The sequence below is a fragment of the Nicotiana tabacum genome, chromosome 17 (genome assembly GCF_000715075.1).
Source record: "Nicotiana tabacum cultivar K326 chromosome 17, ASM71507v2, whole genome shotgun sequence".
In the NCBI taxonomy this organism is placed as follows: domain Eukaryota; kingdom Viridiplantae; phylum Streptophyta; class Magnoliopsida; order Solanales; family Solanaceae; genus Nicotiana; species Nicotiana tabacum.
In genome coordinates, this window is record NC_134096.1 from 45,822,006 (window position 1) to 45,894,094 (window position 72,089).

At 37.0% G+C, this 72,089-nt stretch overlaps 1 protein-coding gene across 3 annotated transcripts; it reads left to right on the forward strand.

The window, feature by feature from the left end:
• The first annotated feature begins 39,858 nt into the window (after positions 1-39,858).
• On the forward strand, positions 39,859-49,603 carry LOC107812758 (auxin response factor 8). Of its 3 annotated transcripts, none has more exons than XM_016637924.2 (14): positions 39,859-40,711; positions 40,946-41,058; positions 41,177-41,275; positions 41,366-41,422; positions 41,509-41,664; positions 41,751-41,835; positions 44,929-45,019; positions 45,129-45,293; positions 45,384-45,506; positions 46,050-46,125; positions 47,122-47,269; positions 47,514-48,505; positions 48,587-48,777; positions 49,069-49,603. In XM_016637924.2, exons 1-14 carry the CDS (start codon positions 40,669-40,671, stop codon positions 49,247-49,249), a joined length of 2,520 nt encoding a protein of 839 aa, XP_016493410.2. In that variant the 5' UTR covers positions 39,859-40,668; the 3' UTR covers positions 49,250-49,603. The 3 variants fall into 3 exon arrangements, with proteins under 3 accessions (XP_016493410.2, XP_016493409.2, XP_016493411.2); XM_016637923.2 differs by having other exon boundaries at positions 40,217-40,711; positions 41,171-41,275; XM_016637925.2 differs by lacking the exon at positions 41,177-41,275 and having other exon boundaries at positions 40,532-40,711.
• The last annotated feature ends 22,486 nt before the right edge of the window (positions 49,604-72,089 follow it).

Below are 72,089 nucleotides of genomic sequence, written 5' to 3' on the forward strand. Positions count from 1 at the left end.
CAGTTTTATAAAAAGAAGGCATTCGTCCCATTTGCCATTTTTGACGAACTTGAGCTTGAGCAGAGACGACTTTTGGCAGATTTTCAAGGGAAAAGCATTGGGGTAAATGATTCTAACTAGGATTTGGTCTACATATACAAGTATATCATTGTTTTCAGAATTTAATTAGTGTTTTGAGATTGAAATTTGGAAAAGTTTAGAAATCTCATAGAAACGAAATTTTGAGATTTCGGTATCGATTCGGAGTCGAATTTGAGTGAAACTGGTGTGGTTGGACTCGTAATTGAAGGGGTTGTCAGATTTCATAACTTTCGCCTGATTCCAAGATATGGGCCCCGCATGCGAATTTTTAATTAATTTCGAATCTTTTCTTTAAAATGTAGTATTTTCTTATAAAATTGATTCCTATAATATTTAGTGATTGTATCGAATTATTTTGGCTAGATTCGAGCCAGACTGAGTTGGATAATCGTAGAAAAGGCCTTATAGTGGATTAAATTGGAGCAAGACGAGGTAAGTCTCTTGTCTAATCTTGTGAGGGGGAAATTACCTCATAGGTGATTAATATTAAATAATTGTTGCTAATTGTGTGGGGCTACGTACACACGCGGTGACGAGAGTCCGTGCGTAGCTACTATTAATGCTAAAGTCCGGGTAGTTTAGGACTCAAAGTATGCCTTACTTGTGGAAATTGTATTCTTTGATTTATTTATATTAATTGATATCTATATGAATATATTGTGAATTGTTAGATAAAGATATTAAAGGACGGAAATCTCATAGGCTTGATTGTTTGTTTAAATCAATTAATTGGTAAAAGAAATTGTTCACTTCCCGAATTTACCTTATAATAAATATACTCTCCTTCCGGAGGCACATAAGAAAATATCCTCCTTTCTTGTGGAGAGGGCCGAACGCCTCGGCAGGATAGATGCATTTATGGATCGCGTCGCACGTCCCTCGGCAGTGTACACGACACTCTGGATTGGGTTGTACATCCTCGGCAGAAATCGTGCTTAATAATAATAATTACACGATACTTTAATAATTTATTTTAGCTTATGAAGCTAATTAATAAATTGAAAAATCTTTGAAATTTAATGAATTATTATTCTTGCTTGTTAAGGAATTAATTGTTACTCATGTGAATGAGGTTTACTTGATAAATTGGAAATTATTTGAATTGATGGAATTTAATTAATATATTGAGAATTGTTACATTTGAAGGAAATTTGATTATTTCTGCTGATTAAATATATTATTGTTATATTCTGTGAATCATGCTGATTTAAATATTCTAGTTTTATTTCAATTATTATTATTGACCCATAGTGAGTGTCAAAGTCGGCCATCTCGTCTCTACCACTTCGAGATTAGGCTTGATACTTACTGGGTACACGTTGTTTACGTACTCATACTACACTTGCTGCACTTTTTTGTGCAGGACCTGAGACAGGTACTAGTGGAGGACCTATCATCACATACCCACGTCATCCCGAGGCATAGTGGTGAGCTGCATTCCTGAGCCGTTCTGCAGCTACCAGTGTCTATTCTTATATTTACATTCTGTCTATTTCATTTCAGACAGTATTTGGAGTTTTGTATAATCTACTAGATGCTCATTCACTTGTGACACCAGGTTTTGGCACACACATTGGTAGAGTTTGTGTTTATATTTTCTTGGTTTTAAATTTTATCAATGTATGTTTAATTTATTAGTTGGCTTGCCTAGCTGTAGTGTTGGGCGCCATCACGACCTACAGGTGAAATTGGGTCATGACAACATGGTATCAGAGCACTAGGTTCACGTAGGTCTCACAAGTTATGAGCAGACCTAATAGAGTCTTGCGGATCGGTACGGAGACGTCTGTACTTATCTTCGAGAGGCTATATGGTGTTAGGAAACTACCTTTCTTCATATTCCATCGTGCAATTGATGTAGTACTAAATATCCTTCTCTTATTCTCTCACAGATGGTGAGAACATGCTCTAATGAGATTCCAGACTAGGGAAGAGCTACTCCCCCATTTGCTAGAGGCCGAGAGAGGGCTCCAGGCCGTGGTAGAGGGCGAGGATGTCCCAGGACTGTTCCAGTTATGCCGCCAGTGAATCCAGCAGAAAATCCCATAATTGAGTAGCAGGGTAAGGTGCTTATGGCAGAGCCAGCTCTGGTGGACTTCACATCTGCACCGGGATTTCAGGATGTCATGGGTGGTATGCTGCGATTCATGGACAATATGACTCAGGCCGGTTTATTTCCGACAGATCCAGCCACATCTTAGGCGGGTGGGGGAGCACAGACCCCTAACGTGCAGGCTCATGGACAAGCAACTGTTGTATATCAGACCCAGGGTGCACTACCCATGGGTGGAGTTCAGCCAGTGGCAGCAGCTACACCTGAGCCCAGGCCACCTGTAGCCGCCGATCCTCAGAAACTATTGGATAGATAGACTAGACTACATCCTCTTGTCTTCGGAGGTGAGCGACATGAGGATCCATAGGATTTCATTGATCGTTGCAAGGATAGACTGTACAACATGAGGATATTGGAATCCCATGGGGTTGATTTCGCTACTTTTTAGCTATAGGGTAGAGCCCGTAGATGGTGGCAGCCTTATGCTCTTGGCAGACCAGCAGATTCTCCTCCCATGACTTGGGACAAGTTCGCCTGTATCTTCTTGGACAGGTATATTCCACCCTCCCAGAGGGAAGAGTTGCGGTTTCAGTTTGAGCAGCTCCAGCAGGGTCAGATGTCAGTGACTGATTATGAGGCGAGGTTTTCTGAATTATCTCGCCATGCACTAATGATACTCCCTACTGAGGCGGAGAGAGTGTGAAGGTTTGTAGCCGGTTTACATACTGGTATTCAGGCCACTATGGCTCGAGAGGTTGAGATGGGTACTTCTTATGAGCGAGTTGTGGAGATAGCCCGGAGGATTGAGGGTGTACGTCAGCAGAGCCGAGAGCAGATTATGAGAGATAAACGATTCAGGTACTCTGGAGAGTTCAGAGGTGCTCCGTCCGGGGGCAGAGGTCAGTTCGTGAGGGGGCATGTCACAACCTAATTTCACCTATCACCTCCTCGAGGTGCTCCAGTGCGGCCCTATCTCAGTGCTATCCCAGAGAGTTCTTACCGCCCACCAATTATTCAGGGTTCTCCCAGTGGAAATTCACGTCCCCAGGGCCAGACACTTAGTCAGCAGCCCATCGCACCGAAGAGTTGTTACGAGTGCGGGGATCCTAGTCACATGCGGAGGTTTTGCCACAGGCTTCGAGGTAGACCAGTACAGTAGGGTCAGCAGCCTATGCTTACCGGACCAGTTGCTCCACCAGTAGTTCGACCACCCAGAGGTGGAGGACAGGTGGGTAGGGGCCATCCTAGAGGTGGAGGTCAGCCAGGCGGAGGCCAGACAGTTTGCGCTCCAGCTCAGTTCTATGCTTTTTCGGCTAGACCAGATGCAGAGGCCTCAGATGCAGTGATTACAGATATTATTTCGGTTTGTGGCAAATATGCCTCAGTATTATTTGATCCAAGATCTACGTATTCATATGTGTCATCTCTATTTGCTCCATTTCTTGGTGTTTCTCGTGAGTCCTTGAGTACTCCTATTTATGTGTTCACTCCTGTGGGCGATTCTGTTATTGTGAACCGGATCTACCGGTCCTGTATTATTACATTCTGTGGTTATGAAACTAGAGCAGATCTTATATTGCTTGAGATAACCGATTTTGAAATTATTCTGGGTATGGACTGGTTATCTCCATATCATGTTATTCTAGATTGTCATGCCAAGACTGTTACCTTGGCTATTCCAGCATTGCCTAAGCTGGAGTGGAAGGGTTCGCCTGTTAGTTCATTTAATCAAGTTATTTCTTTTATAAAGGCTCAACACATGGTTGAGAAGGGTTGTTTGGCTTATCTAGCCTATGTTCGGGATACTACTGCAGAGACTCCAACTATTGATTCAGTGCCTGTAGTTCGGGAGTTCCCCGATGTATTTCCGTCAGATCTTCCAGGTATGCCACCTGATCGTGATATTGATTTCTGTATTGACTTGGCTTCAGATACCCAGCCTATATCTATCCCACCGTATCGCATGGCTCCGAAAGAATTGAAAGAATTGAATGAAGAGTTACTAGCCAAAGGGTTTGTCAGACCGAGTGTATCGCCTTGGGGTGCACCAGTATTATTTGTGAAAAGGAAGGATGGAACAATGCGGATGTGTATTGATTATTGCCAATTGAACAAAGTCACTATTAAGAACGAGTACCCGTTGCCGTGTATTGATGATCTATTTGACCAGTTGCAGGGTGCTATGGTATTCTCTAAGATCGACTTGAGGTCGGGGTACCATCAGTTGAAGATTCGGGATTCGGATGTTCCGAAGACTACTTTCCGTACTAGATGGTCATTATGAGTTTTTGGTAATGTCTTTTGGTTTAACTAATGCCCCGGCAGCGTTTATGGATCTGATGAACAGGGTATTCAGGCCATATATTGACTCATTTGTCATTGTCTTCATTGATGACATTTTGATCAACTCACATAGTAAGGGGGAGCATGAGCAGCATATGAGAGTAGTGCTTCAGACATTGCGGGAACAAAAGCTATATGCTAAGTTCTCTAAATGTGAGTTTTGGCTAGATTCTGTTGCATTTTTGGGACATATTGTATCGGGCGAAGGTATTAAATTTGATCCCAAAAAGATTGAAGCAGTTCAAAATTGGCATCGTCCCACTTCGGCGACGGAGATTAGGAGTTTTTTGGGTTTGGCAGGTTATTATCGTCGGTTCGTGAAAGGTTTTTCATCTATTGCAGCACCTTTGACCAAATTAACCCAGAAGGGTGCTCCATTCCGATGGTCCGATGATTGTGAGGTGAGCTTTCAGAAGCTCAAGACATCATTGACTACAGCACCAGTGTTAGTGTTGCCTTCTGGTTCGGGGATGTATACAGTGTATTGCGACGCTTCGCGCGTTGGCTTGGGTTGTGTATTGATGCAGGAAGGGAAAGTTATTGCATATGCTTCACGTCATCTGAAGCCCCACGAAAAAAATTATCCGGTACATGATTTGGAGTTAGCTGCGATTGTTCACGCTCTTAAGATTTGGAGGCATTATCTTTATGGGGTGTCTTGTGAAGTTTACACTGATCATCGCAGTTTGCAGCATTTGTTCAAGTAGAGGGACCTAAATTTGAGGCAGCGCAGATGGCTGGAGTTACTAAAAGATTGTGATATTACTATTATGTATCATCCGGTCAAAGCAAATGTGGTTGCAGATGCCTTGAGCAGAAAGGCGGAGAGTATGGGTAGTTTGGCTTTCATTTCAGCAGAGAAAAGGCCATTAGCCTCAGATATTCAATCCTTGGCTAACAGACTTGTGAGGCTGGATATTTCAGAGCCCAACCGAGTTCTTGCATGTGTTGTGGCCCGGTCTTCACTATTTGAACAGATCAAAACTCGCCAGTATGATGACCCACACCTGGTGGTTCTTCGTGAAACGGTACTACAAGGTGGTGCCAAGGAAGTCACTATTGGTGAAGATGGTGTTTTACGACTCTAGGATCGTATGTGTGTTCCTAATGTGGATGAACTGAGGAAAAAGATCCTGGATGAGGCACACAGTTCTCGATATTCTATTCATCCAGGTGCTACGAAGATGTATCGTGACTTGAGGTAGCATTATTGGTGGCGACAAATGAAAAAGGACATAGTTGAGTATGTAGCTCGGTGTCTAAATTGCCAGCAGGTTAAATATGAGCACCAGAGGCCAGGTGGCCTACTTCAGCAGATGAACATACCAGAGTGGAAATGGGAACGAATTACTATGGATTTTGTAGTTGGGTTGCCGCGGACCTTGAGGAAGTTTGATGCAGTTTGGGTGATTGTTGACAAGTTGACCAAGTCGGCACAGTTTATTCCTGTTGTGACTACGTATACTTCAGAGAGGTTGGCCCAAATTTATATTCAGGAGATAGTTCGGTTGCACGGTGTGCCAATTTCCATCATATCAGATAGAGGCCCTCAATTTACTTCACATTTCTGGAGAGCAGTACAGAGTGAGTTGGGGACCCGTGTAGAGCTCAGCATAGCCTTTCATCCGCAGGCCTATGGACAGTCAGAGAGGACAATTCAGATTTTGGAGGATATGCTCAGGGCATGTGTGATTGACTTTGGAGGTCAGTGGGATCGTTTCCTGCCTTTGGCCGAGTTTGCTTATAATAACAGTTACCAATCCAGCATCGAGATGGATCCATTTGAGGCTTTATATGGTCGGCGATATCGTTCACCTATCGGATGGTTTGAGCCAGGTGAGGCTAAGTTATATGGTATTGATTTGGTGAGGGATGCCTTGGAAAAGGTAAAATTGATTCAGGAGCGACTTCGTACAGCACAGTACAGACAAAACAGTTACGCAGATCAGAAAGCACGTGATATATCATTTATGGTAGGTGAAAAAGTTCTCTTGAAGGTTTCGCCGATGAAGGAAATTTTGAGATTCGGGAAGAAGGGCAAGTTGAGCCCAAGGTTTATAGGCCCATTTGAGGTGTTGAAACGAGTTGGGGAGGTTGCTTATAAGCTTGCATTGTCTCCCAGCCTATCGGGAGTTCATACGGTTTTTCACGTATCTATGCTCCGGAAGTATCATGCCGACCTATCACATGTGTTAGATTACAGTACAGTTCAGCTAGATAATAACTTGGGTTATAAAGAGGAACCAATTGCCATTGTTGATAAACAGGTTCGCCAGTTGAGGTCCAAGAGGATTTCTGCAGTAAAAGTCCAGTGGAGGGGCCAAACAGTCGAGGAAGCGACTTGGGAGGCCGAGGAAAACATGCGGAGCAGATATCCAGACTTATTCAGCACTTCAGGTATAATTCTAAACCCGTTCGAGGACGAACGTTTGTTTAAGAGGTGGAGAATGTGATGACCCAAAATGTCATCTTTAAATTTAATAATTAATTATGTGTTCTAAGACCTCGAAAAGTACTATTTATCATTCTTCGACTTACGTGCACAATCCGTAAAATTTCATGGAAAGTTTTTAGGTGAAAATGGATTAAAATATGGATTAGAGCTTTAAAACTCAATTGAGTTGACTTTGGTTAACATTTTGAGCAAACGGACCCGAATTAGTATTTTGACAGTTCTAGTAGGTCCGTATCGTGATTTGGGACTTGAGCGTATGCCCGGAATCAAATTCCGAGGTCCCTAGCCCGAGATATGGAATTTTGAAGAAAAATTAAAATGTTTAAGTTTGAATAGTGACCGGATGTCTAATTATGTGAAAACGACCCCGGAATAGAATTTTGATGATTCCAACAGCTCCGTATGGTGATTTTGGACTTAGGAGCGTATTTGGAAATTTATTTGGAAGTCCGTAGTTAAATTAGGCATGAAATGGCTAAAAATAAGAATTTAAGTTTGGAAGTTTGACCGATGAGTTGACTTTTGATACCGGAGTCGAAATCCAGTTCTGAAAATTTTCATAGCTACGTTATGACATTTATGACTTGTGTGTAAAATTTGAGGTTAATCGGAGTTGATTTGATAGGTTCCGACATCGAATGTAGAAGTTAAAAACTCTTAGTTTCATTAAGCTTGAATTGGGGTATGATTCATAGTTTTAGCATTGTTTGATGTGATTTAGAGGTTTTGACTAAGTTCGTATGATGTTTTAGGACTTGTTAGTATATTTGGTTGAGGTCCCGAGGGCCTCGGGTGAGTTTCGGATGGTTAACGGATCAAAAATTTGAGTTAAAAATCTGCTGCAATTTTTCCTCTTCTATTGGACATTCTAGGCGGTGATCGAGCCCAGATATAGAGCCAGATATCGAGCCCAGATATCGAGCCCAGGTATCGAGCCCAGGGTTGACGAGGTACAGGCTCGAGCTAGTGTATCAAAGCCATGATCGAAGGTCCAGCTCGAGGGCCATGATCTAAGGTCCAGCTCGAGGGCCATGATCAAAGGTCCAGATCGAGGGCCATGATCGAAGGCAAGGCTCGAGGGCATGATCGAAGGTAAGGCTCGAGGGCTAGGATCGAGACCCAAGCTCGATGCCCTGATCGATGGCCCAAGCTTGATGCCCTGATCGAAGGCCTAACCTCGATGCCCTGATCGAAGGCACGTGTTCGATGCCCTGATCGAGGCCATGACCGAGGCTGTGATCGAAGCTGCGATCGAGGCCCAGTTCGAGGACCAGTTCTGAAGGCTGCTGGGCAGTTTTATAAAAAGAGAGCATTCGTCCCATTTGCCATTTTTGACGAACTTGAGCTTGAGCAGAGACGACTTTTGGCAGATTTTCATGGGAAAAGCATTGGGGTAAGTGATTCTAACTCGGATTTGGTCTACATATACAAATATATTATTATTTTCACAATTTAATTAGTGTTTTGAGATTAAAATTTGGAAAAGTTTAGAAATCTCATAGAAACGAAATTTTGAGATTTCGGTATCGATTCGGAGTCGGATTTGAGTGAAACTGGTATGGTTGGACTCGTAATTGAATGGGTTGTCGGATTTCATAACTTTTGCCCGATTCTGAAATGTGGGCCCCGCAGGCGAATTTTAATTAATTTTGGATCTTTTCTTAAAAATATAGTATTTTCTTATAGAATTGATTCCTATAATATTTAGTGATTGTATCGAATTATTTGGCTAGATTCGAGCCAGACGGAGTTGGATAATCGTGGAAAAGGCCTTATAGTGGATTAAACTGGAGCAAGACGAGGTAAGTCTCTTGTCTAATCTTGTGAGGGAGAAATTACCTCATAGGTGATTAAAATTAAATAATTGTTGCTAATTGTGGGGGGCTACGTACGCACGCGGTGACGAGAGTCCGTGCGTAGCTACTATTAATGCTAAAGTCCGGGTAGTTTAGGACTCAAAGCATGCCTTACTTGTGGAAATTGTATTCTTTGATTTATTTATATTAATTGATATCTATATGAATATATTGTGAATTGTTAGATAAAGATATTAAAGGATGGAAATCTCATAGGCCTGATTGTTTGTTTAAATCAATTAATTATTTAAAAAAATTGTTCTCTTCCCGAATTTACCTTATAATAAATATACTCTCCTTCCGGAGGCACATAAGAAAATGTCCTCCTTTCTTGTGGAGCGGGCCGAACGTCTCGGCAGGATAGATGCATCTATGGATCGCGCCGCACGTCCCTCGGCAGTGTACACGACACTCTGGATCGGGCCGTACGTCCTCGACAGAAATCGTGCTTAATAATAATAATTACACGATACTTTAATAATTTATTTCAGCTTATGAAGCTAATTAATAAATTGAAAAATCTTTGAAATTTAATGAATTATTATTCTTGCTTGTTAAGGAATTAATTGTTACTCCTGTGAATGAGGTTTACTTGATAAATTGGAAATTATTTGAATTGAGGGAATTTAATTAATATATTGAGAATTGTTACATTTGAAGGAAATTTGATTATTTCTGCTGATTAAATAGATTATTGTAAATTCTGTAAATCATGCTGATTTAAATATCCTAGTTTTATTTCAGTTATTATTATTGACCCTTAGTGAGTGTCAAAGTCGGCCATCTCGTCTCTACCACTTCGAGATTAGGCTTGATTTTTACTGGGTACACGTTGTTTACGTACTCATACTACACTTGCTGCACTTTTTTATGCAGGACCTGAGACAGGTACTAGTGGAGGACCTATCATCACATACCCACGTCATCCCGAGGCATAGTGGTGAGCTGCCTTCCTGAGCCGTTCTGCAGCTACCAGTGTTTCTTCTTATATTTACATTCTGTCTATTTCATTTCAGACAGTATTTGGAGTTTTGTATAATCTACTAGATGCTCATTCACTTGTGACACCAGGTTTTGGCACACACATTGATAGAGTTTGTGTTTATATTTTCTTGGTTTTAAATTTTATCAATGTATGTTTAATTTATTAATTGGCTTGCCTAGCTGTAGTGTTGGGCGCCATCACGACCTACAGGTGAAATTGGGTCGTGACACCGAACATACGCCCAAGTACGAAATTATCATACGAACTTATTAGAACCTTTAAATGCCGATTCTGAAGTTGTTTACTCAAAAGTCAAACCTTAGTCGATTCTTCCAACTTAAAGCTTCCGAAATTAAAACTTTCTTTCCAAATCAACTCCGAACTTTCCAAAATTCAATTCCGACCACACGTACTAGTCATAATACCTGAAGTGAATCTATTCAAGGCCTCAAACCATTGAACGAAGCGCTAGATCTCAAAACAACCAATCGGGTCGTTACAGCTCATGTATATTTCAAACAGATGATGTACTTTATTTTATACCAACTTTGTAAATTTCAAATCTTAGAAACTCATGATTTGTACTATCAATCCTCGGAATTTTGTATAAAAGCGTAGTTATTTCATCATTATTGTCTCATCAAATTTCATTGGAATTGATTTATTGTTAATTGACTTACCTAACGGGTTGGGTTAGGTTCCATCACGACTAGTTAAATTTTGGGTCGTGATAAGATGGTCAATGGTTTATTCTTCTGTATTGCAAAGTGGGCAAGTTGTATCATCCAAACAGCCTCATCCCCTCAATTTGTCCTTAGTTAGTAGTCTTCTATGAGCAATCAGGTATAATGTAAATATCCACTTAGGCAACCCATTTGCAAACCAATTTCCTCCATGACACTTTAACAAAGTCTCATCTAAGCTGCATATACATGAACTTTATGGAGAACTTGTCCATTCCTACTACATCCTTCTTTGCATATCCGGCTTTCTCAAAGTAGTTCTTAGCTTTCATTATCTTTTGAACAATCCAAAAGGCTTGATTTGGCTTAGCACCTCACAAAGGCTATGGAGTACTTGACCAGACTTCTGAAGAGACTCAGGAGGAATCCTAACTTCAATTACCATCCTAAGTGTGCCAAAATGAATATTGTCTAACTCAACTTTGCTGATGATTTACTGCTCTTCTGTAGATGTGATATCATATATGTGCAATTATTGTATAAATACGTTCAGGAATTCTCAAAGGCCTTAGGATTAGTTGCCGATGTTGACAAAAGTTCTATTTTCTTTGGAGGGGTAAATATTGATATTCAACATGAGATATTACAAGTCTTAGGCTTCTCAAAAGGGACATTACCAGTTAGATATCTGAGAGTGCCCCTAAGTACCAAAAGACTATCATTAGTTCAATGCCATCCTTTCATTGAGAAGATGTTAGGGAGAATCCAGTCTCGGACTTCAAGGTTTCTATCTTATGCAGGGAGAATACAACTCATTAAAAGTGTTCTCTTCTCTATTCAAGTATTCTGGTCACATGTATTTCTGTTGCCAAAGAAGCTGATCCAACTAATTGAGAATGTATCAAAGATTCCTATGGACTGGAGGGGTGGAGGTATCAAAGAAAGCGCTATTGGCTTGGGACAAATTGTGCCACCCTAGAGCAGCAGGTGGACTGAACTTACTTGATGTAGGAACATGGAATAGGGCAGCTGTTTGCAAACTCCTATGGAACCTATGCAAGAAAAAGGACAAGATGTGGGTACAATGGATTCACATTTACTACAAGAAATTATAATTAAGTTAAAACGTCTAATGAGAGTAAATAAGTTTCTAACATAATATAGCTAGGTAAAAAGAGCTGCAGCGGAATTTAACGCTGTCAAAGTTAATACGCTATAAATTTTAGTTCAATTAGCTAAATCCATTTCGAGATGGATCAAATTATCATTGCCAATCAATTAAGCGGCAAACCCATCGATTGAAGTATAACTAAAATCCTAATAAATTGCAAGTACATGTTAAAAAACGTGGAAAGCCTTTAGAAATATGTATAATGTTTGCGAGAAAAATAAATGCAGTTGGCTTGATGCAATTTGTTTGATGTAGGATACCCTCTGTATGAGTAACAAAAATAATTCGAGACTTTCAAAGTTTCTCAGCTAGCCATAATTTGTAGTTTGTTTGGCCGAGTTTTTGGGAAATTAAAAGCATATATTTATCGAAAAAGCATGATTGGAATTAGAGATGTTTGGCAAAAAAACAAAAGTATTTTTGAGTAACAACAAAAGTAGAAGCAAAAGTAAAAAATTAATTTTTTAAAACAAAATTATCCCAATACAAAGAATATATCTACCATATTATCTCTCATTAATTTATTATGTAACTCTCATGTATTAACTAGAATCAAAGAAAAGAAAAGAAGAGAAAAGAAAAATATTTTTTTATATAAGTATCATTTGTTTTAACTTTTGTGCCCTACACAATCAATAATGTTGGGTGCATGCAATTATTTCTATTTGGATGTTGATAGAGAGTGAACATCCAGTTACTTCGCTACAAAAATTTGACCGACTTAGGTCTTAGGTCCTTATGCTAGCTTGAGTTCACTACAAGAAAAATACATAGATGGTGAAAAAAAGTGCCGTGATTCAAGAGTAAGCTTGTATTCATGAATCTATTATAGGGATTCGTGTGACCGGTGAAGAATCTCAAAATTAATTTGTGATTCGTATGATAATTATCTATTCCCACTCAGTTTTATTAGAAAGTTTTAATTTGTTCTCTCGTCCCTTTGCACACATTTTAACTCTATGAAGTTCTCATTGTTTATCTTTAACCTGTGTCCCTCACTTATTGTGAATTTGAATTGAATTACTTTTAGCTCAAATTATATATGTACATGTAATTTTTGTTTAAAAATATACATAACTAAAATACTTTTATTTTGAACTTATTGAATTCAAATTTCTCGGATTTTTCTCTGAACATCCCCATATCATATCCATGTACTTGGACGAATTCATACACATCGCGAATACACGTGTATCTTGGGTTTTACTTCAAATGATCGTAAAATGGGGGGGGGGGAGGGGGGGAGACAAAAAGAGAAATGAATTTATCAACGCGCAGTAGAAAAGGTATGCCATTTACCTTGTAGTTTCAGTCCTTTGTACCACATTACATCATCTTCCAGCAACCTAACCTAGTCCAGTAAAGAAATTGAAGCCTATGTTGAAAAATTGAAGTGTCAGTTTGCATTTTTGGGTGGAATGTTACTTTCTCCATCACTGTTCACCTACTTTCTAGCACACCATTAATGTTGCTTACAAGAAGAAGAAGAAAAAGCAAAGCAAAGAGGAAGCATGATGTGAGATGCGGTTTCTTTTTTCCTAAAAACAATATATAGGAGTTATAGAGGTTAGATCCTTTCAATATATACTCCAAAAATAATGTAACACAACATGAAATTTATTACACCATAACCTAAAAAAATCAACGGATCAATCTATATTCTTGACGATGCACCCATTTTCTAATTAAGCTCAAACTAAAATTACATATATATCAAGTTAATATAGTCATTGTCACAGAAATAGTGGTTATTATTGTTAGGGTTTGCCCATTTTCTAAGAAATGGAGTAGTGGTTGTTATTGTTAGAGTTTGCCCCGATTCTCTACTATAATTAGAATTACTTTTCTGGTTGAAAAATTATTCTTCCATATTTATCCTTTTCTTTGAGGAGAGATTTTGCTCTTATATAAATGTAGGATTCTTCCTTCTTAACCAATAACACAATAGCATTCGCAGTGTAGCCCTTACAAGATTTTTGTTTAGGGGAGACTATTCTTTCAAAAAAATTATTTTCTCTTTTATGTTAGTCGTGGATCATATATATGTTGATTGACCAAATCATAATAAATCATTATGCCTTATTTAGTATTTTTTAATTTGTCGTCGTTATGTTTATTAGCTTCCGCACGACGCCTCATTATTTTCGATCCCAACGGTTATGTACACGGTACCATATCAGAAAAACCACAATACTATGAACGCACCACGTATTGGTTTGGTGACAATTTCTTTTCGCGATAGCTTGTTTGTTGATTCTTAAGTGAACTAAGTTAAATGATCTAACATAATATATTTTAGTCAAGAGTCAGACAAGAGATTTTTAGTTAAAATGGGTTAAGTTTAATATTTTTATTTTTTTACTTTAAAAATCAGGTGCCACATCATTAAAAAGTTGTTGGAGATATTAATTTGCAATTAGTGACCTTTTAAGTGAAATAGCGAAAGATAAGTAATTTTTCTAAGACAAAAGATAAATTATTATATAAACACGATATGCATCTACTGTATAAATAAGGTAAAAATTAGTTTTTCTGGTTATAAATAAGTTCTTGAGTCCCTATTGCAAATAGGGTAGAAATTAATTTTTCGGGTCATATAAGTTGTTAAATTTCATTAACTTTATTAAGGAAAACTCTAGTAAAGTGGTAAAGAAAATTATAAAATTGCTTCGTATGTTCAAATTTTAGGTATTACATTTTGGATCCCCTCATATAAAATCATGATTATGCCGCTGCACGTCTATTTATATTTATGACATATCTTAGTCATAAAAATAATATCTTAAGCTTTTAGGTGTGACAATTTTGAATCTCCTTATATAAAACTCTCTTTTCAATATATATATATATATAATTGTAAAATACTTTATCATTAACAAACAATTTGATATCTTAAGCAGGAATTTCTTTAAACAATTTACAAACTTACATCCCATGTGTAAAGCTTTATCCGAAATCATTATACTGCTAAAACTCCTAGTCAACAAAACATGGTACGCCATACTTGTCAATATTCCTCAAAAAAACTCTAATCAACAACCTACATGGAAAGTCGGTTTGAATATTGTGGACTAAGAAACTCTTATTTCCTCCTCGCTTAAAATGCATAATATATATTTTGATTATATATATAGTCCAACAGAGATAGTTTCAAGATTTGAAAATTGTGAATTCCTATCAAACGATGTCAAGTTAATGTACAATAATATAATAATAAACTTCACAGTTAAATATTTTTAAATATTTTATAAATTTCTTTATATAGAGAGAGAACTTAAGCAAAAATTACATAGTAGATTTGCTTCTGTCATTAACCTAAAGGCTTGATTTTGTTAGGTAAAAAGAGGTTAGGCTTGTTAGGCTGGTGTAAGATTCCAACTCGGTGTTACAGTGAAATACTGCTTCAACTTGCCTACTTAAATCTAGTAAAAACACCACTCGAAATTTTCCTTTCTGTCTTTGAGTGTTTAATTTATAGTCTCTGTAGTTTTTAAGAAGGACAAGTAGGTTTTAAGGAACCAAAAAAGTAAAAGCATGAAAACATATAGCATAGATTCCTTTTTCTTTTTTCTTGAAGTTTGTCCAGCAAAAGTGCTAGATTTTAGTACTGATGAAAACTCCGACCGACAAAAAGAGAAATCTTTTATACATGCTGATTCCTAAGACGAGAATTAAGTCCTTTTATTGCTCCTATCTTGATATAAAGAGTTTTTAGCCTTTGTTGCCTCTCAATAAAATGATGAACGTATTGATGAGACACAAAGATCTAATGGTCAATTATTTGAATGTTATAAAAGGACATACGTTTGATAAATCTAATTTGTAAATTTCCGATGTATATGAAAAAAGAGTATCAAACTCACCTTTTTCGGGTCATAGGTTGGTCCAAGAAACAGAGAATTTTCTAAAGTTTGTTCTTCATAGATACGAAGGAAAATATTTTTTATAGAAAGTAATTTCAATAAAATAAGTGGGTTTTTTTTTACTTATTCCTAAGTATTTAATTGGTGAATGAAAAATATTTTCAGATAATTTTTATGCAAGAAATTAAATGGGATGTTTAGGGAATTATTAGTCATTGCACTAAATTTATATCATAAGTATTTTTCACTAATTAAAGAGAAATGTTATCTTAAATTTTAGTTTAATCAAACATGAAAAATTGAAAGACATTTCCTTAATACCAAGAAGGGGAGCCTTGGTCATGGTTCGAGCCATAGAAATAGTTATTAATGCTTGCATTAGAGTAGTCTGTCTATATCATACCCCTAAAATAATATTCCTTCCTCGGACCTTGCGTGAATATTAAATACGGAATACTTTATGCATCGGGCTACCCTTTATTCACTTGATACGAAACACTCCTTTAATCATAATCCTTTTTGGCCCTCACCCTCTCAAAAGTACGAACGAAAAGAAAAAAAGGAGATAAAAATTAGTAGCTACAATATTAGTCCTTATCTAAGTGTTGAAACTCTTTCATGTACAGTTTTCAAACAATGCAATCAAGCCACTAGATTTGCATTATAGGATCTCGCGTTCGGTTACCATATTTTGGTTTAATATTACATTTTCAATGTGGGGCTGTAATCTTGTTTGACAAATTATTAGTAAAATCTAGTTTTACTAAGATCAATATTCTCATGCAAATTATATTGAAGTTAACTTTTAGCAAGGAAATGATAATAATGAACCTTAACCATCTAAGATTGAAGTTTTGAACCATATACCATTGTAACACTAGGTTCCCGAGTAACGGCTTGATATTGCTTCATCAACGGACGAGATTAAGAGAATTATAGTATGGTAATATCAGATGTCTTTTCTTTTTTTTTGAATTATCAAAAGTTTCATAGATTTAAACAAGATTTGAAATTATTTGGAATTGTTAGTGGGGAAGAGGAACTGTATTTGGGCACATTTGGTAATCCGTATTAGGAACAATAATCCCGTATAATGGGTCTATTGTTTCAATACTTTGGGGTGTGCTGGTACGACCGAAAATATTTTTCTATTTTTCACGGTTGTACAAAATAGTTTGTAAAATATTTTCTTAGATATCATATTTTCCTAAAATTGAAGGAAAATGACTTCCGAAGAAAAAGTTAGAAAAATATTTTTCAAAAACTCCATTTACCCTCACATCTAACCCCAACCCCCTCCAACTTCAATTTTCTGGGTTTTTTTCGTTTTTCTGCGTCACCCACCCACCCCAACCCCTCCCCAATTTTTTTTTTAATATTTTCAGTTCTGATTTTTTCATTATTCAGTTTACAAGTTCGAAATTTTACGAGTTCCAAAGTTATGAGTTCGGAGGTTTATGTGTTTGGAAGTTTGCGGGTTTAGAAATTATAGAGTTTTCGAGTTCGAAAGTTTGCGAGTTCGAAAGTTTAACGGTTCAGAAGTTTATGAAATTTCTGGGTTCGGAGGTTGTTGGTTAGAAAGTTTATGGCTTCATGTTTATTGTATCTAAATTATTTATGAATACGCTTGAGAAGCTATTTTCAATAATTTGCGTACCAAACACCGAAAAATGAGTAAGATACTTATTTTCCAAGAAAGTTATACCAAACACGCCCTTTGTTTGATTACCATTTCAAATTAGTATGATTAATACAAGTATTATTTGTTGAGGTTTTATTTTTTAAGATGTAATATTCTTAAAATGAGGGTGAATGGGAAATGGAGGAAAATGAAATTTTGAGTAAAATTTTAAGTTTCCCCTCTTAACAATGAGACATTGTCCCATATTGGAAGTGGAAGACATTTTTGGTGGGTATATATATAATTGCTCTTCTTGTAGCTCTTAAAGAGTTAAGAAGAAAGCAAGCCTCGCGCCGTCGTCGTCGTCGCTCGCTCGGCTCGGCTTCGGCTACGGCTACGGCTACGGCTTCGGCTTCGGCTTCGGCTTCGGTCAAATGATTGATTGATTAATTTTTTGGACCAAATTTATTTGTTAATAGTAAATATTAACGTAAGATTATCCGTATTTGTAACGGATATTTTTCAATCCGTGTATTGATAATTTGGCAGCCGGATAATGGTCTTCCCACCATGAAGTGCTTGCTCCACAAACATGAAGTGCTTGCTCCACAAATATGTAATGCTTGCTCCACCATGAAGGGTGGGCGTTTGGTCTTGCACTCCTTCTTGGCTGCTATATATATGAGCAGCAAATGGTGAAGAAAGACACACTCAACTCAACATACAATTCGCTCAACAAATTAACTATACTTTGCACTCCTTCCTCTCAGAACTTCCATACGTTTTTCTGAGTATATACTCCTTCGTTCTGCATTGTTTTTAACTTCAAACAAAGCAACTGTAAGTGTGATTTGCTACCGAACTTTATGTTCGCTGAAACACTGGGGTTTGAAGTACCGCTACACTAGTGTGTTATTCGTTCTATCCTGGGAGGAAATAATCCATTACCTTGGGTACTAGGAGGGGATTAAATTCCTTAAGGAAACACTGTGAATTCAGTGGGCTCGAATTTATTATTATTGTTTCATTACGTTAACTTATATTTTGCAGAATTAATATTTACAAATACAGCAATATTGACGGGAAATAACAATCTTAAGGAATTTAATATTTATTTCTATATTTGTGTTATTCTAATTATTCTGCAAACTAAAACCTTTGTGGTTTGTGTACTCCCGTTTTGGAGAGTTAAGCCTTCGTGGCGTTTTGTTGGATATTAAAATCTACGTGATTTTTACTCCAGTTTGAAAACGTGTATTAAACGTTTGTTTGTGTCATTCTTTTACAGAAAAGATGATGACTGAAAACGAAAACCAAGCTGTTCCGATGGCGACTGCCAACGCAACGACAAGCCGAACACCGGCGTTGGCACCGGCAGAAAAACCCGAAAAATTTTCCGGGATTGATTTCAAGCGCTGGCAGCAGAAGATGTTCTTCTACTTGACTACGTTATGTCTACAGAAGTTCATCAAGGAAGATGTTCCTGATCTGCCGGATAAAACTCCAGATAATGAACGCTTTCTCGTGATTGAAGCGTGGAAGCATTCTGATTTTTTATGCAAGAATTATATTCTTAGCGGACTGGATGATAATCTGTATAATGTATACAGTAGCATGGAAACATCCAAAGAATTGTGGAATGCGCTTGAAAAGAAATATAAGACTGAAGATGCCGGGATGAAGAAATTCGTTGCCGCAAAATTTCTGGACTACAAAATGATAGATAGCAAGTCTGTTATTACTCAAGTCCAGGAATTGCAAGTGATTATTCATGATCTACTTGCTGAAGGTCTTGTAATCAACGAAGCATTCCAAGTAGCAGCAATGATTGAGAAGTTGCTTCCGTTGTGGAAGGACTTCAAAAATTATTTGAAACACAAACGAAAGGAAATGTCCCTTGAAGATCTCATTGTTCGGTTGAGAATCGAAGAGGACAATAAAGCTGCTGAAAGGAGAGGCCGTGGAAATTCAACAATAATGGGAGCAAATATTGTTGAAGCTAACAAAAAGAGGAAGAAGGCTTCTGGTCCGAAATACAACCCAAGTAAGAAGCGGTTCAGTGGAAACTGCTACAACTGTGGAAAAACCGGACACAAATCTACGGAGTGTCGTACTCCGAAGAAAGACAAGAAAAGGGGTCAAGCAAACATGGTAGTAAACCATGATGATGTTGATAACTTGTGTGCCATGCTCTCTGAATGTAACTTGGTGGGAAATCCTAAACTGTGGTGGTTTGATTCAGGAGCCACTCGCCATGTTTGTGCAGTTAGAGAGGCTTTTGCTACCTATGCTCTTGCTGAATCCGGAGAGACAGTTTATATGGGAAATGCTTCAACAGCAAAAGTTGAAGGATATGGGAAGGTATTTCTAAAAATGACTTCTGGCAAGGTCATGACTTTGAACAATGTCCTTCATGTTCCCAAAATGAGAAAGAATTTAGTCTCTACTGGACTTCTTGTTAAGCACGGTTTTAAGTGCGTTTTTGTATCCAACAAGGTTGTAATTAGTAAGAATGGAATATTTGTGGGAAAAGGTTACCTCACCGAGGGCCTTTTCAACCTAAATTTAATGGTTGTTGAAAATAATAATAATATTTCAGCTTCTTCTTACTTACTTGAGTCAAATAATTTATGGCATGTACGTTTGGGTCATGTCAATTATAAAACCTTGCGGAAAATGATTAACTTGGAAGTACTGCCCAAGTTTGAATGCGAAAAATCAAAATGTCAAACATGTGTGGAATCTAAGTATGTTAAACATCCTTATAAGTCAGTTGAAAGGAATTCAAATCCTTTAGACTTAATTCACACAGATATTTGTGACATGAAGTCAATACCATCTCGCGGTGGAAAGAAGTATTTCATAACTTTTATTGACGATGGTACTCGATATTGCTATGTTTACTTACTGAATAGTAAAGATGAAGCAATAGACGCATTCAGGCAATACAAAAATGAAGTTGAAACGCAACTTAACAAGAAAGTAAAAATGATAAGAAGTGATAGGGGTGGTGAATATGAATCTCCTTTTGAAGAAATATGTTTAGAATATGGAATTATTCATCAAACAACAGCCCCTTACACGCCCCAATCTAATGGGATTGCGGAAAGAAAGAATCGCACATTAAAGGAGATGATGAATGCGTTGTTGATAAGTTCTGGTTTGCCACAGAACTTGTGGGGGAAGCCATTCTTACGGCTAATCGAATATTAAATCGAGTGCCCCATAGCAAAACACAATCCATTCCATATGAACAATGGAAAGGAAGGAAGCCCAACTTGAATTATTTTAAAGTGTGGGGGTGTTTGGCAAAAGTGCAAGTTCCTAAACCCAAAAGGGTAAAGATAGGACCGAAAACCGTTGATTGTGTTTTCATAGGATATGTGACAAATAGTAAAGCATATCGATTTCTGGTTCATAAATCAGAAAATCCCGACATTCATAATAATACGGTTATAGAATCAGATAATGCTGAGTTCTTTGAAAATATATATCCGTATAAAAAGGAATGTGAGTCGTTTGGTGAAGGATCTAAACGATCTCGGGAAGAAACAAAAGATAGTACATATAATCAGGAGGATCCAAGACGTAGTAAACGTCAAAGGACGTCTACTTCATTTGGACCAGATTTTATGACTTTCTTATTGGAGAATGAGCCTCAAACATTTAAAGAAGCTATGACTTCTTCGGAATCATTGTTTTGGAAAGAGGCAGTCAATAGTGAAATAGAATCCATATTGAATAACCATACATGGGAATTGGTTGATCTTCCTCCTGGAAATAAACCTTTGGGTTCTAAATGAATTTTTAAGAGAAAAATCAAAGATGATGGCACTATTGATAAATTCAAGGCAAGGCTCGTAGTCAAAGGGTATAGACAACGAGAAGGTTTAGACTACTTTGATACATACTCTCCAGTTACAAGAATTACGTCCATACGGATGTTAGTAGCATTAGCTGCAGTGTATGATCTTGAAATTCATCAAATGGATGTTAAGACGGCCTTCTTAAATGGAGAGTTGGAGGAAGAAATTTACATGGAACAACCTGAAGGGTTTGTGGTTCCAGGTAAAGAAAAGAAAGTATGTAGACTTGTTAAGTCTCTTTACGGACTAAAACAAGCACCCAAACAATGGCATGCAAAATTTGACCAAACAATGTTGTCAAATGGTTTTAAGATAAATGAATGTGATAAATGCGTGTACATTAAAAATGTTCCAAATCACATAGTCATTGTTTGCCTATATGTGGATGATATGCTGATAATGAGTAATGACATTGCCAACATAAATGCTACTAAGCGTATGCTCAATAGCAAGTTTGATATGAAAGACTTGGGAGTTGCTGATTTAATTCTGGGAATTAAGATCCATAAGACTCCTCAAGGTCTGACATTGTCACAATCTCATTATATTAAGACAGTACTTGAAAAATTCAAGCACTTGGGCTTTAAAGTTGCAAAGACTCCAATTGACGTGAATCTTGCATTAGCAAAGAACAAAGGCCAAAGCATATCACAATTGGATTATGCTCGTGTGTTGGGATGCTTAATGTATATCATGAATTGTACACGACCAGATATAGCTTGTGCTATAAGTAAACTGAGTCGATATACGAGCAATCCAGGCCAATCTCATTGGATGGCAATGAAACGAGTTTTGGGATATTTAGAACATACCCAGAACTTTGAATTGCACTACAGTAATTTCCCTGCGGTGATTGAGGGATACTGTGATGCAAATTGGATCACCGGTTCAACTGATTCTAAGTCCACGAGTGGATATGTATTCACTATTGGTGGAGGAGCGGTATCTTGGAAGTCGTCCAAACAAACATGTATTGCCCGCTCTACAATGGAGGCTGAATTCATAGCCTTAGATAAAGCCGGTGAAGAAGCTGAATGGCTCCGAAATTTCTTGGAAGACATTCCATTTTGGCCCAAACCGTTGGCACCAATATGCATACATTGTGATAGTCAAGCGGCAATTGGAAGGGCTGGGAACGTCATGTATAACGGTAAATCTCGTCATATACGACGAAGACATAAAACCGTTAGGCAATTACTCTCTAGAGGAATTATCACGATTGACTATGTAAAGTCAAGTGATAATGTGTCGGATCCACTTACAAAAGGCCTAACTAGAGAGGTAGTTGAGAAATCATCAAGGGGAATGGGGCTATGGCCGAGAACAAGTCATTGTGGCGGTAACTCTACCTAGAAGACTGGAGATCCCAAGATCTAGGTTCAAGGAGATCAAACAAAGTCATTAATGACGGTTCAACATTGTCAAATAAAATTTTAGTCCATTCTCGTGATGAGACAATGTTCAGTACCAAGGATAAAGCATTAAGGCTTTTTAATGATTTCTAAATTTGATACGGGGTATATCAAATAGTGTATCTACAGGATGACACGTTTAGGAATCACCTATTTAAGTGTGAAGTGTGAGCCGCTTCAAGGAGAACTTTGTAAGGCCAGTTCTCTACGCACTTATGAAACCAGGCGGTGTTCATGGCTGAAACGAACACAACAATGAGAACCAAAGACGGTTAAGGGTTGATTGTGTGACTTTTGATTGTCTAGGTATACACCAAAGATCGACGGTTCAAAGATATCAAATCTACCGATTGACCGAGTATATCCGACATAAGTTTACTACGGAAAGTTCAAAGGGAAACCTACTTATCCAGATGCAATTAATCCTTGCTTGTAAATCACACAATCTTTTCATGCATACTTCCGTGATATAGCCATTCCCCATTCATGTGGGGGATTGTTGAGGTTTTATTTTTTAAGATGTAATATTCTTAAAATGAGGGTGAATGGGAAATGGAGGAAAAATAAAATTTTGAGTAAAATTTTAAGTTTCCCCCTCTTAACAATGAGACATTGTCCCATATTGAAAGTGGAAGACATTTTTGGTGGGTATATATATAATTGCTCTTCTTGTAGCTCTTAAAGAGTTAAGAAGAAAGCAAGCCTCGCGCCGTCGTCGTCGTCGCTCGCTCGGCTCGGTTTCGGCTACGGCTTCGGCTACGGCTTCGGCTTCGGCTTCGGCTTCGGATTCGGATTTGGTCAAATGATTGATTGATTAATTTTTTGGACCAAATTTATTTGTTAATAGTAAATATTAACGTAAGATTATCCGTATTTGTAACGGATATTTTCCAATCCGTGTATTGATAATTTGGCAGCCGGATAATGATCTTCCCACCATGAAGTGCTTGCTCCACAAACATGAAGTGCTTGCTCCACAAATATGTAATGCTTGCTCCACCATGAAGGGTGGGCGTTTGGTCTTGCACTCCTTCTTGGCTGCTATATATATGAGCAGCAAATGGTGAAGAAAGACACACTCAACTCAACATACAATTCGCTTAACAAATTGGCTATACTTTGCACTCCTTCCTCTCAGAACTTCCATACGTTTTTCTGAGTATATACTCCTTCGTTCTGCATTGTTTTTAACTTCAAACAAAGCAACTGTAAGTGTGATTTGCTACCGAACTTTGTGTTCGCTGAAACACTGGGGTTTGAAGTACCGCTACACGAGTGTGTTATTCGTTCTATCCTGGGAGGAAATAATCCATTACCTTGGGTACTAGGAGGGGATTAAATTCCTTAAGGAAACACTGTGAATTTAGTGGGCTCGAATTTATTATTATTGTTTCATTACGTTAACTTATATTTTGCAGAATTAATATTTACAAATACAGCAATATTGACGGGAAATAACATTATTTTCATATTATTTCATCCCATATGTGGGATAACAATAAATGATTATTTCCTTTCTTCCAAAACCTTCCAAATGTCTAAATTCCAAATGTCTAAATTCCCTTTCTTCCAAAACCTTTTCTTTATACCTTCGGTCATAATTTCTAAGGTCGTAACTGGAAGTAAGAGTTTATCTAATTTAAAACCAAACACATAGAAATTTATATTATACACCATATATCTCATTTTTAATATTATGAATCAAGCATCCTAAAAAAATATGCACTACATAATATAAAAATTAATAATTTATATTATAATCATCGTAATAACTTATCCACGAACCAAATGGCCCTTAGTAACTTAATTGGCATCCTCCCTCCCATTTGTTCATGTTTCGTAGAGAAGGAGACAACTTAATGCGACAAAAAGAACAAGAAAGGTACTAAACTACTAACTAATTAATTAACGTTTAAATAGCATCCAATCAACACTCATATGCTTTGACATCCTCAAAAGGACATACTCATATGCTTAATCATGCCAAAATCCTATTCAAAACAGCATCATAGTATCTATCATGGATTTCAGGCAAGAAAAATATATATGTATACTATTGGTATTGACCAAAGTAGAATTTGGTCCCCTCCTAATCAAAAGGACTCGCAAGGAGTAAGGGCATGGACTATTTTTCTTTACACGGTGTTCGATATTTTCAGTAAAACCTAATTAAATTTAAATTTGCACCTAAAATTTTACACACAAATATTAACCAACGTAGAATTCGGTCCCCTCCTAGACCTAGTCAAAAGGACTATAGCAAGGAGAAGAGTTCGAACCCATTTGTGGTTCTTTTGGACAAGTGTGATAAAAATATGTGTTTAAAAGAAAGAGTGACATTTTTATATATAGCGCTATACTTTAACGGAGTTTTGGCCGGTTAAAGTATAGCGCTCTTTAAAAAAATGCTATATATATATACTGTAAATCGCGCTATACATGGCTGATAAGACAGTTATGTATAACGCTGTATATAACCGCGCTATATATGTATAGCGTAGTTATATACCGCGCTATACATAGATAAATAAACGGTCCCCCTTCCTTCTTCCCCACATTCGAACCAGACGACCCCCCTCCCCCATTTCAAAATTCTGAATCGATCCCTCCCCCCAATCCCCAAAATTTCCTTCTACAAAAATTGTAGTGGACCCCACCCGTCACACAAAAAGATAAGATTGTAGGTCTCACATTCTAGTCAAGCCTTCTATTGTTGTGGTTTCCTCGTTTCGGGCTCAAATTTTCAATTCATCGACTTTCCGAAAAACATAAATCGACACATAAATCGAGGTATTCCGATTTAGTTTATGTCGAAACTCGTATAATAATGCATATTAGTTGTTTTAAATGTGTTTTCATGTTGTTTTGTGTTTTTTTTTTGCGATTAAACTAGTATGTTATTTTTATCCGGATTAAGATATTAGTGTTTTGTGATTAAAATATATTTATTGTTTTTATCTAGTTCAGATTATTTATTTGCTTAAAGACTAGTGCCCTTTTAGCGTAGTAAAATGTAGAGCCTTTTAGCGTAAAATTCATGTAGTTTAAGTATCTTTTATACTGATAGATCAAATACAAACTCTGTCCAATTTAAAAAAAAATAATTATTTAAATAACTAAACAAACATACAAAATTATGAAAATATTAAAATTGACACACATAAGAATTCAGGATAGTTTGGTGCTACTGGGCCTCAAATATCGAGCCTGGAACCCATAGGTATATACTCTGTTCAATTAAATATGATAAAAATAATTATTTAATTTATAAAACAAACATACAAAATTATAAAAAATATCAAAATTGGCACACATAAGAATTCAAGATAGTTTGGTGCTACTGGGCCTCAAATATTGAACATGGAACCCATAGGTATATACTCTATCCAATTAAATATGATAAAAATTAATTATTTAATTTACAAAACAAACATACAAAATTATAAAAATATTAAAATTGACACACATAAGAATTTAGAATAGCTTGGTGCTACTGGGCCTCAAATATCGAGCCTAGAACCCATAGGTATATACTCTGTCCAATTAAATATGATAAAAATTAATTATTTAATTTACAAAATAAACATACAAAATTATTAAAATATTAAAATTGACACACATAAGAATTCAGGATAGCTTGGTGCTACTGGGTCTCAAATATCGAGCATGAAACCCATAGGTATATACTCTGTCTAATTAAATATTGTATAATTATAAAAAATAATTATTTAATTTACAGATCAAACATACAAAATTATGAAAATAATAAAATTGACACATACAAGAACTCAGGATAGCTTGGTCCTACTGGGCATCAAATATCGAGCCTGGAACCCATAGATATATACTCTATCCAATAAAATATTATATAATTATAAAAATAATTATTTAATTTACAGATCAAACATACAATTAATGTTGTTTAATTTACAGTAGACGACATGGACGTGCCGCCTATGCATCCTGGACCTGTCTCCGATGAGCTATTAGTGTTACAGGGCGATCATAGGTCCGCCTACGTATGGGAGGGAGAGTTACTGGCCCAGGCTCTCCGCGCCAGGAGAGTGGACGGTATGTGGGATTTTATGAAGGACAGAGATCTCCATTCCCGTATAGTCCAGCGCCTGCGGGATACGGGCTTCTACAGGATTTTGGAGATCGGGCGGCTGCAGCTCGACTGGTCTTTGATCACGGCCCTGATAGAGTGGTGGCGACCGGAGACACACACTTTTCACCTGCCCATTGGCGAGGCCACCATCACGCTGCAGGACGTGGGGTTTTTATATGGGATGCTTGTTGATGGATTGCTCGTTGCATTGCCTTAGGCCATGAGAGAGATGACGCGTGGGCAGTATTTGGACATGCTGCAGCAGCTCACTGGTTTCAGGCCACAGGATGAGACTGCACACTCAGGGGCCAGTCGCATGAGTTTGACAGCTATTCGACAACATTTGGAGATATTGCACCCCGACATCACAGGGGAGACAGATGATCTTGCATATTCACCGGTATACGAGGTTGCTGCTGCTCCTTCTGTTTGGGGGAGTCTTGTTCCCAAACACTACGGGGAACCTAGTCAGCTTGCAATTTCTTCATCATCTTCAGCTGCTAGATGATTTACCCCAGTACAGCTAGGGTGCTGCTGTTCTCGCCTACTTGTACAAGCATCTGTGTCGGGCGATCATGGGCACCCAGCATAACGTATGTGGATTTTTCCCGCTTCTACAGGTGACAACATATTCGAATACTTTGTTCATTCCTTCCAATTCTATCTAATCAAAATTTATCTTAAACTTTACGTCAACTTTGTATGTTAGGTTTGGTCCTAGGAGCGGTTCCTGCAGTTGCAGCTACCTCTACCACCATTACCTCCGGATGTACCACCTCCATTTCTCCCTCTAGCTAAGAGGTGGGTTCTCCGCCATGGATATGTACGAGATTATGAGGCTCGGCATAATCTCCCCTTTTGCAGGGATGTGTTGGATATGCTGGAGGGAGCACAAGTAAATGTGTACCTAAACTTACTTGGTATAGCTTCACATATGTTGCGCATACTCACGTTTTCTGTTGTTATTTGATAGTTCATCTGGACGCCATACAACGACGACTTGATAGGTGGCCTGCCCGATTATTGCTCGGTCGACCGTCTGATTTGGAGCACTTCTGTCCCGCTGATGTGCCTCGATATTGTGGAGCATCATGCCACAGAGCGGGTACTTCGCCAGTTTGTCGTCCGTAGTATATACCGAGGGGCCTATATGGGAGGCCACACATTATCAGCGGGATGATCATTCCAGGACGGACGACGCATATGTAGCATGGCTAGAGGAGTAGGTCCATACTTGGAACCGGCGAGCTGACTTGATTCCCCTCCCCCCCCTTCACAGATCCAGACGAAAACTATTCAGCTTTATATGCCCTGGCACCGCCGCGTTACCCGACTTTTTGTCGTGAATCCCATTCATCAAGCTGGCGGTCGGTACGTTCCATACGCCTAGCGGCACGAGGCCCTGGTATGTTTTCTGTTATTATTAATTATATAACTATAACTTAGTATTCTGTAGTTTATATTTTATACATTGTGCATGCTATTGGCCTACATATAGTCTACCAGATGGGACTGGAGATGCAACAGTATGCCGGCGAGGGAGCGGCCGCTTTGCACGATTATGGCCAGCAAGTTGTAGAGGTAGCTGCCCGGACATTGCAGCGAGCTCGAGAGGATCAACGCTTGGGACACGACCCGGCTTATATGGCGCTAGAGCAGTCCAACGAGGTAGGGGTGTCGCACGAGGGTGGGTGCCCCATAAGGCAGGGGTGCCCCTCGAGGCGAGGGTGCCCCACGAGGCAGGGCTATCCCTCGAGGTGGGGGTGCCCCACGAGACAGGGCTGGCGCACGGGGTCGTGGTGGGCGGCGAGGAGGTGGTCCCCAGCAAGGGGCGTTGAGGCCCCTGTTGATGATGTTGGTGCTGATCTGCCAGGTGACCTACATGAGCCGGACGAGTATCCCACCAGCATGCCGTCATATAGCCTTGGGATGCAGCTCACTCCAGGAACTTTGCAGGTGACCCCGTCAGGTCCATTATTAATCGCGGGCACAGACCTTACCAGAGAGGATTGGGAAGCATACTTCCCAGGCTCATCGACTGCTGCTGAGGATCGACCAACCCGAGATTCGGATAGTGGGTGCCGACTGAGTTATGGCTCATCATCACAGGCGCATGTATGTTTTTATTAGTATTAAATTTAAATTTGTTTTTTCTTTTCTCATTTATTTTCCATAACTTTATTAATTTTCTTATTAATGCTTCATCCTCGTCCGTCACGGAGGCCCATTTGTGCGATGATGACATGGTTGCGACGGATGATTATATTTAGAAGCCCGACTAGACCATGGTAAGACAATTTAAATTATTGTGACTTAATATATACTTTCCTATACTGAGCTGATTTATTCTTCTGTAGGATTCTACTGGACCGACGGCCCCTTCTACCGATCCTGCCAGCACCACTGATGATCATGTTGTAGCGCATCCTGCTATAAAGAGGCACCGTGATGAGGATGATCCTGATAGCGTAGCCGGGTGGGATAGGATGCGCCTCAGGCCAGCGGCTGCATTGAAGCACACAGGCTGTGGGACACATTGATTTTTTTTTTTTTTGTATTTTATGTAAATAATAATAACAATTTTTTATGTTTACATAATATGCGCATTATGTTTTTATTTCCCCGTTCCTTCTTTATTTTAATACTACAACACAAACACAAAATATAGCAATTTAACATAATTTAAATTCAGTACAACTAATGAAAATACATGACACGGGAAACATAAAGATAAAGTAGTACACTCAACACATACATGTTATTGTTTAGTCACTGCCGCCCATTATTCGTTACTCCAACCACTTAAATTTCTCTTCCATCTTATTTTTTTCTAATTCTACCTCTTTCAGTTTCTCCTTCAACTCCGCAATTTCTCGTTTATATTCTTTTTCATATTCACATTGTTTTAAGGTCAAATCACGAAGATACTGCAAAGATCGTTTGTAGCATTCCTGCTTACAGGGTTCATCAATCCATACCTTAAAATTACAAAAAGGTTCGTCGGGAACTCTATAAAACTTGTTCACACACATCCAGTAGCGGCGTCCAACTTCACCATCATCCTAACATTCATTTATCAAATATTTTTTGCTGCACTGACACCTTGGTACATAAAGGCGTTCAGACATTTGTTAAAGCGTAAAAAAAGCGTACTTTTATGGAAAGTTTTGCTATTGGTTATTGTTAAGCGCATAAAATAACTAGAATGCGCCCGTTATTTATAGGCAAGGCAGCATACATAACGTAGTATTTAACTGCGCTATATATATTCACATAACGTAGTATTTATCCGCGCTATGCTTTGTGTGTTAAAGATGATTATAGATACAAAACAGCTTTTTCTCAGACGGGCAGCTTTTTAGTTTGACAAGACAATACACATAACGTAGTATTTAACCGCGCTATATATATTCACATAATGTGGTATTTAACCGCGCTATGTGTATTCACATAATGTGGTATTTAACCGCGCTATGTGTATTCACATATTTATCAAAAATCTACCTTTTAACTCAACTATTTTTGAACTATATTTATCAACTATTTTTATCAAATATATTCACATATTTTTCCGTTTTTTAATCCAATACTATTTTTGATTACATGAACGGGAGGGAGAAATGCATTAATTTACTCAACTGGAAAATGTTAAATATCAATAAGATTTAACAACAATAGAAATATAATTTTATTTGATTTATCTTGCAACATAAACAAAACAACTGCTTATTACAGCATAAACTCATTGATAGTTGGGCACATTAGAAGAACACCTACCACAAGCTTGATTACCACCGCCACCCAAACCAGCCGAAGGACATTTTCGACGGTTGTGTCCTGTTTGCGAGCATATACCATATTTGCGCGCATAAACGGTATCGCTAACATCCATTTGGTTCCGTATACGCGTTCTCTTGTGCACCTGTATTCGACGCAAATAGTCCTTGTTACACACCATTTTAAATGGTTCTGGCGGCCAATAATACTCGGCACCCACTGGTTGCAACTGCCCACTATAGGTGAACAACACTATATTATTTATCAACGTAGTTGGTTGGCCCTAAACCTGTATGTTGAAAGCACTTGATGGCATGTGAGCACGTCATATGGTAGATGGACTATTTCCCACAAGAGCATAACCTTCTAGATTTATTTATGGTATGTACATTATTCCCCCAGTTTTGATGGATAGCGTGCGAACTTCAAAAACATTTCAGTCGTGATCATACTGCAAGAATGAATGCCAATGTGTTCGCCGCCTGCATTTCTCAAATCTTTTCATCGGCAGTGGCATAAATTCAACACCCATTTCCATCAATGACGTTGCAGCTGCAGCCCTTTCAACATGCCTCTCCGCCATCTGCTTGAACGACATTCGCACTATGGCAGTGACAGGCAATCCTCTTGCTGACCTCAATAATCCGTTGAAAGACTCTGACACGTTTGTAGTCAGAATTCCCCATCTTCTTCCACCATCCGCATGCAAAGTCCACTTGTGAAGCTCATGTCGCATCAACCAATGATAGGCTCTCTCGTCTTCCTGCCTGATAGATTTCATGTGCCTCCGGAATTTATGCTCTTAGTGGTCTGTTGCTGCCATCCACATCAAATCATGCAGATCCTTGTTGGGATGTGCCTTCTGGAAATTGGCCTTAAAGTGCCTCACACAGTAACGGTGGTAGGCATAAGGTTCTTGCCATACAGGCAAGTTCTCTACAGAACTTAAGATACCACCATGCCGATCAGATATTAGACAAATGCCGGAACGCTATTTGACAACGTGCTCTTTCAAATGGTTCAAAAATAACGTCCAAGTCTCTTGGCTTTCATTGGCACAAATAGCAAAATCTAGAGGAAATATTTGTCCATTAGCATCTACTGCAATGACTATCAACAGCTTGATATCATACTTTCCATAGACATGAGTATCGTCTATGGATATTACCGGTCGGCAATGTGAAAAACCATCAATTGCTGGTTTAAATGCCAGAACACGTAATTGAATATATATTCTGGTTTTCCCGGACTCCGTTCAAGATTCCATTCAACAACCGTCCCGGGGTTAAAGCGTTGCAGTGCATCCATGTACTTGGGTAAAGCTGCAAATAACTTATCCTAGTTACCATAAACAATTTCAAACGCACGTTTGCGCCCGAGAAATGCCTTTTTTTGGTAATGGTATGGCCATATTCCTGGTGGACTGATGTAATGCACTCTTTAATTTTATACCTTATGGACGCTTCAAGGTGTGGAATAAGGACAAGAGAAATCAAGTCAATATCCAAGTTGTAGTGATTTCCATTGAATGTGTCCATTTCACATATGTGGGTGGGAATGTATTTACCCACTTGCCATAAACTTGTTTTCTTCTTGCTTGCACGCAGCATCCAATGACAACCCTTAAACCATCTGCGGCAAACAACCTTGTATACCTCCGGAGTTGACTCCCGTACCGTCATCTCACGATACTCTTTTACGTTGTGCATTTTCGCTGCCCTACTTAGGCGCGCTTTATCAGGAAAAAGCATGCCCTTTTCCAGCACCGTTGGTCTAGAATCATCCCACATTACTGTCCGAATTTCATCAAAATCCCTTATGAGAGCATCCACATCCGGCATACTTGGCAAGTTATCAAGGTAGGGAATCTTCCTTGAATGAAACGACACTTGGGACTCGTACACTCTTGGTCTAACGGGGGTGGAGCATACTCCCTCGTCAAATCAGGTCCTTCATTCTCTTCCTCCTCATCACCATCCTCACGAGGGAAGGGTGTGTCGTCTCCGAAATTATCGGCATTGTTGTCATAATCACTATTCTCTTCCTCACTCTGTGCATCTGCCAGATTCCGATTTAATATGTTGTCTTCGGGCAATTGAGTGAGGACATGTGGTTCAACTGCTCGTTTTCACTGCACAAACAAAAAAATAATAAGCTACTGAAATAAATAAATACTTTCAATAAAATTGTATCACTTCACTTACAAGTCGTAACGTGTTGACATTCCTTGATGGACATTATCCTATTGGTGATGACTCCCGGATGGACCACCATGATCCAACACACCAGAACTACGCATATTTCAACTTGCGCGTGAGTTCATAACTTGTAAAAGTCATATCTGGCCGATAACCCCTGTGGAATATATGAGTGTTAATACAAATTCAATACAACAAAAATATACATCGTAATACTAAGAAAAATTGAACTTTACCACTCGTCTTGTAGATTATGTAAAGCAGGAGAGAAATTATTTCCTCGCTCCTTATTCGCCCGTGGTGATAAGTTTAAATCAGGGCAAACTCTTTCATCCGGAACCTGTCCGGCAAAACTGCTCCAGAATAACCACCAGATGACTGAGGGTTATCCCTACTATGCGTAACCTCATTATTGCGAACGTCTTCGACCTTGACGTACATTTCCAACATTTTTATCACAAGAAATTCTCGGTATTCATCCGGAGTCCTCAAAAAATCCCTCAAAGTTTTATCATCCTCGATGTTAAACTCAGCGTAACAAGCAACCCCTTGCGGAATGACGGAATACGGATATCTTCCGGTTACTTTAAGGTTCAACGAACGTTTCCTCACACTCATTTTATTACATAACAACGATACCAAACTATCGTACTCCATTGTAAGTGGCAACTTAACATGATACTGTGGAGATAAACTATAGCTCACAGAGTTATTCGCTACCACAAACTCACCCCCAAAATATAATGAAACCCTTACTTTTCGCTCTTCAGACATTATGAAAAAATGCTTGAAAATTTAACAAGAAGAAAAATTTGAACGAGAGTTAGGAATATTTTTGAATGGATTTTTGTAAAATCCTAACGCCTTTAAATAAGGTAATGCCTACCTCGGTGGGCTGAATTTCTTTTAGGTATAGCGCTCTTTTAAAGAGCACTATACCCATTTGAATTATTGTTATATCAGTTAAACGCAAGAGACTTATTGGTGGGTCCACAAAACAGGTATAGCACGGTTATATACCGCGCTATGCATATAACGCGATTTACAGTTGCGTTATATATATATATAGCGCTCTTTTAAAAAGTGCTATACTTTAACAGCCAAAACTCTGTTAAAGTATAGCGCTCTTTAAAATAGCGCTATATATAGAAATGTCATACATTTCCGTCATACTCGTTCAAAATAATCACAAATGGGTTCTGAACTCGCGGGAGTAAGGGTATGGACCATTTCACCATGCCTCAATAACCCCACCTAAGTTTGGGAAAATCTATTTTTATTAAAATAAAAAAAATAAAAACTACTCGGACCAAGGTCCACTTTTTATATTCATGTATCCATTATTTAATTTAACCACCCACCCACCTTTCCCCACCCCTGGGCCCTGGCCTTGAAGGCTGACGAATTAATTTATTTCAGGTAAAAGTACAGTTCCAGCATGGTCGAAAAGCGCTCTTACCAAATGGAGTATTTATTACTCCTACGTACTTTAATTAAGTTAATGGTACTTTCAGTAAGTAACTTAGTCGTTTATTGATACTACCTCCGTCTCAATTTATGTGAACCATTTGATTGAGCATAAAATTTAAGAAAAAAAAAGAAGACTTTTAAATTTGTAGTGTAAAATGAGATACACATATTTTGTGTGACTATAAATCATTGCATAAAGGTAAATTGTTTCCAAATAAGAAAATAGATCATTCTTTTTGGCACGAACTAAAAATGAAATAAGTTCACATAAATTGAAATATAGGGAGTAATAAATACGACTATTCTTGTTTCATATTTTATTTTCTATGAAATAATAATATGTAATTTTATTGCATAATTGAATATATAATATCGTCAATTAAACCCTGTTTATTTCATCCCATAACCTTTTTTTCTCATTCGTCTAATCGAGCACTAGATTGATTATGCAACAATTAATTTTTCAACTAACTTTTGTTTTCTATATTTTAATTTATGTGACAGTTGAATCGATACGAAGTTTAAGAAAAAATTAAACTTTTAAAACTATGATCCTAAATATGTTATTATATCTGTGTAGTATAAATTTTTTGAAACTTGTAAGTTGTAATAAACATGTCATAATATTTGTGTAACTAGTTTTTAAGGTACGCGCGTGTACTTCATCTTAAATAGTATAAATTTTAAAACAATTACATAAAGTTTATATTAAAAATTATGTTCGAATTATTGTAAAAAAAATAAAAAAAAAATACAAGTTTTTAAAAATAATGATTACTGATCTTACTAATTTAATTACTCAATAAAGTAAGAAAATTAGCCCTACAAAAGTCTGATATTTTTCTATATGCGATATTTCCTTATTTTCAATATGTACACGAGTGTATTTTTATTTTAGTACTCCTATATATATATATATATATATATATATATATATATATATATATATATATATATACCTATGGGTTCCGGGCTCGATATTTTGAGATTATTCAATTGTGGTTTATATATGTATTGCATAAACATTGAGGTATTTAGGTTAGTGATCAAAATTATTTTTTTATTCTACGTACGTTTGTGTTTAATCGAAGTGGTAAAATCTAAATAGATTTTAAAGTTTTAAATATTAGGTTTTTTGTACACAGTTCAAATAAGGAAGGGTTTGGTAAACTAAACTTAGTAGATCTTAAATACCTAACAATTAGGAAAGTAATTAAATGAATATTTTGTCTAGTATGAACTCTATTTTTAAAAAGTAAAAAGAGCTAATTATATTTCGCTAAGAATTTTCGTGCTTTTAATATAGTATAGATAGATAGTACGTGTTTCGCACGTGTAGCCTAGTGACTATTATAAAATTTAAATGTAATAATCTTTAAATATAATGCATAAATTAAAATTACTTATTTACCTTATAAGTAAAAATCAAAGCTTATAGAAAGTGTATTTTTTAATTCTGGATGATTGTTATTATAATTAATATTGTAAAAGGCCTTTTGTTCCTCCTTTGTTGAACTTCCTTGGAGAAGGAAGGGAAGTTACCCTACCAAAATTCAAAGGATATTTTTTTTCATAAAAGAAAAATATTTAAAATCCAACTCGCTTATACTCATAATGAAGACTCTCAAATCTAATAGACCTTTAGGTGCACGATATTAAGTTTTCTACTTTGATTTCTCCAATTTAGGTGTCAACTTGAGATTTATTTTTTGGCGTTAATTATTTTTTCAAATAAGAAAAAAATTAATAATTAAAATTTTACTTGATATCAAATTCCTAAATATTAGGAAAATAAAATTAAATTATAATTTTGTCTAGTGTGAAATCTTTTTTTTGAAGGGTAAAAGAAGATGATAATATTTCATTAAGGGGTTTCGTGCTATTAATATAGTATTAGTCTTAGAATATGCGTTTTGCGCGTGTACTCATATTAATAAGTAAATAAGTTTAAAAATCACTTAGATATTATCATATAATTTGTTAGAGTTATAAATTAAATTTTTAAAAAAATTATAAGTTCCTAAATATGATGAATGTCGACCCTATTTAGCTAGCTCAATAAAGGAAATAATCATGTCCCGCTAAAGTCCGCAAATCCTTATTGTGATTTTGAAGACTTTTATGGGAATATTTTATGAAAATTATTGATATTTTACTGACTTAAATTGAAAATAAATAACACAAAAATATTGTTATTATTATTCTTTGAAGATTTGACAAATAAAACAAATTAAAAATTTTATTTTTTTGATCTTTTAGAGATTCAGGAATGAGAAGTTTAGCTTATAGCTCTTAAAAATTTGATATGCGATGATCTAAAGTCTAAAAATGAGTATTGTTTAGTTAATATTTTACAATAAATACTTATGAACTAAATATAGAGACCTATTATTTGCTGCAACAAATGCGAAAAAAGGAAAAATTAATTTATGACAACTCAAATACAATACATCTTGTCATTTGTTATTTCATCTTTATTGCTTCATGTTTACATTTTACCAATTAGACTCTTAATACTATATTATAACTGAGTTTGCTTTATTTTTTTATTGGTTTTAATACCAATGTTCTTTTTATAAAAATAACTTTATGTATCCTAATTAAGAGTTTGTCAACTTGAAAATTTATTTTTTCATGAATTTAGAAAAGAATTGAATAGAATTCTTTTGCTAATTAGTTATATAATTTAGAGACTTAATTATTTATTATCAATATTAACAAAAATAATATATTTTTTATTGATACAAATTCTTAAAGGTCATCTCATGATATAAATATCTAACTATAATTATAATTTCATCCACTATGAATTATATGTTCAAAAGATTAAAAAAAACTAATATGATCATATTTCACTTTTGAATCTGTGTTTGCAGAATAATTAGTATTATTGACTCTTGCCAATTACTTTTCTGATCTCTCTTTCTCCCTATCTCTTCATATCTTTTATATTTTTAAATCTATAGTTGTTTGTTGTAATTGGTAAATGTAGTATTTATGTAAAAATATATTATTTGGGTGAAAAGTAGCCCAAATTTGATATGCAAATTATGGTATATATATATATATATATATATATATATATATATATATATATATATATATATATATATAGTTCAAAGTTAATATGTAAAGAATTATAATTATATTACATTTTTTAAATAAATAAATAATTTATATTAGATAATTAATATATTAAATGATTTTAAAATCCTATATTAAGATCTTTTACATAGTTCAAATAAGGAAATAGATAAAACTTTAAGTAATTTTGAAAAGGGGATAACTTTCTTAAGTATATTAACCATTATTTTTATAAAATTAGCACATTACAGTTTATTATAATTTATTCTAAATAAATAAATAACTTATATTATATATTTAAAATAATAATTGATTTATACTTCCTATCTAAAATTTCTTACATGATTCAAAGTAATGATTAGATAAACAAACTTTAGTTGATTTGGAAAAAAAGATAATTTTTAAAAGCTTTTGCCATTACTCTACGTTTAAAATTTGCACCTTTTATACACCATACAAGTTTGCTTGGTATTATATTTTGTCGTCCTACGTATTTTTACAACTTCCACAAATACTAAACATGGAAAGATAATATTACTCATTTAAAATTCTAAATATTAGGACTTCTTACCTAGTCCAAATAAGGAAAAGTTTAATAACTAAAATTTTATTTGATTTAGATGTTCTAAATATTAGGAAAATAATAAAAATTATAATTTTGTCCAATGTAAAATATATTTTTAAAGGATAAAAAAGGCTAATAATATTTCGCTAAGAGACTTTGTGCTTTTAATATAATATATAAATATACATATAGATAGATAGAGAAACTAAAAGAATGTGTTCATGAAAAATAAAAGATCATGATACTAACTGTTTTACACTCTTCAATAGGGATATTAATGTATGTCTGAACTATTATCTTATTCTTTTCTTTTTTCTTATCAACCTACTAAAATTTTGACCTCTTTAATAGGGTTATTAAATGATACATTTTCTATATACTGATGTTAAATTCTTGGACTTTAAAATCTTTCTACTTAATAATTTTTTTTATTTCTTGAGGTCAAAATGTGAGTAGTTAATATCCTACTAACTGATGTTCTTATTCTTTTTTCCTTTTTGAACTACAGACATTTTGACCTCTTTAATAGGATATTAATTAATGAGTTTCTTACTTACGATCTTATTTTTTTCCCTTTTAACCTACGAAATGTTCGGCCTCTTTGTAGAGTATTAGGGATACTAATAAAAGGAGTTTCCTACTCATTGTCTTCTTCTTAATTACTTATTCCTTTTATTAAGGTAATTTTATTTTTCCAAAAAATATTTTATTTGTATTTACCATTTTATCCAATATAAAGTACATTTGCGGAGGGTAAAAAAAGCGAACGACATTTCGCTAAAGGCGAACAATATAATATAATTAGTCTTAGTGTACGCGCATTGCGCGTGTAACCCACATATTATATTTGTTTTAAGAAAAGCTTATTTACTTTCTTTAGACCTAAAATCATGTTTAAAAGAACATATAAGTTTGGATGCAGAAAGAGTTTTATTGTTTAATTCCTTCACATATTAGAGTTAAAAGAATAGTGTTTTTTTTTCTTTTAGAAAATGTAAATTATCTTTTGTATTTTTGGTTATTAAATAATATTACGTGAGCTTTAAAATGTTGACACTAAAGATAATAAAATTTAAAAATAAATTTAAACAACATATTTACGAACCTAGAGTCTAAGAACCTATATATCCTTGAATATGGAAATAATGCTAAATGATATATCAATTTTAGTTACAATTAGTTCTTACTTATTCTTTGTAGACTTCCCCTATTCTGGTTTCATTATATTTTGTAAAAGTTACTATTTTACATAACTCAAATAAAGAAAAAATTTATACAAAAGATTTATATTAGAAATTTTTGAATATTTTAAATAGGAAAGGATTTGATGTACAATATTTCGTTGATTTAAAACTCCTAAATGTTAGTAAGAAACTTAAACACAAGAAATATATTCAAAAAAGAATAGAATAAGTAGTACTAAGTTGTAATCTCTTGTCTTGCGAAATGAAGTACTGGAAAGAAATAATCATATATATACACTAAGAAAATCTAAGAAATGTAAAACACTATATTTCTCCAATCGAAGGAGAAAAATACTTTAAGTCAAAGTGGCAAAATCATAGTTTACCTAGTTCTAAGTTCTAACTCCTATGTATTAATTAGTTCAAATTCATCGAATAATTAAGAAATTAGTTTTGATATCCAAAATTATAAACAACCGTTTTACCTCTAACAAAATAAAATAAAAAATACTTATAGAGAAGCAATATATTCTCAATTCAGAATTACTGTGAAATAAAGCTCATTAATTTAAACGGTAAATAATTTATAGAAAGTAAATCTTACTTGATTTAAGTGTCCTAATTGTTTGGACTTCTTACGTGACAAATCAAATAAGGAAAATTATAATGAACAAAGTTTTAGTTGATTTCAAAGTGTTAAATATTAAAAAATAAGTAAATGACTATTTTGTTTAATGTGAATTATATTTTAAAAAAGAAAAAAAGGCAAATAATATTTTGCTAAAAATCTCTGTGTTTTTAATATAATATAAATATAGATTATAAAAACTCATTGAAAATGGGTAGAATGTGAAGTGTAAAAATACTTATATTTAAATATAAAAATATATTATTTTCTTATAGTAAAAAAGCAGTAAAAACAGAAAGAGTATTAAAATAAAAATATTTTACTAATAAAATAATCAACCAAACGATTTTTAATTGTGAAAAAGAAATAGGAGTAGTTATTACAATATTTACTTGGTCTTTTTCTTAGATTTGCTTCTTCTTCTTCTTCTTCTTCTTCTTCTTCTTCTCTTTCTTGATCATGTGCAATATTATATTTGAAGCTCCGTACTCTGACAATGACCACTGAAGGATGGGTAGCACATGCCCTCCTGTCAAATCACAAACTCCATTCTACGGCCATGATCCTCCGTACGGTTCTCTCAACGGCTCTGATTCCCTTTTCCCCCCAAACCTTCCTCACACTCTCTGATAACTAACAGTACACATACACTTCAAGAAAATGAGAGCCATTACTATTAACGCTCTCTCTCTCTGTACACACACACACACACACACACACACACTGACTCTCTCTCTCTCTACTGTTATCAGGTCGACCTTGGTCGGGTGGGGTATAAAGGGACAAGCAGACCCCTTTGTTTCTCTCTCTTTCAAAAGCCTTAATCAGTGATAGTGATATCCCAAGTAAAAAAAGCTGAAAGTGAGCTCAGCTTAACTTAGCTTAGATTCTATCAACTCAACTCAACTCAACTCATTTGAACAAAAGGGTATCATCAAAATTTGATCCTTTTTGCTTTTTCATTGTTTTCTTGAATTTTTTTAATGGAAGTATTGGAGAAAAAGAAGAGTTTTGAGCTGTGTTGAAAAGGGGGCTTCTTTTTTGGTTAAATGCATGTGAAGATTGTTGGGGTTAAAATGGGGAAGAGATGGGGTATATTGAGGATAAAGGTGATGAATTGGTGGGAGTATTTAGGGTTTGAGTTGGTTTTAAGAGTTGGAATTGAGGGCTTTGTTTAATTAAGTGGATAATTTACAAGAAAAGGGTGTTATTGTAGTGTATATTTTAGATATTTAAGAGAAGTGAGTTTAAAAAAAGAAGAAAGAATGAAGCTTTCAACATCAGGAATGGGTCAGCAGGCTCATGAAGGTATCTTCTAGTTCTAACTTCTTTATACTTTTTTTCTTCAATTTCTGTCTTCTTTTTAGGGGTTTTGACTTTTTATATATCACTATCAGTGTGTTTTGTGTTACTACATATTTTCTTTGTTTGTGTTAATAAGATAAAGGAATCTTAACTGGGATAATCATTACTTTATCTGTAATTAAGTGGAGTTAAATTATTACTGATGGATTTTTTATTTGGATGTGGATTTGCTGAAAGGAGAGAAAAAGTGTTTGAACTCAGAGCTATGGCATGCTTGTGCTGGTCCTCTGGTGTGCCTACCAACAGTGGGAAGTCGTGTTGTTTACTTTCCTCAGGGTCATAGTGAACAGGTACCACATTTCTTCCTCTCTCTCTTTATCAAACAGACACACACACACACACACAGAGTAGTGATACAGCCATTATTAGTCAAGTAACTTATGGTCCCTTACTGGAATTGAGTGTCAGGTAGCTGCAACAACTAATAAAGAAGTTGATGCTCATATACCCAATTACCCAAATTTGCCGCCACAGTTGATCTGTCAACTCCACAATGTTACAATGCATGTGGGTTTCATCAATTACATTCTATGTTTTCGTATATTTTTTATGAATTAATAAGTTGTAATAAGAATTGAGAATTTGTGGAGATTTCAGGCAGATGTTGAAACCGACGAAGTATATGCTCAAATGACTTTGCAGCCCTTGACACCGGTAATCTGGAATGTTTCTTATAAAAAATGCCTTTTTTGCTTAAATTCTTGTGAATTGGGTGACAAATATTTTGTGTTGGATCTCAGGAAGAACAAAAAGATACATATCTTCCTGTTGAGTTTGGAATCCCTAGCAAGCAGCCTACTAACTATTTCTGTAAGACGCTGACTGCAAGTGACACCAGCACACATGGTGGCTTTTCTGTCCCTCGTCGTGCTGCAGAGAAAGTTTTTCCTCCTCTGGTGATTACTGATCCCATATTCCTGTCGATTTTGACTTGGCTCTGGAGCTAAGACTCATATTTTTCTCATTTTTACTGGCATCTCAGGATTTCTCGCAGACACCACCAGCCCAAGAACTAATTGCAAGGGATCTGCATGATGTTGAATGGAAGTTCAGGCATATTTTCCGAGGCAAGCTCTAGATGTTCTTTTCTTTGTTGCTCGCCGTAGCTTTACATTGTTTAGAGTGTCTTCAGCTATAATGTATAAGCTGCTGTGTGTTTTAACTCTTGGGGCAAAAGCTAGACACTGACATGAACTGGTCATGTGCTTCATCTGTCTCTATTGCAATTTAATTAAAGTATCCCATATGTTCACTTGTGTAGGGTTGTACTTTTGTTTCCTGGTTCATGCATTCCTACCCTGTGATGTGTCAATGTCATATGTCCATGTGTGTGTATCTTTTTATTCATTTGAGTGTGCAACAATGCTGAGAAAAAGGACTAGCAAAGAAGTATTGTGTAGCTACGGTAATGTTTAACCATTGATGTAAATGGGCTGTAAACTCATAACCCTGGCAAAACTAATTAATTAATTTGAAGCCATTTGGACGTGTAAAGTACTCTGTTCATCCATACAGAAGTTTCCAGAGTTCATTGCTCTAAGGTTTTCTCTTTTTTCATTTTTCAACGAATTGTTGGAATATAAATGAAGAGAACTTATGGCTTCCTTCTTTTGCTCATAGTATGTCATGAGATCTTCAAACAAAGTGCATATAAATACTATAAGTTTTGTTGAAAGTGGAAGATGACAAACCTTTTGATTCTTTTGAAGGATGGACCACATTATAGACTTTGTTAAGGATAAAGAAGAGAAACTGGAAAAAAGTGAAACATAAATAAGCTTTGGCTTATCAAACCTTTTGGGCTCTATATCTTGATGGAGATGCAAGAAATGGAAAATGAAGGACCTTAAGATAATCTCTCTGTGTCTGAGCGGTACTGCTTTTCTGTTGAAGAAGCCTATGGACAGTGAGAGAACTCTATTATGCATGTATTGTAATAGAGTGGGTCAACAGTCTTTTGCAACTCTTCTTCTTATGTTACTTAGCTCTTTTTGAGTGGACATACGTTCTCTCTTTTTTTTTTTTTTTTGGGATAAGTTTTGTGTGGACACGTTTTGCACTCTTCTGTACAATGAGTTGCGTGAGAGTATTGGTTCCTATATATAAGAACCATGGATATGTTCAAAGTTGTGCAAACTATCACAGTATTAAAATTTATGAGTCATATGATGATCATTTGAGAAAGAATGATAGTGTTCAAACTTGAAATGCGATCGTTGAGTGGATGTATGGTCGTACAAGATTGAACAAGATTATGATCACATCCGTCAAAAGGTGCAAGTAACACATATAGAGATCAGAAAAGCTCATCTGAGATGGTTTTACCATATCCTATGTAGACCTCCATATGCATTGCTTTGTATGTGTAACAGTACGATGATTGAAAGTGATAAAAGGGACGAGGAGACCTAGAATCACACGGAGATAAGTTGTCTCAAAATGCTTACAATATCTGAATCAGTACGGACTTATCTAATAATTGGAAGTAAAGGAGATGATACCAACTAGTTGGGAGTAAGTCTTAGTTATTGTTACACTTACATTTTGTTCGATGTCTGTCAAGACTTTTTTATTCTTGTTAGGAACATGTATAGTGCTATAAGAATAACTATGAGATTTGGTGAACGCATAATTTGTCTTAAAACGGAAAACATGTTACTTACTACTGGGAATAAAATGAACTTGATAAGAGCATAATGGATGAACAGAATTCATGTAGCCAACCCCAACTAATGCATAGTTGGGAGACAATGGACATGTAACCCACAAGTGATCCAGCCCACAAGTTGGATCAGAGTCGTTGGGCTAAAAGTTTAGCGCTGAGGTTGTGCATTCATTCTCATATATGCTTGTCTATGCATCCTCTGCAACACGAGTCTCAAACTCAATGGATTGATCTCTATTAGGCAACCATTTAACTTAGTTGCTCTTGAGATAAGCTTCCACACATGATATCAAACTTACGGTCTTCTCTTTAATTGCTAACATTCTTTAGTTTTGATGCATAAGATAAGTTGATCCTCCTTTTGAGGTACTCGTGTAGCACTAAATAATATGCCTATCTATAATCCGGTAGTACTTGCCCAATTTTACTTTCAAGATTCTTAAAAATTAAAGTATGGGTGCCAAAATAATACAACGCCATAGTTTTGTTGTATTAGTGATTTGATGGAGGATTAGGATGGGATAATACTTCCTCCATCCTGTTATATGATTCTCTCTATTTTAGGATGTGCCAAAATGTTTAATACCATTCGCTGATGACATCATCTTATATTAATTTCAGAACTTCTGAAAATTCAAGTTCATTTAACTTCACATTTTAAACTTCGATGCAGTGTTTCTTCAATCAAATATGTATTCTTCCACTATTACTGACATAATAAATAAGTCATATTAACATCTTAAAATTCATTTCCAGCGAAACATTGTTTAATGGGACAAAGGAAGTATTTTCTAGGGGATCGTGGATAGGTTTTACAAGTTGTATCCTATTTTTGGTTTAAAAGTGAATTGAAGTTGGACTTAAGGTTTTTATATGTTAGTAGTATAATTTTAGCAGCACTGCCTATTAAAAAGTAAATCAAGCGACAAAAACTAAAAATAACATAAAAATGCACTAAAAAAATAAAAAGGTGCATGGAAGGCTAAGGGTGTTGGTGGGTAGAGCATGGAAGCAGGATAAGTAATTTTAATTAGTCCCTCTATCCCTAACCTTTTTGTTTACACATCTCAGTTTTGTAAGAAGGTTATGGAGTTCAACTTCCATGTTATATTGGTGGCAAAAGAATACTACAGTTCTGAATATACTTTATGTAAAAAGAAAATTACAGTAAAGATTATAAGTTTGGAAGAAGCTCATTTATGCCTAAAGTTTAAGTATTTAACTATTTTAACTCTTGGTACATGTAACTGATCCATTTCAAACTTTTTGGACTTTCACAAGGCATTTGATATAAAGCTTTGGTTGATCTTTTTTGGTCATCCTAATCCTGTTACCTTAAGTTGGAACTGTTTATTCTTTCTGAAACTTGGTTTGATATTGGATAAAAGGATGATCCCTAGTTGGATGTGGAAGGAAGATATAATGCGTTGTGAAACTGATAAATGTGTACCAAGTATTCTGTCATCTGCTTATTTTTTTCTCCTTTTGCATGCAGGACAGCCTAAGCGGCATCTTCTTACTACTGGCTGGAGTGTGTTTGTTAGTGCCAAAAGACTTGTTGCGGGAGATTCTGTTCTTTTCATTTGGTACTGTTTAGCCACTTTTGTTGAGTCAATTGCAAATTATTCCATATATGTATTGCATCTAGTATGGTATTTTCCTCCAGGTTTTTTCTTGAAGTAGTCGGTTCTGCAGGAATGAGAAAAATCAGCTCCTTCTGGGGATTCGTCGTGCAATTCGACCCCAAACTGTGATGCCATCATCAGTTCTATCTAGTGATAGCATGCACATTGGGCTACTTGCTGCTGCTGCTCATGCTGCTGCTACTAATAGCTGTTTCACTGTTTTTTTTAACCCAAGGTAGTCCTTAAATATACTCTGTCCTTGTATTTTCCATTAATATTTATATCCCTTTTCTGCTTTTCTCTACTCACATGCTTATTGTATTAGGGCTAGCCCATCCGAGTTTGTTATACCTCTTTCAAAGTACATCAAAGCTGTATATCACACTCGTGTTTCTGTTGGAATGCGTTTCCGGATGCTATTTGAAACTGAAGAATCAAGTGTTCGGAGGTATGTAAGTTGTTTGATCTTAGGTGAAAGATTACCTATTATCTTCTTGGCGTCAAATATTCCATTTGAAGAAGTGCTATATAAGTAGGCCGTGTTGTTTCTTAGCAATCAAAAACTGGGCTGTGTAGTTTCTTATTGATTTATCATTGAGCACCTGTTTTATGTTTAACTGCAGATGAGTGGCTCTCGAATATGTACCTTCTCCTATGTTACAGTTAATGACAAATTATAGTTGGAGAACTAAGTCTAATAATGTAGAAATGATGAATCGGGATGAAGGTGCGGGATTATTACCCCCATGATTTCCTTTGCCACAGAGAGTTCACTCTTATCTCGACTCGTGAAAACATAGTTGCGTTCTTGCATAGGGTGTTTGCTTCGTGAAGTCAGTGGTTATTTCTGGCAAATTAACCAATTAAATTGAAAAATTCATTGCTATTTGCTAGTAAGTTGGTGTCCTACCTTTATGGCTATCATTGAAACCGAGTCTGTATATTTCTTAGATAAACTCTCTTTTCTTATTGGTGGTTCTGTCATTTTCAGATACATGGGCACAATTACTGGGATTGGTGACTTAGATCCAGTTCGTTGGCCAAACTCTCATTGGAGATCTGTCAAGGTAAATGGTCTATTTTTTCCCCCATAAGATCCAGTTCTCGATTTGCTATTCTTGTTCTTTTGCAACTGTATCAGTTAACATGGTTTTTCTGTTCATATCTCAATGCTTGAAGGTTTTACTCTTTTTCTCTTTTGTTTTGTTTGTTTGGGGGAAGGGGGGGTCTTGTGGGTCGGCTTCTGCTCATGTAATTGAGTTGAATGCTGGTTAGCTTGAAGGTTTTACTTTGATCTCCATCTTTCTAAAGATTCAGAATCTTTATAATAGAAAATCTTTTCCATTGGTTTTTCGTTCTCCCTTTCAGTTTCCCCCACTTTCCAACTTTCATGTTGTGAAGTTGTATTCTTTGCCCAACTTTCAGTCTTTATCTATTTATGTTGCACGAGTCGGTAGTTTTTATCTAATAGTGAGCGAGCAAGCTATGTCTATTGTATTTGTGATGCTTGTGTTTGTTTTTGTGAGGACTGAAATCTTCATCTTCTTGTGCTCAGAGCCAGATTCATTTTGAATGTATTGCTTACAACATTTCTATAAAACTAATTTGAACTGCCCTCTCTCTCTCTCTCTCATTTGCTTGCAAACAGAAACCACGGCCGAGTCATTGTTAAACACATGCCTTTTATATCTTTTCTTCAATTGTTATCTGTGGTCTGCCTCTAGTTTTCTGCTGCCAAATCACTTCGCACCCCTAAACTGGTCCTATGATATATGATGCCTTTGCTTATCCAGGTTAGATTATCTTTGGTGTTTCCCCAGGTTTGGGTACTGTTTCGTGCATTACTGCATTCAACGTACTCTACTCACACTTAACGTAGCTTATGCAGAAATCAGATATTATTTCTGTTCCTTCTAATTTTAGTCTTACAACTAGTTGTATGAAAATTATAAAGCTACAGTAAGGAAATTGCAGATCTACAATCATATTCTCTTGTATGGGCCAAACAGTTTCTTTTGTTGCTAATACTTCATGTTTACACAATAAATTTCACGAAATTATAGGTTGGTTGGGATGAGTCAACAGCAGGCGAGAGGCAACCAAGGGTTTCCTTATGGGAGATTGAGCCTTTGACTACTTTTCCAATGTATCCTTCTCTGTTCCCTCTTAGGCTAAAACGGCCTTTGTATCCAGGAACATCATCTTATCAAGGTATGGTACACTGAATGGTCATATGGTTGGAGAACTGACGCTGTAAATCCTGATCTTTTAAGTCTCTGTTTTTAGTAAAATTGTATAATCTGCAATTTAACTTATCGGGAAAAAGAGAAAAAGAACAAGGAATTGGCCAACTTAATTTTGATGTCTCTTCTAACCCCCAAAGGATCTTCATCCCCACTCCCCACCAAATTATCTAGAAGCCTATGCTAGTAATTTTTATCCTTCGCTTTTGCAGATAGTAACAATGAAGCTATTAATCGAATGGCATGGTTGAGAGGGAATAGTGGTGAGCTAGGACCTCATTCGGTGAATCTTCAGTCTTTTGGCATGCTTCCGTGGATGCAACAGAGAGTCGATTCAATGATTCTCCCTAATGATCTTAATCAGCACTATCAAGCTATGCTGACCACTGGCTTGCAAAGTTATGGGAGTGGAGATTTGCTGAAACAGCAGTTAATGCAGTTTCAGCAGCCTGTCCAATATCTTCAACATGCAAGTAGTGATAATTCGATTCTGCAGCAGCAGCAAGTAATGCAGCAAGCAGTTCATCAGCATATGCTGCCTGCTCAAACCCAAATGCTGTCAGAGAACCTGCAAAGGCAACAACAGCAACAATCCAACAACCAGTCGGAGGAACAGGCTCATCAACACGCTTACCAAGAAGCATTCCAAATCCCACATGACCAGCTCCAGCAGAGGCAACAACCACCAAACATTCCCTCTTCATTTTCAAAAGAAGATTTTGCAGATTTGAACTCAAAATTTTCAGCATCTGTTGCTCCTTCAGGCGTGCAAAATATGCTAGGTTCTTTTTGTTCTGAAGGAAGTAGTAATTCGTTGAATATCAACAGAACTGGTCAGTCTGTGGTCATTGAGCAGCCGTCCCAACAATCCTGGATATCAAAATTTACGCAGTCTCAATTAAATACTTGCTCCAACTCATCACCACTTCCAACGTATGGGAAAGATACTTTGAATTCTCGGGAAAATTGTAGCTTGGATACCCAAAATCAAGCTCTTTTTGGTGCTAGTATTGATTCTTCAGGGCTTCTCCTTCCAATCACAGTTTCTAATGTTACTACTACATGTGCTGATATTTCCTCAATGCCACTTGGGATGAATTCTGGATATCAGAATTCTCTGTATGGTTATGTGCAAGACTCATCTGAGTTGTTGCACAATGCAGGACAAAATGATCCACCAAATGCATCCCATTCGTTTGTGAAGGTGCTACTTCTGCTCTCATTTCATTGGCATTTAGTGCATGTGACAATCATGTGAGTAAAAAAAGTTTTTTTGTCAATGCAGGTTTACAAATCGGGGTGTGTTGGGAGGTCACTGGATATCACCCAGTTCCACAGCTATCATGAGCTGCGACGGGAATTGGGTCAGATGTTCGGGATCGAGGGGTTCCTTGAAGATCCTCAAAGATCAGGCTGGCAGCTTGTATTTGTCGACAGGGAGAATGATATCCTTCTCCTTGGAGACGACCCATGGGAGTAAGTACTCAATTGTGAGAAGACTTAAATATGTAGTAACTTTTTTTTTTTCAATTTTCCACTACGACAGAATGAAGAGCATGAGCTTTCAATACTTTTTCCTTATGTATAGGGTTGCTTTTTCTTATTTACTACTTTAGTTTTATACTCCAAAAGTTATCTTACCTTTGTGTGTTTGATATCTATTCAGCCCCTGTGGTAGTGTCCAATCTTTTAGGAAGTGGCTTTTTTTAAAGTCCTATCATAACATTGTAATCTTCTTTTTTGTTTCCCTGGCGTGGTATTTTTCAGGGCGTTTGTCAATAACGTCTGGTATATAAAAATCCTTTCACCCGAAGATGTGCAGAAGCTGGGAAAGGAAGAGGCTAAATCCCTGAACCGTGGGGCGGTTGAAAGGATGAGCAGCAGCACTAGTGCTGATGATCGAGATCTTGTTTCTGGAATGCCATCTTTAGGATCGCTCGAGTACTGATTGTTGTAATGCTCAAAAAGGAGAAGACTGGTCTGATTCTCTTCTTCCTAAGGGGTCAGATATCTAGTTTCATCCCTCTTATCTTTTGGCTTCTTTAGCTTTTCAACTTATTGGTCCATCACCCATTTGTATGTTGAATTTTTCCTTTGAATCTTGCTGTAGTAGGAAGTTAAGTCATCTCCCATTCGTATGGTGTAGCTTTCACTGCAATCCTACCTGTTGTACGAGTTAATATTATTCACTGTACGGCTCAGAATCAGACCATGATCTAAACTAAGAATCTCCGAAGTGTTAAACTTGTTATTTCAGTTCAACGTTGTCGAGTAATCCTTGAAATAACTGATTCTTTATCAGTTTAGGTCCTTTTTTTTTCTTTTCCAGACAAAGAAGTTGAGGATCTCCAACTGCATGCTTTTTCCTGTAGAATTATCTGGTTCGGATTGCTTTTGTGAATCTAATATACTCATTCTGCTTTATTCATGTACAGATGTACATCGTGCTTAGGCGGGCACGTTCCAGTGAAATTTTCTATTTAGAGGATTCAGTACTTGGTTGTATTTATGTGTATTGATTTGTCAATCAACCAACGATGTTTCTGTTTTAGACGTGCTTGGTTATACTTTGAGGTCCACACAGGTGGAGTAAAATATATGAAGATGTTTGCACCAAACAAAAAAGAAAGAAAGAATCACATTATATTATTTTCTCTATTCCAATTTATGACTCTTTCTATTTGAATAACAACATACCTAGTATATTCCCAACAGGTGTGGTCTGAGGAGGGTAGTCTGTATGCAGACTTTACCTCTACCTAATGAAGGTAGAGGGACTGTTTCCAATATACCCTCGACTCGGAAAGGAGAAAAAGAAGGAAAGCAAGAAAGGAAGAGAGAAGAAAAAGAGGGAGATAAACGATAATTAGTACCAAATAATAACAACAGAGAATACTTGAGGCAAATAAAATCACATAATGCATTCGAGATATGAGAATACGAAGGGACATGCTCGTTTCTATTTTAGTCCTCTCAAAATGTTTCACACAATTTCATTTCTATTCTAACTTTCACAACTTTCAAACGGATTAAATTATTCAAACTTTAAACTTTGATACTACTACGTTGTTCTCCATCAAACATTTTTTTTACCATTACTTTACTACTCTAGTCTACTAACACTAATACAATACATAAGCCAAAATGAATATCTTAAATTCCATATTCAGTTAATCATTGTTGTAAAAATTGAAATAACGAAAGAACTTTTAACAGACAAAAATAATTGGCCTAGCCATTTTGTCTTTGGGAATTTTGCATTTTGCGTTCGAGTTTCATTATTCCATGTACTTCTTCGTCTATGATTTATCAGGAGACTGTGTGTTGACTTGAGCATTATAGGTTTCAATGATTTGATATAGGAACACATGCATGAACCAAGTTCATGGATACTATACGTAGGTTACAGTTGAAAACAAGCAAAAGACATGCATGTGCAAGGGATAAATGAAGTGGTTATTTATGATAAACCCTGAACGAAACGATTTCATGTGTGATAAGGAGCATGACTCCTTACTTGAAGATAACTCAATCCAAGATAAGGAAATAGTTGGAGGTTGAAAAAGTAAAGCATTAGACTTCTAGTTACTCTTTATTCTACTAATTCTATAAATATCACTGTTGTTTTCTTTTACAGGTGATGCATATATACAAAAGTAAAAGCAAGAATTGAGAGCAAAATAGCAAGGCATTTTATGAACAATTCATGTGAGACTTGAGAGTGTGAACCTGAAGCTACACAAACCAGATTGAAAAATCAGTTCCATAAAGAATTTTATGAGTCTGTCTTTATTTCTAGTTCAGGGTGTAGTCAGTGTTTTGAGTTGTACCTTTCAGCTTTCTTTAGAAGCAATTGTATTAGGTACTTGAGTTGTTTGTTCAAGTTAGAATTAACTTTAAATAGTCGCAACAACCTCCAGTTTTGTTGCCACAAGTGTTAAAGTTTAATCCTTAGGTTTGCAATGGTTTTGTAAACTGCGTTTTGGATCAAAGTTTAGTGAAGTATTTGGGAAATTTTTACTGAGTAGTAGGTCGTGGTTTTTTAATCTTTTGAGCCGAGTATTTTTCACGTAAAAAACTGTATTCTTTACTATCTACATTACTTTATTCTGCAACAGTAGTGTAAGAAACAAGTAGAAGAGCCAAGTCCTTCAATATATTAGTGTACGCAAAAATTGGATATCACCCAAATCACCCTCCCTCTTGTATCGTATTGAAGTATAAAACATCAGTTGGTATCAAAGCAGGTTATCCTTGAAGAGGCTAATACCTTAGCAAAAAGATTAAATGATTACACTACCTGAAAACTGTGAAGGGCAATCCACCACTATTTAATAGCCAATACTACTCTTGGTGGAAAGAGAAGATGATAGATTACCCGCGAGCTGAGGATTATGAGCTATAGGACATAGTCACTGGTGGTTCCTCACCAACACTCAAGAAGAATGATAAAGGTGAGGTTGTCCTAAAAACAAGAGCTGATTGTAATACTGAAGATTTGAAAAATGGGAGAAAAATGCTGAAGCCAAGAAATGGCTTATCTGTGGACTTGGTCCTGATGAGTACAACAGAATCCAAGGTTGTACCACTGTCAAACAAATAGGGGACACATTACAAGTAGCCCATGAAGGAACAAGTCAAGTGAAAAGATTAAGAGGTACTTTGCTGTTTTCACAATATGAAAACTTCTCTTTGGAGGATGGTGAATCTATTCAGGAAATGTATACTAGATTCAGTACCGATAAATGATTTAAGGTCACTTGGAAGGATCCTTGCTGAAGAAAAAAGAGTTGGAAAGATCTTGATTAAGATCCTACCAGTCACTTAGAAAAGCAAGATCACTGCTATTCAGAAATTAAAGGATATTGCCACTCTATTTTTGGATGAGTTAATTGGAAACCTTAAAACTTACTCCCCCCGTTTCAGTTTATGTGAACCTATTTCCTTTTTGGTCTGTTAAAAAAAGAATGACTCCTTTCTAAATTTGGAAATAATTTATCTTAAACTTTCAATTCTACCCTTAATGAGAAGTTTTTATAACCACACAAATACTCTGGTCCCCTTTTTGACTTGTTTAGGACTACAAATTCTAAAAGTCTTTATTTTTCTTAAACTCCGTATCCAGTCAAACAGGTTCACATAAATTGGAATAGAGGGAGTATGAGTTAAGGAGACAAGCTATGAAGATGGATGGGCTAAGAAAGAAAGAGGCTTGGCACTTAGAATCACTAATGGTTCTGACTTGGAAGATGATGAAATAACAATGATCATTAAAGAATTTAAGAAGTATCTTAGGAGAGGAAAGAGTCCTTCAAGAAATGGAAGCTATAACAAAGCCAAGGTAGCAAAAAAATATGTGACTGATAGATGCTTCAATATGTGGCAAACATGACCGTATGATAAAAAAATGTTCTATGTGGGAAATCGAGTAGAAAAAAGAGAGATATATAAGAATGGAACAGAAAAAAGGAATAGGTTTATGCCTAGAAGAGCTACAACAAAGGGTCATCCAAAGCAATGGTTGCGGCTTGGGAAGACAGTACGGATGAGGAATCTGACGACGACGATAATGATGATGATAAACGGGCTCTTATGGCTATTGGGGAATCTAGAGATAAATTTGATGAAGACTCTGAGGTCTATGTGAAGGATGGCATCCAAATATGGTACATGGATAGTGGTTTCTCAAAGCACATGACAGGAAACAAGAAATATTTCCTTTCACTTGTGGTCTTTAAAGGAGGTAATATCTCCTTTAAAAATGGAAAAAAAGCTGAAATCACTGGAGTTGAAAAAGTAAGTAAATCTGATTTTCACTCGATTGAAAACATATATATAATAGATGGATTTAAATACATCGTTATAAGCATCTCACAACTGTGTGATAGAGGAAACATGATAGCTTTTACCTCTACAAAATATTTTGTCACTAACCTTACTACTGATAAGATAGTTTTGTGGGGAAGAAGAGTTAACAATATATATGTGGTGGATCTGTCCACCCAGTTAGATAATGAACTCACTTGTTTGAGTGTCATGGATAATGATCCCCTCCTTTGGCACAAAAGGCTTGGGCATGCTAGCCTAAGTCAGCTCAACAAATTAGTCTCTAAGAACATGGTGATAGGGATACCTAATATCAAGTTCAAAGAAGACAAAGTTTGTGAGGCATTTGCAAGAAAATGGTTAGTACTACCATGTCACGACCCCAATTTCACTCCGTAGGATATCATGACGGCACCTAGTTCCTAAGAATAGGTAAGCCTAATACTTACTTAATTAATAGAATAATTCAACCATCAACTGATAAATATGAAATAGAAATCTTTATACACAACTTACAATCCCAAAACCAGTAGTACAAGTCATAAGCTCTATTGAGTTTGCTAGAAAGTCCCTAAATACAACTGTTCGGAATAGAATTAAACCGTACAAGTACAATAACATAAAGTGACTCCGAGGTCTGCGAACGCGATGACAAGTTTACCTCCAAAGCAGTGCTCGACCAGCTAGCTAATAATCAACAATAACCGAGGCACCTGGATCTGCACAAAAATATGCAGAAGTGTAGTATGAGTCACCACAGCGGTACCCAGTAAGTATCAAGACTAATCTCGGTGGAGTATTGACGAGGGATAGTCAAGACACCTACCATACTAAACAACCTGAACAAGTATGAAGGTGAACTAACAAAGAAACAATCTTAATATAAAGCTAAGAAGGATAAGAAATACAAAACAATACTTGCAATGATACACTAGTAACAACAATGTTTCAACAGGAAGCAGTCAGGTAATAATGCTGTAGAGTAAGTTGATCACAGTCTAACTCCGGTGAAACCAAATAAAGGAAAACCAACAACAACTCAATAAGAACAACCACTTTCACACCAGATCTGTTCATGCATTTCCACGAGGTACCAAACCTCATAATCACATCTCACGGGTCCCAATTCATGAACCCTAATCACTTGGCATCTTGTGCCCACATTATAACTCATAACCGCACGGAAGACTCACGTGCCAATAAAACAATCGCAAGTAGACAAGAGTACGTATAATGGCCAATAACACCATGATTCATCTTCTAAGACCAATATGGGTGATTTAATTACGTGTATGCTTCTGCAAGTGTTTTACCACAATTCAAGTCAACAAATAAGAGTAGAGGCAATGAATGGCACATAAGAAACGATCACCACAAAATGTACAGTATAATAAAGGCAACAATGAAGTTGAAGCAACGACTAGCACAACAAGATTAGCTACATAGAACTAAGAAAATAGTGCAATACGGAGGAACACAATTAATAGTATGCTAAGAAGACAACAATCAAAGATAAGTACAAAAGAATGGGGAAATAACAACAAGAGCCCTACCGAGATACTGCCTCGTAGCTCAAATCATAAAATGAATTACAAACTTTCCTTATATCACCGCGAGAGCCTTTACATTTAGTTTTTGAAAATCATTTTTCCCGAAATAGCATCCCACATTTTAGCCCACCTTATCACACTGCATGGCTTCTAGTAATTCCCCTACTAGCCACACGTTTCAAGCCCACCTTATCTCACCGCATGCGTTTCAACACCTAGACCTTATACCACCACACGCGTATCAATAATAATTAATAGCACGACAAAAACCTCATGCAACACGATAACAACAACACGACATAAACCTCGTGCAAACACAATAACAACAACACGATAGAAACCTCGTGCAAACAACATAACAATTATCTCAACAATAACACGTATGCCAAAACATAACAAACTCAACAAAATGACTTTCACAATATGTGCCTATATGCCATAATATTTCCTCAAAACAGTTTCAATATCACAATCACGCATAGCCCTCGACTCAACAACACTGAATACAACAACAACAACAACGACAATAATACGAGAATACGACAAGTAAATCAACTCAGGAACTTCAAAACACAAAGAAACATAAGAACGAGCCCATAAAGAAAGACACAACATGGAATAATGGTCTAACAAGAATAGCTCAGCAAGGAAGAGATAATGTGTAGCAATGATTCCACAAAAGTACAATTCAACAATAAGAGGGATACCATGAATCAATGATCCCAAATAAGGATAAGTCAACAATGATGAGGGATAACAAAACTTTGTTTAGGGTTGAGCAATTGCAAAAACGATACAACAAATTCAATTAGGGATAAGTAATTTATGGGTGATATAATAATAACTTCAACTAATGACAGGTAATTACGAAAAGATAATGATAACTTCAATAAAGGATAAACAATTACGGAGAGGATATCATGGCAATAAGAAAGGCAACAACTTCAGTTAAGGCACATAAGAGTTTAATCGGCAATAAAGGTATAACATGAAGCATTTAATTCCAAATAAGACACGTAAGGGTGAATTAACTAAATGTGGAATTTAACATGAGAAAACAACTTCATATTTAATGGACATAAGTACCTAAGATCCCTAAACGGTCAAATTTCTACAAATAAGCCCAAGCACGTACTCGTCACCTCGCGTACATGGCCTTCACATGACATAATTAGCACAAATGACTCGTATCCTAAAGGGTAGTTCCCCAACACAAAGTTAGGCAAGATACTTACCTCAAGAAAACTAGACCGATATCTAAAATGACCTTCTCGAGTGAAACAACCTCCGGACAACTCAAATCTAGCCAAAATAACTTCAATTCATGAATAAAACTCGTAGAAAATAATTCTGGATAATAAGTCTTTAACAAAAACTAAAAAGTCAACCCAAATGTTAACACCAGGCCCGCACCTCAGAAACCCGATAATATTTGCAAAACCCGAAAACCCATTCGATGACGAGTTCAACCATACAAGAATTACCAAATTCCGATATCGAATCTCTCTTCAAATCCTCATTTTACATTTTGAAAGATTTCTTCAAAAATTCCCATTTTCCATCAACTCAAAACACTAATTTAATGATAAAAATAAAGATGAAATCATGAAGTATAATCAATTACGAGTGAAGAACACTTACCCCAATGATTTTCTTGAAAAATCTACGAAATATCGCTCAAATCCGAGGTCTCTAGCTCAAAATATGAAAAATGGACAAAACCCACGATTTTGGAAAATATATTCTGCTGCCCAGGTAACATGCATCGCGATCGCGGAAATTCGTATGCGATCAAGAAGAAGGAATCGTCAGCTGCCAAGATAAACATTATGTGACTGCGAACAAAGGAATGCGATCGCGAAGGTGAAATATCACTGCCCAAAGAAAAGCACTACGCGATCACATCTGTGCGAACGCGGACATCTGACTGCATAAGCTTCGCGAACACATGAGCACGATCGCATTCGTGATGAACAAAATCACTGAGCTCCAAGAAACCTTACGCGATCGCATCTTCATATTCACGATCGCGAAGAGCAACAGCGACACCAGAAACCAGAAACTCAAAAGACTGAAGAAATTACCCGTAACCCATCCGAAACACACCCGAGGCCCTCAGGACTCTGTCAAAACATGCCAAGAAGTTCCATAACATAAAACAGATCCGCTTGAGGTCTCAAATCACATCAAACAATGTCAAAACTATAAATCGCACCACGAATCATACTTATAAATTTCTAAATCTTCTAACTTCTAAAACTCGCACCGAAACATATCAAATCAACCTGGAATGACGCCAAATTTTGCATGCAAGTTCCAAATTACATAACAGAGCTAATACAACTTTCGTAATCGCATTCTTACCCCGATATCACCAAATTCAACTCTCGATCAAACCTCTCAACCTTCCAAAACTTCTATTTTCCAATTTTTGACGAAATGCTTCAAATTACCCTACGGACCTCTAAATCCAAATTCGGACGCACGCCTAAGTCCAAAATCACCATACGAAACTATTGGAATCATCAAAATGCCACTTCGGATTCGTCTACACAAAAGTTAAATTCCGGTCAACTCTTACCGCTTAAGCTTCTAAAATAAGAATCCTTCTTCCAAATTGAACCTGAATCATCCAAAAATTGAACTCGGCCACACAAGCAAGTCATAACACATAATACAAAGATGATTGAGACCTTAAGCCGCTGAACATGATGCAAATTATCAAAATCACCATTCGGGTCGTCACATTCTCCCCTTTTTAAACAAGCGTTCATCCTCGAACATGCCAAGAACCATTCCGAAGTTGTCAAGTCACTGAGTGGACTTTCCATACATACACCCGCGGGTGATCCCCCGTCACCCCAATCCACATAGGCCTGATAATACCATATCAACTTAAATTTATTCATTCCACCAATACTAATAAGCCTTAGAACCAAATTCCTCACAATCCGATCATTTCCAAAAGACCAGATTCCTACGTCAACACACGGTCTCAGCCTCAACCAGCTGCAACAACTTATGCCTACACCCATAGGATACAAACGCACGACGTAACACACTACACATGTCATTACCCAAAACTCACTATAGGCTGTGATGGCGCCCAACATCGCCATTAGGAAATCCAACAGTGAACAATCACAATAATTATTCATTTTATTACTTTCGAAATCATAAATTTTATTAAGGAAGAAAATTTACAATTTTAAATCCACGGGAACTTACATAAGTAGTAGTTTATAAAATAAATGAAAGGCGATAATGATATATAAATCCGTAAGCAACAACTAGCATATCCCAAAAACCCGGTGTCATAAGCGCGTGATCATTTACTAAGGAATACAATAATAATACAACATCTGTCCGGAATATAAATAAGATAAGATAAAGTAAATAGTACGATGAAGACTCTGTGGGTTGCGATCCGTAGCCTAGAATGCATCTCACCATAAAGTCTCCTCAGCAGCTGCACCTACGCGCCAAGATAACCACCAGATAAACATGTTGGATCCTGCACATTTAGTGCAGAAGTGCAGCATGAGTACGTAAATCAACGCGTACCCAGTAAGTATCTAGCCTAACCCCGGAGATGTAGTGATGAAGGGTTGACATTGACTCTTACTAGAGGTCAAATAAAGCACTATAATAAATCATAAGCAGATATGAAGCACACATCAATAAAGGGGTAAATCTGTAAGTTACATATTCTTCCAAAAATTTCATTTAAAGGTATGAATTACTCAGTCTTGTATTCTACCTCAACAACTCAGATGTATCAAGCGCCAGTATTAAATGGATAAGGAATACCATATAAAATGCTAGGCATCAGTGGAAGGATAATCTTGTGAATATTCAACTGCCAACAATATAACACATGATTATGCCGAGGTCATTCGGCCCGATCCAGAATAATGTGTACATTACTGAGGGTCGAGCGACATGAACCATAGATGCATCTATTATACTCCCGATACATTCGGCCCTCTCCACAAGAAAGGAAGGAACTTATCAAATTATGAGACACGTGCTTACAATATAGTACATGAGCACAAAGTGAATGTAACCTTTACCGTTTCTCAAATAACTTGCCAACAACTCAAGATGATAAGGCTCGCCTTGTGAATATATATATATATATATATATATATATATATTCAAATTAATTTCAATTATAAATTCAATTAATTAAGCCAGCAGAGTGAGTTCAAATAATTCAAATATTACATGATAAAGTCCTAAGTCTACCCGGACATAAACATGCTTTAGCTACGTACGGACTCTCGTCACCTCGTGCGTACGTAGCACCCACAACTAGTTGCACATAACAATTATACCACCCAGGGGGTAGTTTCCCTCTCACAAGGTTAGACAGGAGACTTACCTCGCTTCGAAGTTTCACGACCGGCTCCAATGACTCTCTAACTCTTAAACCAATGCCCATCAATCCGAAACTAGTCAAACAAGGTGCAAATCAATCAAAATATACTCCAATGCGAATACGTTATCAATTTATAATAATTCTCAACTCCGTACAAAAAGTCAACAAAATCAACCCTCGGGCCCACGTACCCGGATTCCGAACATTTTCGAAGATAAACATTACCCATAATATTACGAACTTAAATATATGATTTAATCCCAATTTCATGTCCAATTTCGTGGTCATAATCCAAAATACCAATTTCTAGGTTTCTTTCAAAATCCCACAATTTTGACTAATTTTCATGTTTAAATCCACATTCAATCCATGTATTTCACTAACATTATGTGGGAATTACTTACCTTACAATAGATTATGAAAGTCTCCCCTTGAAGAGCTCCAAAAATCGCCCAAGCCATGTGAGAAGTAGAAGAAATGAACCAAAAGCCGCAATAAAATATGTCTGCCCAGCAACTTCCTTCTTCGCGATCGCGGAAAACGCCTCGCGATCGCGAAGGCCAAAAAATGACACTGCCCAAAAACCTTCTTCGCGTTTGCGGCTTGGACATCGCGTTCCCGATGCATCACTGCCCCGACCCTCAGTGTTCGCAATTTCCATGTCGCGTTCGCGTAGGCCAAAGGCCTCCTGCCCCGTTTCCTCCATTTCTTCATCGCGATCGTGGTTGGGCCTCCGCGTTCGCGAATCACTGCCAGACCAATCTATGCGTTCGCAGACCCATCTTCGCGTTTGCGTAAGGCAATAAACTGCCCCCTCTAATTTCCTTCTTCGCGATCGCGGGACAATCTTCGCGATCGTGAAACACACCAGCACACCAGCAACAACAAATCATCCAAACTTGTCCGAAACCATCATGAAACACACCCGAGGCCCCCGGGACCCCTTCCAATCACACCAACAAGTCCCAATACCTTATACAAACTTACTCAAGGCCTCAAATCATACCAAAAAATATCAAAACTAAGAATCGACTATCGAAACTTTATTTAAACTTCCAAACTTTGAAACTTTTACGAACGCATCCGAACCATATCAAAACATTCCAGAATGACGCCAAACTTTGCGTACAAGTCATAAATCACGATACAAATTTAACCCAAGGCTCGGAATCCCAAACGGACATCGAGTACATCAAAACTCACTTCAAATCAAAGTTAAGAAATTCTTGAACTTTATAAATGCCAACCTTCCATAATAAGCGCCGAAATACTCCTGGGCCACCCGATACTCAACCCGAATATACGTACAAGTCCTAAATCATCATACGAACCTATTGGAACCTTTAAATCCCGATTCTGAGGTCGTTCACTCAAAAGTCAAACCTTCCAACTTAAAGCTTCCGAAATGAGAATTTTCCATCTGAATCAACTCCGAACTTCCCGAAATTCAATCCCGACTATGCGTACAAGTCATAATACATGAAGTGAATCTACTCAAGGCATCAAACCACCTAACGATGTGCTAGAGCTCAAAACGACCGGTCGTGTCGTTACATTCTCCCCCACTTAAACATACGTTCGTCCTCGAACGTGCTAAGAACTACTCCGGAGTTGCTCCAAAATAACTGTTCAACACCTTGTGCACCTACCCGTGCCACCACAACCCAGTTGAGCACATTAGCTCGAGCCATACTGAAGATCCTCTCTATTATTTAGTCAATAAGTCTTAGAACCAAATTCCAACATCCGAATTCTTCTACAAGACTTAATTCTAACATACGAACACCATATCAATTACTACACACTATACCAAAACATGGTCATACACCATTGCTGAATCCACACCATGCACCGCATGATTCACATGCCCATAATAACATCCTCCGACCATAATAGCTGCAATTTCACGAATCTAATGTTCGCAATATGCCTCATAACACATATAAGCCTTGTCCCAACTCTTACAATACCGCCACGTTGAAAGAGATATATAAAAACTCATAACCACCTACCAAAATAATAAATCATGGGGTTTCTTCACCTGACAAGCACCATTACCTCATTCTGAACTGAATAATGATATTTTCTCTTTAATATGCCATACTTAACTCCGATCACACTAATCTCAGGTCCAATAATCTCGTCTCACCCAGTACAGGCTGCTCGGGGAATAAGCCACCTCAAACACCATTAAAATCTTATATGACATCATCAATGTGCCAATAATCTACAACCCGAATATGACTCAGAATGAAAAATGAACTCTAGCAAGGAACTACCATCCCACATAACGAATGAAACGGCCAAGCCAATGTTATGGTTCCATTTTGGAGATAAGAAACAAGGCACACAAATAAGTATAAGGAACCCCATCCAACTATGACATTGTTTCGACGTGTAAACCGATCCAAACATGACACTGTTGCATCGTACAACCCGATCCGAATATGACATCATTGCGGCATGCAACCCAATCCACACAACATAACTGTGGCGGCGTACGACTCGATCCAACAATATACCCATGGCAGCGTGCCACCCGATCCACATAACAATCAATAAGGAAATACCCATCAAGCCTCAAGCCGTAATGCTTATACTTACAAATGCTCTAATATCGACCACAAGCATGCCAAGTGCATATTACAAGCCCTTGGGAGACGGATAGCGCCATGCGCTACAAAATCAAAGCACGACTAAGGTGCAATGAATGACCTGCATCTCGAAAACCATCCTACTTATATAACACCACAAATTACACGAGATGACAACACATGTGCGAATAAACAAGCCGTCTCCCAACCCACCTAGCATAATAGAGTATTACATGGAATATTTGACAGAGGGAATAACATCCAATGCCCGAAGACTCCTCCGTAAGTAATGCTATGCCGAATGAATACATCCGATCTGACGTAGAGCACACATTCACATTAGACCCACCAATAGACCTCAAGCCGATTCTGATCATACCATACTGGGCCAACAAATTTCAAGGTTCCACAATGGCCCTATTCATGACACACACGAGCAGCCTTATACATCACATTCACAAAAAGCATAAACTCCGAGTCTTCCCAAAACATGCACCTAAGTCAATAAGGCAAAATATAGAACATATTCATCAAGTTCTTTGCTCGAATTACCCCTGGTGTTTTATTGTTTTAGTCATAAATAATCTACCAATGCACCAATAAATAGAAGTCGTATAAGTAGACAACCACGTGATCCAATCGTACCACCTAGGGGGTAGTATCCCCCTCACAAGATTAGACAGGAGACTTACCTTGCTTTGAAGTTCCACAACCGGCTCCAATGCCTCTCTAACTCTCAAACCAATGCCAATCGATCCAAAATAAGTCAAACAAGGTGCAAATCAATCAAAATATACTCCAATGCGAATGATTTATTTATTTATAATAATTCTCAATTGTGCTCGAAAAGTCAACAAAATCAACCTTCAGGACCACGTGCCCGGATTCTGAACATTTTCGAAGATAAACTTTACCCATAACATTTCGAACTCAAATATATGATTTATTCCCAATTCTATGTCCAATTTCGTGGTCAAAATAAAAAATAACAATTTCTAGGTTTCTTTCAAAATCCCACAATTTCTGCTAATTTCCATGTTTAAATCCATATATAATCCATGTATTTACATAATATTATGTGGGAATTACTTACCTTGCAATAGATGATGAAAGTCTCCTCTTTAAGAGCTCCAAAAATTGCCCAAGCCATGTGAGAAGTAGAAGAAATGAATCAAAACTCGCAGTAAAACAAGTCTGCCCAGCAACTTCCTTCTTTGCGATCGCGGAAATCGCCTCGCGATCGCGAAGGCCAAAAAATGCCACTGCCCAAAACCTTCTTCACGTTCGCGGCCTGAACATCGCATTCGCGATGCATCACTACCCTGACCCTTCGCGTTCGCGATTTCCATGTCGCGTTTGCGTAGGACAAAGGCCTCCTGCCATGTTTCCTCCATTTCCTCATCGTGATCGCGGTTTGGGCCTCCGTGTTCGCGAATCAATGCCAGGCTAACCTACGCATTCGCAGATCCATCTTCGCATTTGCGTAGGGCAATCAGCTGCCCCCTCCAATTTCCTTCTTCGTGATCGTGGGACAATCTTCGCGAAACACACTAACACACCAACACACCAGCACACCAGTAGGAATAAATCATCCAAACTTGGTCCAAAACCATCCCAACACATACCCGAGGCCCCCGGGACCCTGTCTAATCACACCAACAAGTCCCAATACCTTATACAAACTTACTCGAGGCCTCAACCTTCTTTAAACTTTCAAACTTCGACGAATGCATCTGAACCATATCAAAACATTTCGGAATGACGCCAAAAATTGCGTACAAGTCATAAATAATGATACGAATCTATTCCAAGGCTCAAAATCCCAAACGGACATCGACAACATCAAAACTCACTTCAAGTCAAACTTAAAAAATCCTTGAACTTTAAAAATGCCAACCTTCCATAATAAGCGCCGAAATGTTCTCGAGCCACCCGATACTCGACTCGAACATAAGCCCAAGTCCGAAATAATCATACGATCCTAGTGGAACCTTCAAATCTCGATTCCGAGGCCGTTAACTCAAAAGTCAAACCTTAGTCAACTCTTCCAACTTAAAGCTTCCGAAATGATAATGTTCCATCCGAATCAATTCCTAACTTCCCGAAATTTAATCCCGACTATGCGTACAAGTCATAATACATGAAGTGAAGCTACTCAAGGCCTCAAACCACTGAACGACGCTCTAGATCTCAAAACAACCAGTCGAATCGTTATAACACATATGTCCATAATAATATTTCTGATCACAATAGTTGTCCATAATCAAACCCAACACCGACAATTAACCTCTTATCCGCTAGAGCCCTATTCCAAACCTTCTCAACACTGACAACTATGTAAGAAACATAAATACCTCATAACTATACACCCGAATCAACAAGTCAAATCTAACGCCACATGGGCACACACCTTGTAAGCTAAAACCCAATAAGCACAACGCGCATACGACTAAATATGCAAGGAGAAACACATAAGAGAACTATCAAACAAGCCCGACAGGAAACACTCCCTATCAGTATCATACTACAAATCAATTTCACAAGGGAGAATCAAAACATATGAACTAATCGCAAGGATATCATATTAATATAACTCCACCGCGACACGCAACCCGGTTCAAACACATCAAATCACATGAAACCGCGAGGGTTTCACCCTCAAATCTGAATCACAAGTAGAATACACATCATACCAACCAAAAACTTCCTCTAATTCAATTCCGCCAACAAAATCACAACACATAATGAACTCCCACACCGGTAGAGCATCTAAATCACAAGTCGTAACACATCACCCAGAAATCACATCAAAACCGAAATGGGTAACAGGAAGGCCACCTCTAGTCTCGTAACTCTCATTGAATAAAAATAAAATGATAGACACGGGCTACCACTATAGAATCTCACAACAGGTACAAACACATAATCAAAGTACCAAATCACTAAACTCACCCGTATGTGAAGTAACATAGGAGGACTCACTCCGATAAGCAGAACCGAAACAAAATTCGAATGGTGATCCTCTATAACAAATTGAAACCATACCCGTGCAATATCATCTGGTGCAACAGCCTTATCCCTACCATAGAAAACACATCAACGGGCCGGGCCTTCCCCTTTTAGGCGCCCTTTACTCGCCTGACCTGCACCCCAAGCTGGAAGTGCATGGATATCAGTAACTGAAGCAGAACTCATAGCCTGAATACCCCACTGTGACATATCTATCCAGAGTCTGGGCCAATCTCTCACCATGTGGCTGGTATCTCCACACTCAAAGCAACCCCTCCGCTGGCATGGCTACAAAAGCTATCCGGTACAGACACTCTGAGACCCATGGATATCTGAAGCACCATGCGAAGCCTGAAGTGCAAACTGAACTGGCTGACCCACAAAACCTCTACCATGTCGTACCCTACCTCCAAAAATAAGGACTAGTAGATCCTCCCAGTCCACGAGGCTTCTTAGCCTCCATGACCTCTCTCTCCTGACCCTGCATGCCCCATCTCTCCTGGTCCCGCATGCCCTATAATCGGTGAGCTATCTCTATCACCTGCTAAAATAGAACATCCGTCTCCAGCTCTTGATCCATGCCGAATCGGATATCCTGAATGAACCCCTCAATGAACCTGCAGACTCTCTCTCTAACTATAGAAACCAAAACAGGTGCATGTCTAGAAAAATCGCTGAATCTAACGGCATACTCTAACACTGACATAGTTCCCTAGCACAACTGCTCAACTCCGTACGCCATGTTTCCCGAAGGGTCTAGGGAACAAACTTTCTCAAGAACACCTCTGAAATCTGAGTCCATGAAAGTGAAGTTGCATCAACCAGACTACCCAACTCATACGTGTGTCACCACTGATATGCCACTCCCTTAAGCTGGACTGTAGTAAAAGAAACCCCACTCGTCTTCACAATACCCATAGTGCGGACAATACGGTAGCACTCCCCTAGGAACCCATGTGAATTCTCTAAAGACGAACCACTGAAAAAAGGAGGGTAATACTTCTTGAACCTCACAAGTATGAGCTGTTCTTCCTTATATGCTGCTGCCCTAACCACGCGTGGAACTGGGATAACAAGCTGTGTCGGCATGACACCTGGAACCTGACCAACGTGGACTCGCTACTCCGTAGTACGACCGGTGAGAGTCTGAGCTCCTTCCCCGATTGGTGAAATAGCTGGAGGAACCGGAATCAACCCCACCTGAGCCAATGTACCAAACATGCTGATGAACTGTGCCAAAATCTCTTGAAGTCCTGGGGTAGCAACAGGCGCCTCCGGTGCCTGTCCCCCAACCGGAGCTACTAGAGACTCCTCAACTGCTGCCCTGACAAAGTGCTATAGCTGCGGTACGTGATCCTCCTCGACCTCTGCCTCTACCCCAGTCCCTAGCAATACTGGCTCTGGGGGCAACGTCTTTGGTAACTGCGGCTCGTGTCCTTACTATTTATGAGAGAATAGAATGACAAAGGTTCAAACTTCGAGATCAATAAACTCGCACGATAGGAATGAACGAAGTGAAACTATCCTAATAGTTTCGTAGCCTCTCGAAGATAAGTACTGACGTCTTCGTACCGATCCACAAGACTCTACTAAACTCGCTTATTACTCATAGTACCTATGAACCTAGAGCTCTGATACCAACTTATCACGACCCCAATTTCCCTCCGTAGGATGTCGTGATGGCTCCTAGTCCCTAAGACTAGGTAAGCCTAACGCCTACTGAATTAATAGAAGAATTCAACCATCGATTGATAAATATGAAATAGAAATATTTACACACAACTTACAATCCCAGAACTGACAATACAAGTCATAAGCTCTACCGAGTTTGCTAGAAAGTCCCTAAATACAACTGTTCAACGACAGGTTTACCTTGAATCTCCACAACAGTAAGTATCCTGACTAATCTCGGTGGAGTAGTGATGAGGGACAGTCAAGACACCTACCGGACTAAACAACCTGAACAAGTGTGAAGGTTAACTAACAAAGAAACAATCTTAATATAAAGCTAAGCAGAATAAAGAATACAAAACAATACTTGCAATGATACACTAGTAACAACAATGTTCAACAAGAAGTAGTCAGGTAATAGTGCTGTAGAGTAAACTGATCACAGTCTAAGTCCGGTGAAACCAAATAAAGGAAAACCAGCAACAACTCAATACGAACAACCGCTTTTACACCTGATTTGTTCAAGCATTTCCACGAGGTATCGAACCTCATAATCATAGCTCACAGGTCCCAATTCATGAACCCTAATCACTTGTCATCTTGTGCCCACATTACAACTCATAACCGTACGGATGACTCACGTGCCAATAAACCAATCCTCACACAGAAGGCAAGTAGACAAGAGTACGTATAATAGTCAATAACGTTAGGATTCATCTTCTAAAACTGATATGGGTGATTTAATTACGTGTATGCTCGTGAAAGTGTTCTACCACAATTCAAGTCAACAAATAAGAGTAGAGGCAATGAATGGCACATAATAAACGATCACCACAAAATGTACATTGTAATAAAGGCAGCAATGAAGTTGAAGAAACGACTAGCACAACAAGATTAGCTACATAAAACCAAGTAAATAGTGCAACACGGAGGAAGACAATTAATAAAATACTAAGAAGACAACAATCAAACACAAGTACAAAAGAATTGGGAAATAACAACAAGAGCCCTATAGAGGTACCGCCTCTTATTCTCAAATCATAAAATAAATCACAAACTTTCCTTATATTACCGCAGGAGCCTTTACATTTAGGTTTTGAAAACATTTTTTCCGAAATAGCATCCCGCATTTTAGCCCACCTTATCACACCATATGGCTTCTAGTAGTTCCCCTACTAGCCACGCGTTTCAAGCTCACCTTATCTCATCACATGTGTTTCAACACCCATACCTTATACCACCGCATGCGTATCAATAATAACAACATCACGACATAAATCTCATGCAACAAGATAACAACAGCACGGTAGAAACCTCATGCAAACACAAACACAATAACAATAGCTTGGCAGAAACCTCGTGCAAACAACATAACAATTATCTCAACAATAACACGTATGCCAAAACATAACAAACTCAACAAAATGACTCACAATATGTGCCCATATGCCATAACATTTTCTCAAAACAGTTTCAATATCATAACCACGCATAGCCCTCGGCTCAACAACACTGAATACAGCAACAACAATGACAACAATACAAGAATACATCAAGTAAATCAACTCAGGAACTTCCAAACACAAAGAAACGGAAGAATGAGCCCACAAAGAAAGACACAACAGAGAATAATGGTCCAAACAAGAATAGCTCAACAAGGAAGAGATAATGTGTAGCAATGATTCCACAAAAGTACAATTCAACGATAAGAGGGATAACATGAATCAATGATTCCAAATAAAGATAAGTCAACAATGATGAGGGATAACAAAACTTCGTTTAAGGTTGAGCAATTGCAAAAAGGATACAACAAATTCAATTAGGGATAAGCAATTTATGGGTGAGATAATAATAACTTCAACTAATGATAGGCAATTACGAAAATATAATGATAACTTCAATCAAGGATAAACAATTACGGAGAAGATGGCATGGCAATAAGAAAGGCAATAACTTCAGTTAAGGCACATAAGAGTTTAATCGGCAATAAGGGTAGAACATGAAGTATTTAATTCCAAATAATACACGTAAGGATGAATTTAGTAAATGTGAAATTTAACATGACAAAACAACTTCATATTTAATGGACATTAGAACCTAAGAGCCATAAACGGTTAAATTTTCACAAAATAAGCCCGAGCACGTAATCGTCACCTTGCGTACACGGCCTTCACATGACATAATTAGCACAAATGACTCGTATCCTAAATGGTAGTTCCCCAACACAAAGTTAGGCAAGATACTTACCTCAAGGAAGCTAGACCGATATCTAAAATGAACTTCTCGAGTGAAACAACCTCTGGACGGCTAAAATATAGCCAAAGTAACTTCAATTTATAAATAAAACTCATAGAAAATAATTTCGGATAATAACGCTTCAATATTTAACAAAAACTAAAAAGTCATCCCAAACGTCAGCCCACGGGCCCTCACCTTAAAACCCGATAAAATTTACAAAATTCGAACACCACATTCGATGAAGAGTTTAACCGTACAAGAATTACCAAATTCCGATATCGAATTGTCCTTCAAATCCTCATTTTAAAGGAATTTGAAGGTGAAATATCACTGCCCAAAGTAAAACACTACGCGATCACAAAAAGAAGAGTAAATGTGGACATCTGAGTGCATATGCTTCGCGAACGCGTGACCACGATCGCGTTTGTGATGAACAAAATCCCTGAGCTCCAAGAAACTTTACGCGACCGTGTCTTCATCTTTGTGATCGTGAAGAGCAACAGCGACACCATAAACCAGCAACTGAAAAGACTGAAGAAATGGCCCGTAGCCCATCCAAAACACACACGTGGCCCTCGGGACCCGTCGAAACATGCTAAAAAGTTTATAACATAACACGGACCCGCTTGAGGTCTCAAATCATATCAAATAATGTCAAAACTATAAATCGCACCACGAATCAAACTTATAAATTTTCAAATCTTCTAACTTCTAAAACTCGTGCCAAAACATATCAAATCAACCCGGAATAACGCCAAATTTTGCATGCAAGTTTCAAATGACATAACGAAGTTAATACAACTCTCTAAATCACATTCCAACCCCTATATCACCAAAGTCAACTCTCGGTCAAACCTCTCAACCTTCCAAAACTTTAATTTTCTAATTTTCACCGAAATGCTTCAAATTACCTCCAAATCCAAATCCGGACGCATGCCTAAATCTAAAATCACCATACAATGTTATTAGAATCATCAAAATGCCATTTCGGTGTTGTCTACACAAAAGTAAAATTCCGATCAACTCTTACCGCTTAAGCTTCTAAAACAAGAATCGTTCTTCCAAATTGACCCCGAATCATCCGAAAACTGAACTCGGCCACACGCGCAAGTCATAACACCTAATACGATACTGCTCGAGACCTTAAGCCTCCGAACGGGATGCAAATTCTCAAAATAACCGTTCGAGTCGTTACATACAAGATCGATGTAACTTGTCCATATGGATCTATGTGGATCAATAAGGATAATAAACAAATGTGATAAGAAATATGTTATCGTACTTGTTGATGATTACTCTAGATTTACTTGAAATTTGTTCTTAATACCAAAAGATGAAACATTTAACATGTTCATTTCATTTATTAGAAAAACTCAAAAATAACTAAGTAATCAACTTGCATCAATCAGGTCCGATCATAGTATTGAATTTGAGAATGCAAGGTTTTCTAAATTTTGTGATGAGCATGGAATAGATCATAATTTTTCTGCTCCTAGAACTCCATAACAAAATGGAGTAGTTGTAAGAAAGAATAGCTAGGACTTTGGAGGAATTGGATAGAACCATGTTAGTTGCTAGTAGATTTCCTCATAGCTTTTGGGCAGAAGCTATAAATATTGCATGCTACATCATCAATAGGTGCATAACTAGACCTCTTGTTAAAAACACTCTTTATGAGTTACTTAAAAGGAGAAAGCCTAATATTTCCCATCTTAGGGCATTTGGTTGTAAATTATTTGTTCATTATAATGAAAAGAATGTCGAAAGAAAGTTTGATCCCAGAAGTGATGAGGGAGTTTTCTTGGGATATTCTGCACATAGTAAAGCCTATAAAATATACAATAAAAGAACTATGTGTGTAGAAGAGAGTGTGCATATTATCTTTGATAAAACTAACATTTTCCCTGAGAGGCAGGAACAAGATGATGAAGAGATTAGGCTGACAAGAAATTTAAATGCTGAAATAGCAGTCCAGCCAGAAGTTGTATCACATGAAGGAACATGTGATCGACTGGGTTTCTTCCACCCAGGGCAACTTGACAAGGAGAACTGATTTGAGAGGAACTGATCCTCAAACCTCGAAGGAACCTGTCCAGTAACCTGTTCCTCAACAACAAAACAAGGAAGAAACATCCAAAGAAAACCAATTGATCGTTAAATCCTACAAGTATCAAAGTTCTCATCCTATTGGAAACATAACCACCGAATCCAACCTTTGGAGTTAAAATCAGATCCTCTTTAAAGAATCTCTGTTCTTTTGATACTTTCTTAGTACTTATTGAACCTAAAAATATTTTTGAGACTTTGCAGGATGCAAATTGGGTGAATGCAACGCAACATGAACTCAACCAATTTGAAAGAAGTCGAGTTTGGCATCTGGTACCAAGATCCAAAGACAGAATAATGATTGATACTAACAGGTTCTTTAGAAACAAACTTGGTGAAGAAAGAACAGTTACAAGGAACTAGGCAAGATTGTGGTTCAAGGATATGGTGAAGAGGAGTGCATGGACTATAATGAGACTTTTGCTATAGTTGCAAGATTGGAAGCAATTAGACTTTTTATAGCCTTTGTTGCTTACATGAAATTCACTCTCCATCAAATGTATGTCAAGAGTGACTTCCTTAGTGGATATTTAAAGGAAAATATTTTTTTCAAGCAACCTCCTGGCTTTGAAAGCAAGGAATGTCCTGAGCATGTTTACAAGCTTGATAAGGCACTTTATGGGCTTAAGTAGGCTCCAAAAGCATGTTATAAAAGATTGATAAATTCTTTCTTGAGCATGACTACAAAAGAGGTAAAATTAATAATACTTTATTCCTGAAAGAAAAAGATAAAGATCTTTTGGTTGTTCAGATATATGCTGATGAGATAATATTTGGATCAACAAATGATAGGTTAAATAAGGAATTTGCTAGCTAATGGGGAGTGAATTTGAAATTAGTATGATGGGTGAGTTTAATTTCTTTTTAGGCTTACAAATTAAATAAACTTCAAATGGAACTATGATCCATCAACAAAGGTATGTCAAAGAATTGCTCAAAAGGTTTAAAATTGAAGTTTTCAAAGAAATTGACCCTTCTATTGCAACAACTACCAAATTGGATCTGGATGAACCCGGTTCATCGGTTAATAAGAAAACGTATAGGAAAATGATTGGCTCTATTTATATCTCACTACTAGTAGAGGTGGCATTATTTTAGTGTAGGACTTTGTGCTAGGTTCTAGGAAAATTCAAAGGAGTCTCACTTGAAGGCAGTCAAAATGATCTTGAGTTACTTAAAAGGCACAACTGATCTTTGCCTATGGTATCCAAAAGATAGTAATTTTGATCTAGTAGAATATACTAATGTTGATTATGCATATTTTCTTGTGGATAGGAAAATTACTTCAGGTATGAAATATTTTCTTGGCTTATGTCTTGTATCTTGGGCCACTAAAAAGTAAAATTCTGTGGCATTATCTACTACTGAAGCTGAGTATGTGGCTGCTGCCTCATGTTGTGCTCAATTGTTGTG

What these genes read in the sequence shown, in the direction of transcription:
- LOC107812758 (XM_016637923.2), top strand. Translation starts at nt 40,669, where the DNA reads ATGAAGCTTTCAACATCAGGAATGGGTCAGCAGGCTCATGAAG. An exon ending in CTCAGGGTCATAGTGAACAG is followed by an intron (nt 41,059 to 41,170) that starts GTACCACATTTC and finishes ACTGGAATTGAG; the next exon opens with TGTCAGGTAGCTGCAACAAC. An exon ending in GATTCTGTTCTTTTCATTTG is followed by an intron (nt 45,020 to 45,128) that starts GTACTGTTTAGC and finishes TCGGTTCTGCAG; the next exon opens with GAATGAGAAAAATCAGCTCC.